Genomic DNA, 68221 nt, shown 5'->3' with positions numbered 1-68221 from the left:
TACGGGCTTTGTGCTGGGACAGAAGCTGAGCCCTGATTAGGGGGCGGGGCTTCACTGACTAGCGGTCCTATAAAGCTAGCAGCCAGTCAGGCAGCGGCACAGACAGCTGCAGCGGCACAGGAGCTAGCAAACAGAGCTGTGAACAGGGGAGTTTGAGTGGGAGTTCTGTTGGAGGAGAAGGTATTTGTGTGTGTTTTTGTATTGGTAGTATCTGTATGTGTAGAGGCTTGGAGGGGCTAGGTGTTGCGAGAGAAGCTGAGCCCTGATTAGGGGCGGGGCTTCACTGACTAGGGGTCCTATAAAGGTAGCAGCCAGTCAGGCCGCGGCACAGGAGCTAGCAAACAGACCTGTAAACAGGGGAGTATGAGTGGGAGTTCTGTTGGAGGAGAACGTATTTGTGTGTGTTTTTGTATTGGTATTATCTGTATGTGTAGAGGCTTGGAGGGGCTTTGTGCTGGGAGAGAAGCTGGGCCGTGATTAGGGGGCGGGGCTTCACTGACTAGGTGTCCTACAAAGGGAGCAGCCAGTCAGGCAGCGGCACAGACAGCTGCAGTGGCACAGGAGCTAGCAAACAGAGCTGTAAAGAGGGGAGTTTGAGTGGGAGTTCTGTTGGAGGAGAAGGTATTTGTGTGTTTTTTTGTATTGGTAGTATCTGTATATGTAGAGGCTTGGAGGGGCTTTGTGCTGGGAGAGAAGCTGAGCCCTGATCAGGGGGCGGGTCTTCACTGACTAGGGGTCCTATAAAGGTAGGAGCCAGTCAGACAGCGGCACAGGAGCTAGCAAACAGAGCTGTAAGCAGGGGAGTTTGAGTGGGAGTTCTGTTGGAGGAGAAGGTATTTGTGTGTGTTTTTGTATTGGTAGTATCTGTATATGTAGAGGCTTGGAGGGGCTTTGTGCTGGGAGAGAAGCTGAGCCCTGATTAGGGGGCGGGGCTTCACTGACTAGGGGTCCTATAAAGGTAGCAGCCAGTCAGGCAGCGGCACAGGAGCTAGCAAACAGACCTGTAAACAGGGGAGTTTGAGTGGGAGTTCTGTTGGAGGAGAAGGTATTTGTTTGTGTTTTTGTATTGGTAGTATCTGTATGTGTAGAGGCTTGGAGGGGCTTTGTGCTGGGAGAGAAGCTGGGCCCTTATTAGGGGGCGATGCTTCACTGACTAGGTGTCCTATAAAGGGAGCAGCCAGTCAGGCAGCGGCACAGACAGCTGCAGCGGCACAGGAGCTAGCAAACAGACCTGTAAACAGGACAGTTTGAGTGGGAGTTCTTTTGGAGGAGAAGGTATTTGTGTGTGTTCGGTTTTGTATTGGTAGTATCTGTATGTGTACGGGCTTTGTGCTGGGACAGAAGCTGAGCCCTGATTAGGGGGCGGGGCTTCACTGACTAGCGGTCCTATAAAGGTAGCAGCCAGTCATGCAGCGGCACAGGAGCTAGCAAACAGAGCTGTAAGCAGGGGAGTTTGAGTGGGAGTTCTGTTGGAGGAGAAGGTATTTATGTATTTTTTTGTATTGGTAGTACCTGTATGTGTAGAGGCTTGGAGGGGCTTTGTGCTGGGAGAGAAGCTGAGCCCTGATTAGGGGGCGGGGCTTCACTGACTAGGGGTCCTATAAAGGTAGCAGCCAGTCAGGCAGCGGCACAGGAGCTAGCAAACAGAGCTGTGAACAGGGGAGTTTGAGTGGGAGTTCTGTTGGAGGAGAAGGTATTTGTGTGTGTTTTTGTCTTGGTAGTATCTGTATGTGTAGAGGCTTGGAGTGGCTAGGTGCTGCGAGAGAAGCTGAGCCCTGATTAGGGGGCGGGGCTTCACTGACTAGGGGTCCTATAAAGGTAGCAGCCAGTCAGGCAGCGGCACAGGAGCTAGCAAACAGAGCTGTGAACAGGGGAGTTTGAGTGGGAGTTCTGTTGGAGGAGAAGGTATTTGTGTGTGTTTTTGTATTGGTAGTATCTGTATGTGTAGAGGCTTGGAGGGGCTAGGTGCTGCGAGAGAAGCTGAGCCCTGATTAGGGGGCGGGGCTTCACTGACTAGGGGTCCTATAAAGGTAGCAGCCAGTCAGGCAGCGGCACAGGAGCTAGCAAACAGACGTGTAAACAGGGGAGTTTGAGTGGGAGTTCTGTTGGAGGAGAAGGTATTTGTGTGTGTTTTTTTATTGGTAGTATCTGTATGTGTAGAGGCTTGGAGGGGCTTTGTGATGGGAGAGAAGCTGGGCCCTGATTAGGGGCGGGGCTTCACTGATTAGGGGTCCTAGAAAGGGAGCAGCCAGTCAGGCAGCGGCACAGACAGCTGCAGTGGCACAGGAGCTAGCAAACAGAGCTGTAAAGAGGGGAGTTTGAGTGGGAGTTCTGTTGGAGGAGAACGTATTTGTGTGTGTTTTTGTATTGGTATTATCTGTATGTGTAGAGGCTTGGAGGGGCTTTGTGCTGGGAGAGAAGCTGAGCCCTGATTAGGGGGCGGGGCTTCACTGACTAGGGGTCCTATAAAGGGAGCAGCCAGTCAGGCAGCGGCACAGACAGCTGCAGCGGCACAGGAGCTAGCAAACAGAGTTGTAAACAGGGGAGTTTGAGTAGGAGTTCTGTTGGAGGAGAAGGTATTTGTGTGTGTTTGGTTTTGTATTGGTAGTATCTGTATGTGTAGAGGCTTGGAGGGGCTTTGTGCTGGGAGAGAAGCTGAGCCCTGATTAGGGGGCGGGGCTTCACTGACTAGGGGTCCTATAAAGGTAGCAGCCAGTCAGGCAGCGGCACAGGAGCTAGCAAACAGAGCTGTGAACAGGGGAGTTTGAGTGGGAGTTCTGTTGGAGGAGAAGGTATGTGTGTGTGTTTTTGTATTGGTAGTATCTGTATGTGTAGGGTCTTTGTGCTGGGAGAGAAGCTGAGCCCTGATCAGGGGGCGGCGCTTCACTGACTAGGGGTCCTATAAAGGTAGCAGCCAGTCAGGCAGCGGAACAGACAGCTGCAGTGGCACAGGAGCTAGCAAACAGAGCTGTAAACAGGGGAGTTTGAGTGGGAGTTCTGTTGGAGGAGAAGGTATTTGTGTGTATTTTTGTATTGGTAGTATCTGTATGTGTAGAGGTTTGAAGATGCTTTGTGCTGGGAGAGAAGCTGAGGCCTGATTAGGGGGCGGGACTTCACTGACTAGGGGTCCTATAAAGGTAGCAGCCAGTCAGGCAGCGGCACAGGAGCTAGCAAACAGAGCTGTGAACAGGGGAGTTTGAGTGGGAGTTCTGTTGGAGGGGAAGTTATTTCTGTGTGTTTGGTTTTGTATTGTCAGTATCTGTATGTGCAGGGGCTTTGTGCTGGGAGAGAAGCTGAGCCCTGATTAGGGGGCGGGGCTTCACTGACTAGGGGTCCTATAAAGGTAGCAGCCAGTCAGGCAGCGGCACAGGAGCTAGCAAACAGAGCTGTAAACAGGGGAGTCTGAGTGGGAGTTCTGTTGGAGGGGAAGTTATTTCTGTGTGTTTGGTTTTGTATTGGTAGTATCTGTATGTGTAGGGGCTTTGTGCTGGGAGAGAAGCTGAGCCCTGATCAGGGGGCGGGGCTTCACTGACTAGGGTTCCTATAAAGGTAGCAGCCAGTCAGGCAGCGGAACAGACAGCTGCAGCGGCACAGGAGCTAGCAAACAGAGCTGTAAACAGGGGAATTTGAGTGGGAGTTCTGTTGGAGGAGAAGGTATTTGTGTGTGTTTTTGGATTGGTAGTATCTGTATGTGTAGAGGCTTGAAGGGGCTTTGTGCTGGGAGAGAAGCTGAGCCCTGATTAGGGGGCGGGGCTTCACTGACTAGGGGTCCTATAAAGGTAGCAGCCAGTCAGGCAGCGGCACAGGAGCTAGCAAACATAGCTGTGAACAGGGGAGTTTGAGTGGGAGTTCTGTTGGAGGAGAAGGTATTTGTGTGTGTTTTTGTATTGGTAGTATGTGTATGTGTAGAGGCTTGGAGGGGCTAGGTGCTGGGAGAGAAGCTGAGCCCTGATTAGGGGGCGGGGCTTCACTGACCAGGGGTCCTATAAAGGTAGCAGCCAGTCAGGCAGCGGCACAGGAGCTAGCAAACATAGCTGTGAACAGGGGAGTTTGAGTGGGAGTTCTGTTGGAGGAGAAGGTATTTTTGTGTGTTTTTGTATTGGTAGTATCTGTATGTGTAGAGGCTTGGAGGGGCTAGGTGCTGGGAGAGAAGCTGAGCCCTGATTAGGGGGCGGGGCTTCACTGACTAGGGGTCCTATAAAGGTAGCAGCCAGTCAGGCAGCGGCACAGGAGCTAGCAAACATAGCTGTGAACAGGGGAGTTTGAGTGGGAGTTCTGTTGGAGGAGAAAGTATTTGTGTGTGTTTGGTTTTGTATTGTCAGTATCTGTATGTGCAGGGGCTTTGTGCTGGGAGAGAAGCTGAGCCCTGATTAGGGGGCGGGGCTTCACTGACTAGGGGTCCTATAAAGGTAGCAGCCAGTCAGGCAGCGGCTAAGACAGATGCAGCGGCACAGGAGCTAGGAAACAGAGCTGTAAACAGGGGAGTTGGAATTCTGTTGGAGGAGAAGGTATTTGTGTGTGTTTGGATTTGTATTGTCAGTATCTGTATGTGCAGGGGCTTTGTGCTGGGAGAGAACCTGAGCCCTGATTAGGGGCGGGGCTTCACTGACTAGGGGTCCTATAAAGGTAGGAGCCAGTCAGGCAGCGGCACAGGAGCGAGCAAACAGGGCTGTAAGCAGGGGAGTTTGAGTGGGAGTTCTGTTGGAGGAGAAGGTATTTGTGTGTGTTTTTGTATTGGTAGTACCTGTATGTGTAGAGGTTTGAAGGGGCTTTGTGCTGGGAGAGAAGCTGAGCCCTGATTAGGGGGCGGGGCTTCCCTGACTAGGGGTCCTATAAAGGTAGCAGCCAGTCAGGCAGAGGCAAAGGAGCTAGCAAACAGAGCTGTAAGCAGGGGAGTTTGAGTGGGAGTTCTGTTGGAGGAGAAGGTATTTGTGTGTGTTTGGTTTTGCATTGGTAGTATCTGTATGTGTAGAGGCTTGGAGGGGCTTTGTGCTGGGAGAGAAGCTGAGCCCTGATTAGGGGGCGGGGCTTCACTGACTAGGGGTCCTATAAAGGTAGCAGCCAGTCAGGCAGCGGCACAGGAGCTAGCAAACAGAGCTGTAAACAGGGGAATTTGAGTGGGAGTTCTGTTGGAGGAGAAGGTATTTGTGTGTGTTTTTGTATTGGTAGTATCTGTATGTGTAGAGGCTTGGAGGGGCTAGGTGCTGGGAGAGAAGCTGAGCCCTGATTAGGGGGCGGGGCTTCACTGACTAGGGGTCCTATAAAGGTAGCATCCAGTCAGGCAGCGGCACAGACAGCTGCAGGGGCACAGGAGCTAGCAAAGAGAGCTGTGAACAGGGGAGTTTGAGTGGGAGTTCTGTTGGAGGGGAAGGTATTTCTGTGTGTTTGGTTTTGTATTGTCAGTATCTGTATGTGCAGGGGCTTTGTGCTGGGAGAGAAGCTGAGCCCTGATTAGGGGGCGGGGCTTCACTGACTAGGGGTCCTATAAAGGTAGCAGCCAGTCAGGCAGCGGCACAGGAGCTAGCAAACAGAGCTGTAAACAGGGGAGTCTGAGTGGGAGTTCTGTTGGAGGAGATTTATTTGTGTGTGTTTGGTTTTGTATTGGTAGTATCTGTATGTGTAGGGGCTTTGTGCTGGGAGGGAAGCTGAGCCCTGATTAGGGGGCGGGGCTTCACTGAGTAGGGGTCCTATAAAGGTAGCAGCCAGTCAGGCAGCGCAACAGACAGCTGCAGCGGCACAGGAGCCAGCAAACAGAGCTGTAAACAGGGGAGTTTGAGTGGGAGTTCTGTTGGAGGAGAAGGTATTTGTGTGTGTTTGGTTTTGTATTGGTAGTATCTGTATGTGTATTGGTTTGGCGGGGCTTTGTGCTTGGAGAGAAGCTGAGCCCTGATTAGGGGGCGGGGCTTCACTGACTAGGGTTCCTATAAAGGTAGCAGCCAGTCAGGCAGCGGAACAGACAGCTGCAGCGGCACAGGAGCTAGCAAACAGAGCTGTAAACAGGGTAATTTCAGCGGGAGTTCTGTTGGAGGAGAAGGTATTTGTGTGTGTTTTTGTATTGGTAGTATCTGTATGTGTAGAGGCTGGGAGGGGCTAGGTGCTGGGAGAGAAGCTGAGTCCTGATTAGGGGGCGGGGCTTCCCTGACTAGGGGTCCTATAAAGGTAGCAGCCAGTCAGGCAGCGGCACAGGAGCTAGCAAACAGAGCTGTAAACAGGGGAGTCTGAGTGGGAGTTCTGTTGGAGGAGATTTATTTGTGTGTGTTTGGTTTTGTATTGGTAGTATCTGTATGTGTAGGGGCTTTGTGCTGGGAGAGAAGCTGAGCCCTGATCAGGGGGCGGGGCTTCACTGACTAGGGGTCCTATAAAGGTAGTAGCCAGTCAGGCAGCGGCACAGGAGCTAGCAAACAGAGCTGTAAGCAGGGGAGTTTGAGTGGGAGTTCTTTTGGAGGAGAAGGTATTTGTGTGTTTTTTTGTATTGGTAGTATCTGTATGTGTAGAGGCTTGGAGGGGCTTTGTGCTGGGAGAGAAGCTGAGCCCTGATTAGGGGGCGGGGCTTCCCTGACTAGGGGTCCTATAAAGGTAGCAGCCAGTCAGGCAGCGGCACAGGAGCTAGCAAACAGAGCTGTAAACAGGGGAGTCTGAGTGGGAGTTCTGTTGGAGGAGATTTATTTGTGTGTGTTTGGTTTTGTATTGGTAGTATCTGTATGTGTAGGAGCTTTGTGCTGGGAGGGAAGCTGAGCCCTGATTAGGGGGCGGGGCTTCACTGACTAGGGGTCCTATAAAGGTAGCAGCCAGTCAGGCAGCGGAACAGACAGCTGCAGCGGCACAGGAGCTAGCAAACAGAGCTGTAAACAGGGTAATTTGAGCGGGAGTTCTGTTGGAGGAGAAGGTATTTGTGTGTGTTTGGTTTTGTATTGGTAGTATCTGTATGTGTAGGGTCTTTGTGCTGGGAGAGAAGCTGAGCCCTGATCAGGGGGCGGGGCTTCACTGACTAGGGGTCCTATAAAGGTAGGAGCCAGTCAGGCAGCGGCACAGGAGCTAGCAAACAGAGCTGTAAGCAGGGGAGTTTGAGTGGGAGTTCTTTTGGAGGAGAAGGTATTTGTGTGTTTTTTTGTATTGGTAGTATCTGTATGTGTAGAGGCTTGGAGGGGCTTTGTGCTGGGAGAGAAGCTGAGCCCTGATTAGGGGGCGGGGCTTCACTGACTAGGGGTCCAAAAAAGGTATCAGCCAGTCAGGCAGCGGCACAGAGAGCTGCAGCGGCACAGGAGCTAGGAAACAGAGCTGTAAACAGGGGAGGTTGAGTGGGAGTTCTGTTGGAGTAGAAGGTACTTGTGTGTGTTTGGTTTTGTATTGGTAGTATCTGTGTGTGTAGGGGCTTTGTGCTGGGAGAGAAGCTGAGCCCTGATTAGAGGGCGGGGCTTCCCTGACTAGGGGTCCTATAAAGGTTGCAGCCAGTCAGGCAGCGGCACAGGAGCTATCGAAGAGATCTGTAAACAGGGGAGTTTGAGTGGGAGTTCTGTTGGAGTAGAAGGTATTTGTGTGTGTTTGGTTTTGTATTGGTAGTATCTGTGTGTGTAGGGGCTTTGTGCTGGGACAGAAGCGGAGCCCTGATTAGGGGGCGGGGCTTCCCTGACTAGGGGTCCTATAAAGGTAGCAGCCAGTCAGGCAGCGGAACAGGAGTTAGCAAACAGAGCTGTAAACAGGGGAGTTTGAGTGGGAGTTCTGTTGGAGGAGAACGTATGTGTACGTATTTGGTTTTGTATTGGTAGTATCTGTATGTGTAGGGGCTCTGTGCTGGGAGAGAAGCTGAGCCCTGATTAGGGGGCGGGGCTTCACTGACTAGGGGTCCTATAAAGGTAGCAGCCAGTCAGGCAGCGCAACAGACAGCTGCAGCGGCACAGGAGCCAGCAAACAGAGCTGTAAACAGGGGAGTTTGAGTGGGAGTTTTGTTGGAGGAGAAGGAATTTTTGTGTGTTTTTGTATTGGTAGTACCTGTATGTGTAGAGGCTTGGAGGGGCTAGGTGCTGCGAGAGAAGCTGAGCCCTGATTAGGGGCGGGGCTTCACTGACTAAGGGTCCTATAAAGGTAGCAGCCAGTCAGGCAGCGGCACAGGAGCTGGCAAACAGACCTGTAAACAGGGGAGTTTGAGTGGGAGTTCTGTTGGAGGAGAAAGTATTTGTGTGTGTTTGGTTTTGTATTGTCAGTATCTGTATGTGCAGGGGCTTTGTGCTGGGAGAGAAGCTGAGCCCTGATTAGGGGGCGGGGCTTGACTGACTAGGGGTCCTATAAAGGTAGCAGCCAGTCAGGCAGCGGCTAAGACAGATGCAGCGGCACAGGAGCTAGCAAACAGAGCTGTAAACAGGGGAGTTGGAGTTCTGTTGGAGGAGAAGGTATTTGTGTGTGTTTGGATTTGTATTGTCAGTATCTGTATGTGCAGGGGCTTTGTGCTGGGAGAGAAGCTGAGCCCTGATTAGGGGGCGGGGCTTCCCTGACTAGGGGTCCTATAAAGGTAGGAGCCAGTCAGGCAGCGGCAAAGGAGCTAGCAAACAGAGCTGTAAGCAGGGGAGTTTGAGTGGGAGTTCTGTTGGAGGAGAAGGTATTTGTGTGTGTTTGGTTTTGTATTGGTAGTATCTGTATGTGTAGAGGCTTGGAGGGGCTTTGTGCTGGGAGAGAAGCTGAGCCCTGATTAGGGGGCGGGGCTTCACTGACTAGGGGTCCTATAAAGGTAGCAGCCAGTCAGGCAGCGGCACAGGAGCTAGCAAACAGAGCTGTGAACAGGGGAGTTTGAGTGGGAGTTCTGTTGGAGGAGAAGGTATTTGTGTGTGTTTTTGTATTGGTAGTACCTGTATGTGTAGAGGCTTGGAGGGGCTAGGTGCTGGGAGAGAAGCTGAGCCCTGATGAGGGGCGGGGCTTCCCTGACTAGGGGTCCTATAAAGGTAGCAGCCAGTCAGGCAGCGGCACAGACAGCTGCAGAGGCACAGGAGCTAGCAAACAGAGCTGTAAACAGGGGAATTTGAGTGGGAGTTCTGTTGGAGGAGAAGGTATTTGTGTGTGTTTGGTTTTGCATTGGTAGTATCTGTATGTGTAGAGGCTTGGAGGGGCTTTGTGCTGGGAGAGAAGCTGAGCCCTGATTAGGGGGCGGGGCTTCACTGACTAGGGGTCCTATAAAGGTAGCAGCCAGTCAGGCAGCGGCACAGGAGCTAGCAAACAGAGCTGTGAACAGGGGAGTTTGAGTGGGAGTTCTGTTGGAGGAGAATTATTTGTGTGTGTGTGTTTTTGTATTGGCAGTATCTGTATGTGTAGAGGCTTTGAGGGGCTTTGTGCTGGGAGAGAAGCTGAGCCCTGATTAGGGGGCGGGGCTTCACTGACTACGGGTCCTATAAAGGTAGCAGCCAGTCAGGCAGCGGAACAGACAGCTGCAGTGGCACAGGAGCTAGCAAACAGAGCTCTAAACAGGGCAGTTTGAGTGGGAGTTCTGTTGGAGGAGAAGGTATTTGTGTGTGTTTGGTTTTGTATTGGTAGTATCTGTATGTGTAGAGGCTTGGAGGGGCTTTGTGCTGGGAGAGAAGCTGAGCCCTGATTAGGGGGCGGGGCTTCACTGACTAGGGGTCCTATAAAGGTAGCAGCCCGTCAGGCAGCGGAACAGACAGCTGCAGCGGCACAGGAGCTAGCAAACAGAGCTCTAAACAGGGGAGTTTGAGTGGGAGTTCTGTTGGAGGAGAAGGTATTTGTGTGTGTTTGGTTTTGTATTGGTAGTATCTGTATGTGTAGAGGCTTGGAGGGGCTTTGTGCTGGGAGAGAAGCTGAGCCCTGATTAGGGGGCGGGGCTTCACTGACTAGGGGTCCTATAAAGGTAGCATCCAGTCAGGCAGCGGCACAGACAGCTGCAGTGGCACAGGAGCTAGCAAACAGAGCTGTGAACAGGGGAGTTTGAGTGGGAGTTCTGTTGGAGGAGAAGGTATTTGTGTGTGTTTGGTTTTGTATTGGTAGTATCTGTATGTGTAGGGTCTTTGTGCTGGGAGAGAAGCTGAGCCCTGATCAGGGGGCGGGGCTTCACTGACTAGGGGTCCTATAAAGGTAGGAGCCAGGCAGCGGCACAGGAGCTAGCAAACAGAGCTGTAAGCAGGGGAGTTTGAGTGGGAGTTCTGTTGGAGGAGAAGGTATTTGTGTGTGTTTTTGTATTGGTAGTATCTGTATGTGTAGAGGTTTGAAGGGGCTTTGTGCTGGGAGAGAAGCTGAGCCCTGATTAGGGGGCGGGGCTTCACTGACTAGGGGTCCTATAAAGGTAGCAGCCAGTCAGGCAGCGGCACAGGAGCTAGCAAACAGAGCTGTGAACAGGGGAGTTTGAGTGGGAGTTCTGTTGGAGGGGAAGGTATTTCTGTGTGTTTGGTTTTGTATTGTAAGTATCTGTATGTGCAGGGGCTTTGTGCTGGGAGAGAAGCTGAGCCCTGATTAGGGGGCGGGGCTTCCCTGACTAGGGGTCCTATAAAGGTAGCAGCCAGTCAGGCAGCGGCACAGGAGCTAGCAAACAGAGCTGTAAACAGGAGAGTTTGAGTGGGAGTTCTCTTGGAGGAGAAGGTATTTGTGTGTGTTCGGTTTTGTATTGGAAGTATCTTTATGTGTACGGGCTTTGTGCTGGGAGAGAAGCTGAGCCCTGATTAGGGGGCGGGGCTTCACTGACTAGGGGTCCTATAAAGGTAGCAGCCAGTCAGGCAGCGGCACAGGAGCTAGCAAACAGAGCTGTAAGCAGGGGAGTTTGAGTGAGAGTTCTGTTGGAGGAGAAGTTATTTGTGTGTGTGTGTTTTTGTATTGGTAGTATCTGTATGTGTAGAGGCTTTGAGGGGCTTTGTGCTGGGAGAGAAGCTGAGCCCTGATTAGGGGGCGGGGCTTCACTGACTACGGGTCCTATAAAGGTAGCAGCCAGTCAGGCAGCGGAACAGACAGCTGCAGCGGCACAGGAGCTAGCAAAGAGAGCTGTAAACAGGAGAGTTTGAGTGGGAGTTCTGTTGGAGGAGAAGGTATTTGTGTGTGTTTTTGTATTTGTAGTATCTGTATGTGTAGAGGTTTGAAGGGGCTTTGTGCTGGGAGAGAAGCTGAGCCCTGATTAGGGGGCGGGGCTTCACTGACTAGGGGTCCTATAAAGGTAGCAGCCAGTCAGGCAGCGGCACAGGAGCTAGCAAACAGAGCTGTGAACAGGGGAGTTTGAGTGGGAGTTCTGTTGGAGGGGAAGGAATTTCTTTGTGTTTGGTTTTGTATTGTCAGTATCTGTATGTGCAGGGGCTTTGTGCTGGGAGAGAAGCTGAGCCCTGATTAGGGGGCGGGACTTCCCTGACGAGGGTTCCTATAAAGGTAGCAGCCAGTCAGGCAGCGGCACAGGAGCAAGCAAACAGTGCTGTAAACACGGTAGTTTGAGTGGGAGTTCTGTTGGAGGAGAAGGTATTTGTGTGTTTTTTTGTATTGGTAGTATGTGTATATGTAGAGGCTTGGAGGGGCTTTGTGCTGGGAAAGAAGCTGAGCCTTGATTAGGGGGCGGGGCTTCACTCACTAGGGGTCCTATAAAGCTAGCAGCCAGTCAGGCAGCGGCACAGGAGCTGGCAAACAGACCTGTAAACAGGGGATTTTGAGTGGGAGTTCTGTTGGAGGAGAAGGTATTTGTGTGTGTTTGGTTTTGTATTGGTAGTATCTGTATGTGTAGAGGCTTGGAGGGGCTAGGTGCTGGGAGAGAAGCTGAGCCCTGATTAGGGGGCGGGGCTTCACTGACTAGGGGTCCTATAAAGGTAGCAGCCAGTCAGGCAGCGGCACAGACAGCTACAGCGGCACAGGAGCTAGCAAACAGAGCTGTAAACAGGGGAGTTTGAGTGGGAGTTCTGTTGGAGGAGAAAGTATTTGTGTGTGTTTGGTTTTGTATTGTCAGTATCTGTATGTGCAGGGGCTTTGTGCTGGGAGAGAAGCTGAGCCCTGATTAGGGGGCGGGGCTTGACTGACTAGGGGTCCTATAAAGGTAGCAGCCAGTCAGGCAGCGGCACAGACAGCTACAGCGGCACAGGAGCTAGCAAACAGAGCTGTAAACAGGGGAGTTTGAGTGAGAGTTCTGTTGGAGGAGAAGGTATTTGTGTGTGTTTGGTTTTGCATTGGTAGTATCTGTATGTCTAGAGGCTTGGAGGGGCTTTGTGCTGGGAGAGAAGCTGAGCCCTGATTAGGGGGCGGGGCTTCACTGACTAGGGGTCCTATAAAGGTAGCAGCCAGTCAGGCAGCGGCACAGGAGCTAGCAGGCAGAGCTGTAAGCAGGGGAGTTTGAGTGGGAGTTCTGTTGGAGGAGAAGGTATTTGTGTGTGTTTTTGTATTGGTATTATCTGTATGTGTAGAGCTTTGAAGGGGTTTTGTGCTGGGAGAGAAGCTGAGCCCTGATTAGGGGGCGGGGCTTCACTGACTAGGGGTCCTATAAAGGTAGCAGCCAGTCAGGCAGCGGCACAGACAGCTGCAGTGGCACAGGAGCTAGCAAACAGATCTGTGAACAGGGGAGTTTGAGTGGGAGTTCTGTTGGAGGAGAAGGTATTTGTGTGTGTTTGGTTTTGTATTGGTAGTATCTGTATGTGTAGGGTCTTTGTGCTGGGAGAGAAGCTGAGCCCTGATCAGGGGGCGGGGCTTCACTGACTAGGGGTCCTATAAAGGTAGGAGCCAGTCAGGCAGCGGCACAGGAGCTAGCAAACAGAGCTGTAAGCAGGGGAGTTTGAGTGGGAGTTCTGTTGGAGGAGAAGGTATTTGTGTGTGTTTTTGTATTTTTAGTATCTGTATGTGTAGAGGTTTGAAGGGGCTTTGTGCTGGGAGAGAAGCTGAGCCCTGATTAGGGGGCGGGGCTTGACTGACTAGGGGTCCTATAAAGGTAGCAGCCAGTCAGGCAGCGGCACAGGAGCTAGCAAACAGAGCTGTAAACAGGGGAGTTTGAGTGGGAGTTCTGTTGGAGGAGAAGGTATTTGTGTGTGTTTGTTTTTGCATTGGTAGTATCTGTATGTGTAGAGGCTTGGAGGGGCTTTGTGCTGGGAGAGAAGCTGAGCCCTGATTAGGGGGCGGGGCTTCACTGACTAGGGGTCCTATAAAGGTAGCAGCCAGTCAGGCAGCGGCACAGGAGCTAGCAAACAGAGCTGTGAACAGGGGAGTTTGAGTGGGAGTTCTGTTGGAGGAGAAGTTATTTGTGTGTGTGTGTTTTTGTATTGGTTGTATCTGTATGTGTAGAGGCTTTGAGGGGCTTTGTGCTGGGAGAGAAGCTGAGCCCTGATTAGGGGGCGGGGCTTCACTGACTACGGGTCCTATAAAGGTAGCAACCAGTCAGGCAGCGGCACAGACAGCTGCAGCGGCAGAGGAGCTAGCAAACAGAGCTGTAAAGAGGGGAGTTTGAGTGGGAGTTCTGTTGGAGGAGAAGGTATTTGTGTGTGTTTGGTTTTGTATTGGTAGTATCTGTATGTGTAGGGGTTTGGCGGGGCTTTTTGCTGGGAGAGAAGCTGAGCCCTGATTAGGGGGCGGGGCTTCACTGACTAGGGGTCCTATAAAGGTAGCAGCCAGTCAGGCAGCGGCACAGACAGCTGCAGTGGCACAGGAGCTAGCAAAGAGAGCTGTGAACAGGGGAGTTTGAGTGGGAGTTCTGTTGGAGGGGAAGGTATTTCTGTGTGTTTGGTTTTGTATTGTCAGTATCTGTATGTGCAGGGGCTTTGTTCTGGGAGAGAAGCTGAGCCCTGATTAGGGGGCGGGGCTTCCCTGACTAGGGGTCCTATAAAGGTAGCAGCCAGTCAGGCAGCGGCACAGGAGCTAGCAAACAGAGCTGTAAACAGGGGAGTCTGAGTGGGAGTTCTGTTGGAGGAGATTTCTTGGTGTGTGTTTGGTTTTGTATTGGTAGTATCTGTATGTGTAGGGTCTTTGTGCTGGGAGAGAAGCTGAGCCCTGATCAGGGGGCGGGGCTTCACTGACTAGGGGTCCTATAAAGGTAGGAGCCAGTCAGGCAGCGGCACAGGAGCTAGCAAACAGGGCTGTAAGCAGGGGAGTTTGAGTGGGGGTTCTGTTGGAGGAGAAGGTATTTGTGTGTGTTTGGTTTTGTATTGGTAGTATCTGTATGTGTAGGGCCTTTGTGCTGGGGGAGAAGCTGAGCCCTGATCAGGGGGCGGGGCTTCCCTGACTAGGGGTCCTATAAAGGTAGCAGCCAGTCAGGCAGCGGCACAGGAGCTAGCAAACAGAGCTGTAAACAGGGGAGTCTGAGTGGGAGTTCTGTTGGAGGAGATTTCTTTGTGTGTGTTTGGTTTTGTACTGGTAGTATCTCTATGTGTAGGGGCTTTGTGCTGGGAGGGAAGCTGAGCCCTGATTAGGGGGCGGGGCTTCACTGACTAGGGGTCCTATAAAGGTAGCAGCCAGTCAGGCAGCGCAACAGACAGCTGCAGCGGCATAGGAGCCAGCAAACAGAGCTGTAAACAGGGGAGTTTGAGTGGGAGTTCTGTTGGAGGAGAAGGTATTTGTGTGTGTTTGGTTTTGTATTGGTAGTATCTGTATGTGTATTGGTTTGGCGGGGCTTTGTGCTTGGAGAGAAGCTGAGCCCTGATTAGGGGGCGGGGCTTCACTGACTAGGGTTCCTATAAAGGTAGCAGCCAGTCAGGCAGCGGAACAGACAGCTGCAGCGGCACAGGAGCTAGCAAACAGAGCTGTAAACAGGGGAATTTGAGTGGGAGTTCTGTTGGAGGAGAAGGTATTTGTGTGTGTTTGGTTTTGCATTGGTAGTATCTGTATGTGTAGAGGCTTGGAGGGGCTTTGTGCTGGGAGAGAAGCTGAGCCCTGATCAGGGGGCGGGGCTTCACTGACTAGGGGTCCTATAAAGGTAGGAGCCAGTCAGGCAGCGGCACAGGAGCTAGCAAACAGAGCTGTAAGCAGGGGAGTTTGAGTGGGAGTTCTGTTGGAGGAGAAGGTATTTGTGTGTTTTTGTATTGGTAGTATCTGTATGTGTAGAGGTTTGAAGGGGTTTTGTGCTGGGAGAGAAGCTGAGCCCTGATTAGGGGGCGGGGCTTCACTGACTAGGGGTCCTATAAAGGTAGCAGCCAGTCAGGCAGCGGCACAGGAGCTAGCAAACAGAGCTGTGAACAGGGGAGTTTGAGTGGGAGTTCTGTTGGAGGGGAAGGTATTTCTTTGTGTTTGGTTTTGTATGGTCAGTATCTGTATGTGCAGGGGCTTTGTGCTGGGAGAGAAGCTGAGCCCTGATTAGGGGGCGGGGCTTCCCTGACTAGGGGTCCTATAAAGGTAGCAGCCAGTCAGGCAGCGGCACAGGAGCTAGCAAACAGAGCTGTAAACAGGGGAGTTTGAGTGGGAGTTCGGTTGGAGGAGAAAGTATTTGTGTGTTTGGTTTTGTATTGTCAGTATCTGTATGTGCAGGGGCTTTGTGCTGGGAGAGAAGCTGAGCCCTGATTAGGGGGCGGGGCTTCACTGACTAGGGGTCCTATAAAGGTAGCAGCCAGTCAGGCAGCGGCACAGGAGCTAGCAAACAGAGCTGTGATCAGGGGAGTTTGAGTGGGAGTTCTGTTGGAGGAGAAGGTATTTGTGTGTGTTTTTGTATTGGTAGTACCTGTATGTGTAGAGGCTTGGAGGGGCTAGGTGCTGGGAGAGAAGCTGAGCCCTGATTAGGGGCGGGGCTTCCCTGACTAGGGGTCCTATAAAGGTAGCAGCCAGTCAGGCAGCGGCACAGACAGCTGCAGAGGCACAGGAGCTAGCAAACAGAGCTGTAAACAGGGGAATTTGAGTGGGAGTTCTGTTGGAGGAGAAGGTATTTGTGTGTGTTTGGTTTTGCATTGGTAGTATCTGTATGTGTAGAGGCTTGGAGGGGCTTTGTGCTGGGAGAGAAGCTGAGCCCTGATTAGGGGGCGGGGCTTCACTGACTAGGGGTCCTATAAAGGTAGCAGCCAGTCAGGCAGCGGCACAGGAGCTAGCAAACAGAGCTGTGAACAGGGGAGTTTGAGTGGGAGTTCTGTTGGAGGAGAATTATTTGTGTGTGTGTGTTTTTGTATTGGTAGTATCTGTATGTGTAGAGGCTTTGAGGGGCTTTGTGCTGGGAGAGAAGGTGAGCCCTGATTAGGGGGCGGGGCTTCACTGACTAGGGGTCCTATAAAGGTAGCAGCCAGTCAGGCAGCGGCACAGACAGCTGCAGCGGCACAGGAGCTAGCAAACAGAGCTGTAAACAGGGGAGTTTGAGTGGGAGTTCTGTTGGAGGAGAAGGTATTTGTGTGTGTTTGGTTTTGCATTGGTAGTATCTGTATGTGTAGAGGCTTGGAGGGGCTTTGTGCTGGGAGAGAAGCTGAGCCCTGATTAGGGGGCGGGGCTTCACTGACTAGGGGTCCTATAAAGGTAGCAGCCAGTCAGGCAGCGGCACAGGAGCTAGCAAACAGAGCTGTAAGCAGGGGAGTTTGAGTGGGAGTTCTGTTGGAGGAGAAGTTATTTGTGTGTGTTTGGTTTTGTATTGGTAGTATCTGTATGTGTGGGGGCTTTGTGCTGGGAGAGAAGCTGAGCCCTGATTAGGGGGCGGGGCTTCACTGACTAGGGGTCCTATAAAGGTAGCAGCCAGTCAGGCAGCGGCACAGACAGCTGCAGTGGCACAGGAGCTAGCAAACAGAGCTGTGAACAGGGGAGTTTGAGTGGGAGTTCTGCTGGAGGGGAAGGTATTTCTGTGTGTTTGGTTTTGTATTGTCAGTATCTGTATGTGCAGGGGCTTTGTGCTGGGAGAGAAGCTGAGCCCTGATTAGGGGGCGGGGCTTCACTGACTAGGGGTCCTATAAAGGTAGCAGCCAGTCAGGCAGCGGCACAGGAGCTAGCAAACAGAGCTGTAAACAGGGGAATTTGAGTGGGAGTTCTGTTGGAGGAGAAGGTATTTGTGTGTGTTTTTGTATTGGTAGTATCTGTATGTGTAGAGGCTTGAAGGGGCTTTGTGCTGGGAGAGAAGCTGACCCCTGATTAGGGGGCGGGTCTTCACTGACTAGGGGTCCTATAAAGGTAGCAGCCAGTCAGGCAGCGGCACAGGAGCTAGCAAACAGAGCTGTAAACAGGGGAATTTGAGTGGGAGTTCTGTTGGAGGAGAAGGTATTTGTGTGTGTTTTTGTATTGGTAGTATCTGTATGTGTAGAGGCTTGGAGGGGCTAGGTGCTGCGAGAGAAGCTGAGCCCTGATTAGGGGGCGGGGCTTCACTGACTAGGGGTCCTATAAAGGTAGCATCCAGTCAGGCAGCGGCACAGACAGCTGCAGTGGCACAGGAGCTAGCAAACAGAGCTGTGAACAGGGGAGTTTGAGTGGGAGTTCTGCTGGAGGGGAAGGTATTTCTGTGTGTTTGGTTTTGTATTGTCAGTATCTGTATGTGCAGGGGCTTTGTGCTGGGAGAGAAGCTGAGCCCTGATTAGGGGGCGGGGCTTCACTGACTAGGGGTCCTATAAAGGTAGCAGCCAGTCAGGCAGCGGCACAGGAGCTAGCAAACAGAGCTGTAAACAGGGGAATTTGAGTGGGAGTTCTGTTGGAGGAGAAGGTATTTGTGTGTGTTTTTGTATTGGTAGTATCTGTATGTGTAGAGGCTTGAAGGGGCTTTGTGCTGGGAGAGAAGCTGACCCCTGATTAGGGGGCGGGTCTTCACTGACTAGGGGTCCTATAAAGGTAGCAGCCAGTCAGGCAGCGGCACAGGAGCTAGCAAACAGAGCTGTAAACAGGGGAATTTGAGTGGGAGTTCTGTTGGAGGAGAAGGTATTTGTGTGTGTTTTTGTATTGGTAGTATCTGTATGTGTAGAGGCTTGAAGGGGCTTTGTGCTGGGAGAGAAGCTGACCCCTGATTAGGGGGCGGGTCTTCACTGACTAGGGGTCCTATAAAGGTAGCAGCCAGTCAGGCAGCGGCACAGGAGCTAGCCAACAGAGCTGTAAACAGGGGAGTCTGAGTGGGAGTTCTGTTGGAGGAGATTTATTTGTGTGTGTTTGGTTTTGTATTGGTAGTATCTGTATGTGTAGGGGCTTTGTGCTGGGAGGGAAGCTGAGCCCTGATTAGGGGGCGGGGCTTCACTGAGTAGGGGTCCTATAAAGGTAGCAGCCAGTCAGGCAGCGCAACAGACAGCTGCAGCGGCACAGGAGCCAGCAAACAGAGCTGTAAACAGGGGAGTTTGAGTGGGAGTTCTGTTGGAGGAGAAGGTATTTGTGTGTGTTTGGTTTTGTATTGGTAGTATCTGTATGTGTATTGGTTTGGCGGGGCTTTGTGCTTGGAGAGAAGCTGAGCCCTGATTAGGGGGCGGGGCTTCACTGACTAGGGTTCCTATAAAGGTAGCAGCCAGTCAGGCAGCGGAACAGACAGCTGCAGCGGCACAGGAGCTAGCAAACAGAGCTGTAAACAGGGTAATTTCAGCGGGAGTTCTGTTGGAGGAGAAGGTATTTGTGTGTGTTTTTGTATTGGTAGTATCTGTATGTGTAGAGGCTTGGAGGGGCTAGGTGCTGGGAGAGAAGCTGAGTCCTGATTAGGGGGCGGGGCTTCCCTGACTAGGGGTCCTATAAAGGTAGCAGCCAGTCAGGCAGCGGCACAGGAGCTAGCAAACAGAGCTGTAAACAGGGGAGTCTGAGTGGGAGTTCTGTTGGAGGAGATTTATTTGTGTGTGTTTGGTTTTGTATTGGTAGTATCTGTATGTGTAGGGGCTTTGTGCTGGGAGAGAAGCTGAGCCCTGATCAGGGGGCGGGGCTTCACTGACTAGGGGTCCTATAAAGGTAGTAGCCAGTCAGGCAGCGGCACAGGAGCTAGCAAACAGAGCTGTAAGCAGGGGAGTTTGAGTGGGAGTTCTTTTGGAGGAGAAGGTATTTGTGTGTTTTTTTGTATTGGTAGTATCTGTATGTGTAGAGGCTTGGAGGGGCTTTGTGCTGGGAGAGAAGCTGAGCCCTGATTAGGGGGCGGGGCTTCACTGACTAGGGGTCCTATAAAGGTAGCAGCCAGTCAGGCAGCGGCACAGACAGCTGCAGTGGCACAGGAGCTAGCAAACAGAGCTGTAAACAGGGGAGTTTGAGTGGGAGTTCTGTTGGAGGAGAAGGTATTTGTGTGTATTTTTGTATTGGTAGTATCTGTATGTGTAGAGGTTTGAAGGGGCTTTGTGCTGGGAGAGAAGCTGAGGCCTGATTAGGGGGCGGGACTTCACTGACTAGGGGTCCTATAAAGGTAGCAGCCAGTCAGGCAGCGGCACAGGAGCTAGCAAACAGAGCTGTGAACAGGGGAGTTTGAGTGGGAGTTCTGTTGGAGGGGAAGGTATTTCTGTGTGTTTGGTTTTGTATTGTCAGTATCTGTATGTGCAGGGGCTTTGTGCTGGGAGAGAAGCTGAGCCCTGATTAGGGGGCGGGGCTTCACTGACTAGGGGTCCTATAAAGGTAGCAGCCAGTCAGGCAGCGGCACAGGAGCTAGCAAACATAGCTGTGAACAGGGGAGTTTGAGTGGGAGTTCTGTTGGAGGAGAAAGTATTTGTGTGTGTTTGGTTTTGTATTGTCAGTATCTGTATGTGCAGGGGCTTTGTGCTGGGACAGAAGCTGAGCCCTGATTAGGGGGCGGGGCTTGACTGACTAGGGGTCCTATAAAGGTAGCAGCCAGTCAGGCAGCGGCTAAGACAGATGCAGCGGCACAGGAGCTAGCAAACAGAGCTGTAAACAGGGGAGTTGGAATTCTGTTGGAGGAGAAGGTATTTGTGTGTGTTTGGATTTGTATTGTCAGTATCTGTATGTGCAGGGGCTTTGTGCTGGGAGAGAAGCTGAGCCCTGATTAGGGGGCGGGGGTTCCCTGACTAGGGGTCCTATAAAGGTAGCAGCCAGTCAGGCAGCGGCAAAGGAGCTAGCAAACAGAGCTGTAAGCAGGGGAGTTTGAGTGGGAGTTCTGTTGGAGGAGAAGGTATTTGTGTGTGTTTTTGTATTGGTAGTACCTGTATGTGTAGAGGCTTGGAGGGGCTAGGTGCTGCGAGAGAAGCTGAGCCCTGATTAGGGGCGGGGCTTCACTGACTAGGGGTCCTATAAAGGTAGGAGCCAGTCAGGCAGCGGCACAGGAGCTAGCAAACAGGGCTGTAAGCAGGGGAGTTTGAGTGGGAGTTCTGTTGGAGGAGAAGGTATTTGTGTGTGTTTTTGTATTGGTAGTACCTGTATGTGTAGAGGTTTGAAGGCGCTTTGTGCTGGGAGAGAAGCTGAGCCCTGATTAGGGGGCGGGGCTTCCCTGACTAGGGGTCCTATAAAGGTAGCAGCCAGTCAGGCAGAGGCAAAGGAGCTAGCAAACAGAGCTGTAAGCAGGGGAGTTTGAGTGGGAGTTCTTTTGGAGGAGAAGGTATTTGTTTGTTTTTTTGTATTGGTAGTATCTGTATGTGTAGAGGCTTGGAGGGGCTTTGTGCTGGGAGAGAACCTGAGCTCTGATTAGGGGGCGGGGCTTCACTGACTTGGGGTCCTATAAAGGTAGCAGCCAGTCAGGCAGCGGAACAGACAGCTGCAGTGGCACAGGAGCTAGCAAACAGAGCTGTAAACAGGGGAGTTTGAGTGGGAGTTCTGTTGGAGGAGAAGGTATTTGTGTGTGTTTTTGTATTGGTAGTATCTGTATGTGTAGAGGTTTGAAGGGGCTTTGTGCTGGGAGAGAAGCTGAGCCCTGATTAGGGGGCGGGGCTTCACTGACTAGGGGTCCTATAAAGGTAGCAGCCAGTCAGGCAGCGGCACAGGAGCTAGCAAACAGAGCTGTAAACAGGGGAGTCTGAGTGGGAGTTCTGTTGGAGGAGATTTATTTGTGTGTGTTTGGTTTTGTATTGGTAGTATCTGTATGTGTAGGGGCTTTGTGCTGGGAGGGAAGCTGAGCCCTGATTAGGGGGCGGGGCTTCACTGAGTAGGGGTCCTATAAAGGTAGCAGCCAGTCAGGCAGCGCAACAGACAGCTGCAGCGGCACAGGAGCCAGCAAACAGAGCTGTAAACAGGGGAGTTTGAGTGGGAGTTCTGTTGGAGGAGAAGGTATTTGTGTGTGTTTGGTTTTGTATTGGTAGTATCTGTATGTGTATTGGTTTGGCGGGGCTTTGTGCTTGGAGAGAAGCTGAGCCCTGATTAGGGGGCGGGGCTTCACTGACTAGGGTTCCTATAAAGGTAGCAGCCAGTCAGGCAGCGGAACAGACAGCTGCAGCGGCACAGGAGCTAGCAAACAGAGCTGTAAACAGGGTAATTTCAGCGGGAGTTCTGTTGGAGGAGAAGGTATTTGTGTGTGTTTTTGTATTGGTAGTATCTGTATGTGTAGAGGCTTGGAGGGGCTAGGTGCTGGGAGAGAAGCTGAGTCCTGATTAGGGGGCGGGGCTTCCCTGACTAGGGGTCCTATAAAGGTAGCAGCCAGTCAGGCAGCGGCACAGGAGCTAGCAAACAGAGCTGTAAACAGGGGAGTCTGAGTGGGAGTTCTGTTGGAGGAGATTTATTTGTGTGTGTTTGGTTTTGTATTGGTAGTATCTGTATGTGTAGGGGCTTTGTGCTGGGAGAGAAGCTGAGCCCTGATCAGGGGGCGGGGCTTCACTGACTAGGGGTCCTATAAAGGTAGTAGCCAGTCAGGCAGCGGCACAGGAGCTAGCAAACAGAGCTGTAAGCAGGGGAGTTTGAGTGGGAGTTCTTTTGGAGGAGAAGGTATTTGTGTGTTTTTTTGTATTGGTAGTATCTGTATGTGTAGAGGCTTGGAGGGGCTTTGTGCTGGGAGAGAAGCTGAGCCCTGATTAGGGGGCGGGGCTTCACTGACTAGGGGTCCTATAAAGGTAGCAGCCAGTCAGGCAGCGGCACAGACAGCTGCAGTGGCACAGGAGCTAGCAAACAGAGCTGTAAACAGGGGAGTTTGAGTGGGAGTTCTGTTGGAGGAGAAGGTATTTGTGTGTATTTTTGTATTGGTAGTATCTGTATGTGTAGAGGTTTGAAGGGGCTTTGTGCTGGGAGAGAAGCTGAGGCCTGATTAGGGGGCGGGACTTCACTGACTAGGGGTCCTATAAAGGTAGCAGCCAGTCAGGCAGCGGCACAGGAGCTAGCAAACAGAGCTGTGAACAGGGGAGTTTGAGTGGGAGTTCTGTTGGAGGGGAAGGTATTTCTGTGTGTTTGGTTTTGTATTGTCAGTATCTGTATGTGCAGGGGCTTTGTGCTGGGAGAGAAGCTGAGCCCTGATTAGGGGGCGGGGCTTCACTGACTAGGGGTCCTATAAAGGTAGCAGCCAGTCAGGCAGCGGCACAGGAGCTAGCAAACAGAGCTGTAAACAGGGGAGTCTGAGTGGGAGTTCTGTTGGAGGAGATTTATTTGTGTGTGTTTGGTTTTGTATTGTCAGTATCTGTATGTGCAGGGGCTTTGTGCTGGGAGAGAAGCTGAGCCCTGATTAGGGGGCGGGGCTTCCCTGACTAGGGGTCCTATAAAGGTAGCAGCCAGTCAGGCAGCGGCACAGGAGCTAGCAAACAGAGCTGTAAACAGGGGAGTCTGAGTGGGAGTTCTGTTGGAGGAGATTTATTTGTGTGTGTTTGGTTTTGTATTGGTAGTATCTGTATGTGTAGGGGCTTTGTGCTGGGAGGGAAGCTGAGCCCTGATTAGGGGGCGGGGCTTCACTGACTAGGGGTCCTATAAAGGTAGCAGCCAGTCAGGGAGCGCAACAGACAGCTGCAGCGGCACAGGAGCCAGCAAACAGAGCTGTAAACAGGGTAATTTCAGCGGGAGTTCTGTTGGAGGAGAAGGTATTTGTGTGTGTTTGGTTTTGTATTGGTAGTATCTGTATGTGTATTGGTTTGGCGGGGCTTTGTGCTTGGAGAGAAGCTGAGCCCTGATTAGGGGGCGGGGCTTCACTGACTAGGGTTCCTATAAAGGTAGCAGCCAGTCAGGCAGCGGAACAGACAGCTGCAGCGGCACAGGAGCTAGCAAACAGAGCTGTAAACAGGGTAATTTGAGCGGGAGTTCTGTTGGAGGAGAAGGTATTTGTGTGTGTTTTTGTATTGGTAGTATCTGTATGTGTAGAGGCTTGGAGGGGCTAGGTGCTGGGAGAGAAGCTGAGCCCTGATTAGGGGGCGGGGCTTCACTGACTAGGGGTCCTATAAAGGTAGCAGCCAGTCAGGCAGCGGCACAGGAGCTAGCAAACAGAGCTGTAAACAGGGGAGTTTGAGTGGGAGTTCTGTTGGAGGAGAAAGTATTTGTGTGTGTTTGGTTTTGTATTGTCAGTATCTGTATGTGCAGGGGCTTTGTGCTGGGAGAGAAGCTGAGCCCTGATTAGGGGGCGGGGCTTGACTGACAAGGGGTCCTATAAAGGTAGCATCCAGTCAGGCAGCGGCACAGACAGCTGCAGTGGCACAGGAGCTAGCAAACAGAGCTGTGAACAGGGGAGTTTGAGTGGGAGTTCTGTTGGAGGAGAAGGTATTTGTGTGTGTTTGGTTTTGTATTGGTAGTATCTGTATGTGTAGGGTCTTTGTGCTGGGAGAGAAGCTGAGCCCTGATCAGGGGGCGGGGCTTCACTGACTAGGGGTCCTATAAAGGTAGGAGCCAGTCAGGCAGCGGCACAGGAGCTAGCAAACAGAACTGTAAGCAGGGGAGTTTGAGTGGGAGTTCTTTTGGAGGAGAAGGTATTTGTGTGTTTTTTTGTATTGGTAGTATCTGTATGTGTAGAGGCTTGGAGGGGCTTTGTGCTGGGAGAGAAGCTGAGCCCTGATTAGGGGGCGGGGCTTCACTGACTAGGGGTCCTATAAAGGTAGCAGCCAGTCAGGCAGCGGAACAGACAGCTGCAGTGGCACAGGAGCTAGCAAACAGAGCTGTAAACAGGGGAGTTTGAGTGGGAGTTCTGTTGGAGGAGAAGGTATTTGTGTGTATTTTTGTATTGGTAGTATCTGTATGTGTAGAGGTTTGAAGATGCTTTGTGCTGGGAGAGAAGCTGAGGCCTGATTAGGGGGCGGGACTTCACTGACTAGGGGTCCTATAAAGGTAGCAGCCAGTCAGGCAGCGGCACAGGAGCTAGCAAACAGAGCTGTGAACAGGGGAGTTTGAGTGGGAGTTCTGTTGGAGGGGAAGTTATTTCTGTGTGTTTGGTTTTGTATTGTCAGTATCTGTATGTGCAGGGGCTTTGTGCTGGGAGAGAAGCTGAGCCCTGATTAGGGGGCGGGGCTTCACTGACTAGGGGTCCTATAAAGGTAGCAGCCAGTCAGGCAGCGGCACAGGAGCTAGCAAACAGAGCTGTAAACAGGGGAGTCTGAGTGGGAGTTCTGTTGGAGGAGATTTATTTGTGTGTGTTTGGTTTTGTATTGGTAGTATCTGTATGTGTAGGGGCTTTGTGCTGGGAGGGAAGCTGAGCCCTGATTAGGGGGCGGGGCTTCACTGACTAGGGATCCTATAAAGGTAGCAGCCAGTCAGGCAGCGCAACAGACAGCTGCAGCGGCACAGGAGCCAGCAACCAGAGCTGTAAACAGGGGAGTTTGAGTGGGAGTTCTGTTGGAGGAGAAGGTATTTGTGTGTGTTTGGTTTTGTATTGGTAGTATCTGTATGTGTATTCGTTTGGCGGGGCTTTGTGCTTGGAGACAAGCTGAGCCCTGATAAGGGGGCGGGGCTTCACTGACTAGGGTTCCTATAAAGGTAGCAGCCAGTCAGGCAGAGGCAAAGGAGCTAGCAAACAGAGCTGTAAGCAGGGGAGTTTGAGTGGGAGTTCTGTTGGAGGAGAAGGTATTTGTGTGTGTTTGGTTTTGCATTGGTAGTATCTGTATGTGTAGAGGCTTGGAGGGGCTTTGTGCTGGGAGAGAAGCTGAGCCCTGATTAGGGGCGGGGCTTCACTGACTAGGGGTCCTATAAAGGTAGCAGCCAGTCAGGCAGCGGCACAGACAGCTAGCAAACAGAGCTGTGAACAGGGGAGTTTGAGTGGGAGTTCTGTTGGAGGAGAAGTTATTTGTGTGTGTGTGTTTTTGTATTGGTAGTATCTGTATGTGTAGAGGCTTGGAGGGGCTTTGTGATGGGAGAGAAGCTGGGCCCTGATTAGGGGGCGGGGCTTCACGGATTACGGGTCCTAGAAAGGGAGCAGCCAGTCAGGCAGCGGCACAGACAGCTGCAGTGGCACAGGAGCTAGCAAACAGAGCTGTAAAGAGGGGAGTTTGAGTGGGAGTTCTGTTGGAGGAGAAGGTATTTGTGTGTGTTTGGTTTTGTATTGGTAGTATCTGTATGTGTAGGGGTTTGGCGGGGCTTTGTGCTGGGAGAGAAGCTGAGCCCTGATTAGGGGGCGGGGCTTCACTGACTAGGGGTCCCATAAAGGTAGCAGCCAGTCAGGCAGCGGCACAGACAGCTGCAGTGGCACAGGAGCTAGCAAACAGAGCTGTGAACAGGGGAGTTTGAGTGGGGGTTCTGTTGGAGGAGAAGGTATTTGTGTGTGTTTGGTTTTGTATTGGTAGTATCTGTATGTGTAGGGTCTTTGTGCTGGGAGAGAAGCTGAGCCCTGATCAGGGGGCGGGGCTTCACTGACTAGGGGTCCTATAAAGGTAGGAGCCAGTCAGGCAGCGGCACAGGAGCTAGCAAACAGAGCTGTAAGCAGGGGAGTTTGAGTGGGAGTTCTTTTGGAGGAGAAGGTATTTGTGTGTTTTTTTGTATTGGTAGTATCTGTATGTGTAGAGGCTTGGAGGGGCTTTGTGCTGGGAGAGAACCTGAGCTCTGATTAGGGGGCGGGGCTTCACTGACTAGGGGTCCTATAAAGGTAGCAGCCAGTCAGGCAGCGGAACAGACAGCTGCAGTGGCACAGGAGCTAGCAAACAGAGCTGTAAACAGGGGAGTTTGAGTGGGAGTTCTGTTGGAGGAGAAGGTATTTGTGTGTGTTTTTGTATTGGTAGTATCTGTATGTGTAGAGGTTTGAAGGGGCTTTGTGCTGGGAGAGAAGCTGAGCCCTGATTAGGGGGCGGGGCTTCACTGACTAGGGGTCCTATAAAGGTAGCAGCCAGTCAGGCAGCGGCACAGGAGCTAGCAAACAGAGCTGTGAACAGGGGAGTTTGAGTGGGAGTTCTGTTGGAGGGGAAGGTATTTCTGTGTGTTTGGTTTTGTATTGTCAGTATCTGTATGTGCAGGGGCTTTGTGCTGGGAGGGAAGCTGAGCCCTGATTAGGGGGCGGGGCTTCCCTGACTAGGGGTCCTATAAAGGTAGCAGCCAGTCAGGGAGCGGCACAGGAGCTAGCAAACAGAGCTCTAAACAGGGGAGTCTGAGTGGGAGTTCTGTTGGAGGAGATTTATTTGTGTGTGTTTGGTTTTGTACTGGTAGTATCTGTATGTGTAGGGGCTTTGTGCTGGGAGGGAAGCTGAGCCCTGATTAGGGGGCGGGGCTTCACTGACTAGGGGTCCTATAAAGGTAGCAGCCAGTCAGGCAGCGGCACAGGAGCTAGCAAACAGAGCTGTAAACAGGGGAATTTGTGTGGGAGTTCTGTTGGAGGAGAAGGTATTTGTGTGTGTTTTTGTATTGGTAGTATCTGTATGTGTAGAGGCTTGAAGGGGCTTTGTGCTGGGAGAGAAGCTGACCCCTGATTAGGGGGCGGGTCTTCACTGACTAGGGGTCCTATAAAGGTAGCAGCCAGTCAGGCAGCGGCACAGGAGCTAGCAAACAGAGCTGTAAACAGGGGAATTTGAGTGGGAGTTCTGTTGGAGAAGAAGGTATTTGTGTGTGTTTTTGTATTGGTAGTATCTGTATGTGTAGAGGCTTGGAGGGGCTAGGTGCTGGGAGAGAAGCTGAGCCCTGATTAGGGGGCGGGGCTTCACTGACTAGGGGTCCTATAAAGGTAGCATCCAGTCAGGCAGCGGCACAGACAGCTGCAGTGGCACAGGAGCGAGCAAACAGAGCTGTGAACAGGGGAGTCTGAGTGGGAGTTCTGTTGGAGGAGATTTATTTGTGTGTGTTTGGTTTTGTATTGGTAGTATCTGTATGTGTAGGGGCTTTGTGCTGGGAGGGAAGCTGAGCCCTAATTAGGGGGCGGGGCTTCACTGACTAGGGGTCCTATAAAGGTAGCAGCCAGTCAGGGAGCGCAACAGACAGCTGCAGCGGCACAGGAGCCAGCAAACAGAGCTTTAAACAGGGGAGTTTGAGTGGGAGTTCTGTTGGAGGAGAAGGTATTTGTGTGTGTTTGGTTTTGTATTGGTAGTATCTGTATGTGTATTGGTTTGGCGGGGCTTTGTGCTTGGAGAGAAGCTGAGCCCTGATTAGGGGGCGGGGCTTCACTGACTAGGGTTCCTATAAAGGTAGCAGCCAGTCAGGCAGCGGAACAGACAGCTGCAGCGGCACAGGAGCTAGCAAACAGAGCTGTAATAAGGGTAATTTGAGCGGGAGTTCTGTTGGAGGAGAAGGCATTTGTGTGTGTTTTTGTATTGGTAGTATCTGTATGTGTAGAGGCTTGGAGGGGCTAGGTGCTGGGAGAGAAGCTGAGCCCTGATTAGGGGGCGGGGCTTGACTGACAAGGGGTCCTATAAAGGTAGCATCCAGTCAGGCAGCGGCACAGACAGCTGCAGTGGCACAGGAGCTAGCAAACAGAGCTGTGAACAGGGGAGTTTGAGTGGGAGTTCTGTTGGAGGAGAAGGTATTTGTGTGTGTTTGGTTTTGTATTGGTAGTATCTGTATGTGTAGGGTCTTTGTGCTGGGAGAGAAGCTGAGCCCTGATCAGGGGGCGGGGCTTCACTGACTAGGGGTCCTATAAAGGTAGGAGCCAGTCAGGCAGCGGCACAGGAGCTAGCAAACAGAGCTGTAAGCAGGGGAGTTTGAGTGGGAGTTCTTTTGGAGGAGAAGGTATTTGTGTGTTTTTTTGTATTGGTAGTATCTGTATGTGTAGAGGCTTGGAGGGGCTTTGTGCTGGGAGAGAAGCTGAGCCCTGATTAGGGGGCGGGGCTTCACTGACTAGGGGTCCTATAAAGGTAGCAGCCAGTCAGGCAGCGGAACAGACAGCTGCAGTGGCACAGGAGCTAGCAAACAGAGCTGTAAACAAGGGAGTTTGAGTGGGAGTTCTGTTGGAGGAGAAGGTATTTGTGTGTATTTTTGTATTGGTAGTATCTGTATGTGTAGAGGTTTGAAGATGCTTTGTGCTGGGAGAGAAGCTGAGGCCTGATTAGGGGGCGGGACTTCACTGACTAGGGGTCCTATAAAGGTAGCAGCCAGTCAGGCAGCGGCACAGGAGCTAGCAAACAGAGCTGTGAACAGGGGAGTTTGAGTGGGAGTTCTGTTGGAGGGGAAGTTATTTCTGTGTGTTTGGTTTTGTATTGTCAGTATCTGTATGTGCAGGGGCTTTGCGCTGGGAGAGAAGCTGAGCCCTGATTAGGGGGCGGGGCTTCACTGACTAGGGGTCCTATAAAGGTAGCAGCCAGTCAGGCAGCGGCACAGGAGCTAGCAAACAGAGCTGTAAACAGGGGAGTCTGAGTGGGAGTTCTGTTGGAGGAGATTTATTTGTGTGTGTTTGGTTTTGTATTGGTAGTATCTGTATGTGTAGGGGCTTTGTGCTGGGAGGGAAGCTGAGCCCTGATTAGGGGGCGGGGCTTCACTGACTAGGGATCCTATAAAGGTAGCAGCCAGTCAGGCAGCGCAACAGACAGCTGCAGCGGCACAGGAGCCAGCAACCAGAGCTGTAAACAGGGGAGTTTGAGTGGGAGTTCTGTTGGAGGAGAAGGTATTTGTGTGTGTTTGGTTTTGTATTGGTAGTATCTGTATGTGTATTGGTTTGGCGGGGCTTTGTGCTTGGAGAGAAGCTGAGCCCTGATAAGGGGGCGGGGCTTCACTGACTAGGGTTCCTATAAAGGTAGCAGCCAGTCAGGCAGAGGCAAAGGAGCTAGCAAACAGAGCTGTAAGCAGGGGAGTTTGAGTGGGAGTTCTGTTGGAGGAGAAGGTATTTGTGTGTGTTTGGTTTTGCATTGGTAGTATCTGTATGTGTAGAGGCTTGGAGGGGCTTTGTGCTGGGAGAGAAGCTGAGCCCTGATTAGGGGCGGGGCTTCACTGACAAGGGGTCCTATAAAGGTAGCAGCCAGTCAGGCAGCGGCACAGACAGCTAGCAAACAGAGCTGTGAACAGGGGAGTTTGAGTGGGAGTTCTGGTGGAGGAGAAGTTATTTGTGTGTGTGTGTTTTTGTATTGGTAGTATCTGTATGTGTAGAGGCTTGGAGGGGCTTTGTGATGGGAGAGAAGCTGGGCCCTGATTAGGGGGCGGGGCTTCACGGATTACGGGTCCTAGAAAGGGAGCAGCCAGTCAGGCAGCGGCACAGACAGCTGCAGTGGCACAGGAGCTAGCAAACAGAGCTGTAAAGAGGGGAGTTTGAGTGGGAGTTCTGTTGGAGGAGAAGGTATTTGTGTGTGTTTGGTTTTGTATTGGTAGTATCTGTATGTGTAGGGGTTTGGCGGGGCTTTGTGCTGGGAGAGAAGCTGAGCCCTGATTAGGGGGCGGGGCTTCACTGACTAGGGGTCCTATAAAGGTAGCAGCCAGTCAGGCAGCGGCACAGACAGCTGCAGTGGCACAGGAGCTAGCAAACAGAGCTGTGAACAGGGGAGTTTGAGTGGGAGTTCTGTTGGAGGGGAAGGTATTTCTGTGTGTTTGGTTTTGTATTGTCAGTATCTGTATGTGCAGGGGCTTTGTGCTGGGAGGGAAGCTGAGCCCTGATTAGGGGGCGGGGCTTCCCTGACTAGGGGTCCTATAAAGGTAGCAGCCAGTCAGGCAGCGGCACAGGAGCTAGCAAACAGAGCTGTAAACAGGGGAATTTGAGTGGGAGTTCTGTTGGAGAAGAAGGTATTTGTGTGTGTTTTTGTATTGGTAGTATCTGTATGTGTAGAGGCTTGGAGGGGCTAGGTGCTGGGAGAGAAGCTGAGCCCTGATTAGGGGGCGGGTCTTCACTGACTAGGGGTCCTATAAAGGTAGCAGCCAGTCAGGCAGCGGCACAGGAGCTAGCAAACAGAGCTGTAAACAGGGGAATTTGAGTGGGAGTTCTGTTGGAGAAGAAGGTATTTGTGTGTGTTTTTGTATTGGTAGTATCTGTATGTGTAGAGGCTTGGAGGGGCTAGGTGCTGGGAGAGAAGCTGAGCCCTGATTAGGGGGCGGGGCTTCACTGACTAGGGGTCCTATAAAGGTAGCATCCAGTCAGGCAGCGGCACAGACAGCTGCAGTGGCACAGGAGCGAGCAAACAGAGCTGTGAACAGGGGAGTCTGAGTGGGAGTTCTGTTGGAGGAGATTTATTTGTGTGTGTTTGGTTTTTTTATTGGTAGTATCTGTATGTGTAGGGGCTTTGTGCTGGGAGGGAAGCTGAGCCCTAATTAGGGGGCGGGGCTTCACTGACTAGGGGTCCTATAAAGGTAGCAGCCAGTCAGGGAGCGCAACAGACAGCTGCAGCGGCACAGGAGCCAGCAAACAGAGCTTTAAACAGGGGAGTTTGAGTGGGAGTTCTGTTGGAGGAGAAGGTATTTGTGTGTGTTTGGTTTTGTATTGGTAGTATCTGTATGTGTATTGGTTTGGCGGGGCTTTGTGCTTGGAGAGAAGCTGAGCCCTGATTAGGGGGCGGGGCTTCACTGACTAGGGTTCCTATAAAGGTAGCAGCCAGTCAGGCAGCGGAACAGACAGCTGCAGCGGCACAGGAGCTAGCAAACAGAGCTGTAATAAGGGTAATTTGAGCGGGAGTTCTGTTGGAGGAGAAGGCATTTGTGTGTGTTTTTGTATTGGTAGTATCTGTATGTGTAGAGGCTTGGAGGGGCTAGGTGCTGGGAGAGAAGCTGAGCCCTGATTAGGGGGCGGGGCTTCACTGACTAGGGGTCCTATAAAGGTAGCAGCCAGTCAGGCAGCGGCACAGGAGCTAGCAAACAGAGCTGTAAACAGGGGAGTTTGAGTGGGAGTTCTGTTGGAGGAGAAAGTATTTGTGTGTGTTTGGTTTTGTATTGTCAGTATCTGTATGTGCAGGGGCTTTGTGCTGGGAGAGAAGCTGAGCCCTGATTAGGGGGCGGGGCTTGACTGACAAGGGGTCCTATAAAGGTAGCATCCAGTCAGGCAGCGGCACAGACAGCTGCAGTGGCACAGGAGCTAGCAAACAGAGCTGTGAACAGGGGAGTTTGAGTGGGAGTTCTGTTGGAGGAGAAGGTATTTGTGTGTGTTTGGTTTTGTATTGGTAGTATCTGTATGTGTAGGGTCTTTGTGCTGGGAGAGAAGCTGAGCCCTGATCAGGGGGCGGGGCTTCACTGACTAGGGGTCCTATAAAGGTAGGAGCCAGTCAGGCAGCGGCACAGGAGCTAGCAAACAGAGCTGTAAGCAGGGGAGTTTGAGTGGGAGTTCTTTTGGAGGAGAAGGTATTTGTGTGTTTTTTTGTATTGGTAGTATCTGTATGTGTAGAGGCTTGGAGGGGCTTTGTGCTGGGAGAGAAGCTGAGCCCTGATTAGGGGGCGGGGCTTCACTGACTAGGGGTCCTATAAAGGTAGCAGCCAGTCAGGCAGCGGAACAGACAGCTGCAGTGGCACAGGAGCTAGCAAACAGAGCTGTAAACAAGGGAGTTTGAGTGGGAGTTCTGTTGGAGGAGAAGGTATTTGTGTGTATTTTTGTATTGGTAGTATCTGTATGTGTAGAGGTTTGAAGATGCTTTGTGCTGGGAGAGAAGCTGAGGCCTGATTAGGGGGCGGGACTTCACTGACTATTGGTCCTATAAAGGTAGCAGCCAGTCAGGCAGCGGCACAGGAGCTAGCAAACAGAGCTGTGAACAGGGGAGTTTGAGTGGGAGTTCTGTTGGAGGGGAAGTTATTTCTGTGTGTTTGGTTTTGTATTGTCAGTATCTGTATGTGCAGGGGCTTTGCGCTGGGAGAGAAGCTGAGCCCTGATTAGGGGGCGGGGCTTCACTGACTAGGGGTCCTATAAAGGTAGCAGCCAGTCAGGCAGCGGCACAGGAGCTAGCAAACAGAGCTGTAAACAGGGGAGTCTGAGTGGGAGTTCTGTTGGAGGAGATTTATTTGTGTGTGTTTGGTTTTGTATTGGTAGTATCTGTATGTGTAGGGGCTTTGTGCTGGGAGGGAAGCTGAGCCCTGATTAGGGGGCGGGGCTTCACTGACTAGGGATCCTATAAAGGTAGCAGCCAGTCAGGCAGCGCAACAGACAGCTGCAGCGGCACAGGAGCCAGCAACCAGAGCTGTAAACAGGGGAGTTTGAGTGGGAGTTCTGTTGGAGGAGAAGGTATTTGTGTGTGTTTGGTTTTGTATTGGTAGTATCTGTATGTGTATTGGTTTGGCGGGGCTTTGTGCTGGGAGAGAAGCTGAGCCCTGATTAGGGGCGGGGCTTCACTGACTAGGGGTCCTATAAAGGTAGCAGCCAGTCAGGCAGCGGCACAGACAGCTAGCAAACAGAGCTGTGAACAGGGGAGTTTGAGTGGGAGTTCTGGTGGAGGAGAAGTTATTTGTGTGTGTGTGTTTTTGTATTGGTAGTATCTGTATGTGTAGAGGCTTGGAGGGGCTTTGTGATGGGAGAGAAGCTGGGCCCTGATTAGGGGGCGGGGCTTCACGGATTACGGGTCCTAGAAAGGGAGCAGCCAGTCAGGCAGCGGCACAGACAGCTGCAGTGGCACAGGAGCTAGCAAACAGAGCTGTAAAGAGGGGAGTTTGAGTGGGAGTTCTGTTGGAGGAGAAGGTATTTGTGTGTGTTTGGTTTTGTATTGGTAGTATCTGTATGTGTAGGGGTTTGGCGGGGCTTTGTGCTGGGAGAGAAGCTGAGCCCTGATTAGGGGGCGGGGCTTCACTGACTAGGGGTCCTATAAAGGTAGCAGCCAGTCAGGCAGCGGCACAGACAGCTGCAGTGGCACAGGAGCTAGCAAACAGAGCTGTGAACAGGGGAGTTTGAGTGGGAGTTCTGTTGGAGGGGAAGGTATTTCTGTGTGTTTGGTTTTGTATTGTCAGTATCTGTATGTGCAGGGGCTTTGTGCTGGGAGGGAAGCTGAGCCCTGATTAGGGGGCGGGGCTTCCCTGACTAGGGGTCCTATAAAGGTAGCAGCCAGTCAGGCAGCGGCACAGGAGCTAGCAAACAGAGCTCTAAACAGGGGAGTCTGAGTGGGAGTTCTGTTGGAGGAGATTTATTTGTGTGTGTTTGGTTTTGTACTGGTAGTATCTGTATGTGTAGGGGCTTTGTGCTGGGAGGGAAGCTGAGCCCTGATTAGGGGGCGGGGCTTCACTGACTAGGGGTCCTATAAAGGTAGCAGCCAGTCAGGCAGCGGCACAGGAGCTAGCAAACAGAGCTGTAAACAGGGGAATTTGTGTGGGAGTTCTGTTGGAGGAGAAGGTATTTGTGTGTGTTTTTGTATTGGTAGTATCTGTATGTGTAGAGGCTTGAAGGGGCTTTGTGCTGGGAGAGAAGCTGACCCCTGATTAGGGGGCGGGTCTTCACTGACTAGGGGTCCTATAAAGGTAGCAGCCAGTCAGGCAGCGGCACAGGAGCTAGCAAACAGAGCTGTAAACAGGGGAATTTGAGTGGGAGTTCTGTTGGAGAAGAAGGTATTTGTGTGTGTTTTTGTATTGGTAGTATCTGTATGTGTAGAGGCTTGGAGGGGCTAGGTGCTGGGAGAGAAGCTGAGCCCTGATTAGGGGGCGGGGCTTCACTGACTAGGGGTCCTATAAAGGTAGCATCCAGTCAGGCAGCGGCACAGACAGCTGCAGTGGCACAGGAGCGAGCAAACAGAGCTGTGAACAGGGGAGTCTGAGTGGGAGTTCTGTTGGAGGAGATTTATTTGTGTGTGTTTGGTTTTGTATTGGTAGTATCTGTATGTGTAGGGGCTTTGTGCTGGGAGGGAAGCTGAGCCCTAATTAGGGGGCGGGGCTTCACTGACTAGGGGTCCTATAAAGGTAGCAGCCAGTCAGGGAGCGCAACAGACAGCTGCAGCGGCACAGGAGCCAGCAAACAGAGTTTAAACAGGGGAGTTTGAGTGGGAGTTCTGTTGGAGGAGAAGGTATTTGTGTGTGTTTGGTTTTGTATTGGTAGTATCTGTATGTGTATTGGTTTGGCGGGGCTTTGTGCTTGGAGAGAAGCTGAGCCCTGATTAGGGGGCGGGGCTTCACTGACTAGGGTTCCTATAAAGGTAGCAGCCAGTCAGGCAGCGGAACAGACAGCTGCAGCGGCACAGGAGCTAGCAAACAGAGCTGTAATAAGGGTAATTTGAGCGGGAGTTCTGTTGGAGGAGAAGGCATTTGTGTGTGTTTTTGTATTGGTAGTATCTGTATGTGTAGAGGCTTGGAGGGGCTAGGTGCTGGGAGAGAAGCTGAGCCCTGATTAGGGGGCGGGGCTTCACTGACTAGGGGTCCTATAAAGGTAGCAGCCAGTCAGGCAGCGGCACAGGAGCTAGCAAACAGAGCTGTAAACAGGGGAGTTTGAGTGGGAGTTCTGTTGGAGGAGAAAGTATTTGTGTGTGTTTGGTTTTGTATTGTCAGTATCTGTATGTGCAGGGGCTTTGTGCTGGGAGAGAAGCTGAGCCCTGATTAGGGGGCGGGGCTTGACTGACAAGGGGTCCTATAAAGGTAGCATCCAGTCAGGCAGCGGCACAGACAGCTGCAGTGGCACAGGAGCTAGCAAACAGAGCTGTGAACAGGGGAGTTTGAGTGGGAGTTCTGTTGGAGGAGAAGGTATTTGTGTGTGTTTGGTTTTGTATTGGTAGTATCTGTATGTGTAGGGTCTTTGTGCTGGGAGAGAAGCTGAGCCCTGATCAGGGGGCGGGGCTTCACTGACTAGGGGTCCTATAAAGGTAGGAGCCAGTCAGGCAGCGGCACAGGAGCTAGCAAACAGAGCTGTAAGCAGGGGAGTTTGAGTGGGAGTTCTTTTGGAGGAGAAGGTATTTGTGTGTTTTTTTGTATTGGTAGTATCTGTATGTGTAGAGGCTTGGAGGGGCTTTGTGCTGGGAGAGAAGCTGAGCCCTGATTAGGGGGCGGGGCTTCACTGACTAGGGGTCCTATAAAGGTAGCAGCCAGTCAGGCAGCGGAACAGACAGCTGCAGTGGCACAGGAGCTAGCAAACAGAGCTGTAAACAAGGGAGTTTGAGTGGGAGTTCTGTTGGAGGAGAAGGTATTTGTGTGTATTTTTGTATTGGTAGTATCTGTATGTGTAGAGGTTTGAAGATGCTTTGTGCTGGGAGAGAAGCTGAGGCCTGATTAGGGGGCGGGACTTCACTGACTAGGGGTCCTATAAAGGTAGCAGCCAGTCAGGCAGCGGCACAGGAGCTAGCAAACAGAGCTGTGAACAGGGGAGTTTGAGTGGGAGTTCTGTTGGAGGGGAAGTTATTTCTGTGTGTTTGGTTTTGTATTGTCAGTATCTGTATGTGCAGGGGCTTTGCGCTGGGAGAGAAGCTGAGCCCTGATTAGGGGGCGGGGCTTCACTGACTAGGGGTCCTATAAAGGTAGCAGCCAGTCAGGCAGCGGCACAGGAGCTAGCAAACAGAGCTGTAAACAGGGGAGTCTGAGTGGGAGTTCTGTTGGAGGAGATTTATTTGTGTGTGTTTGGTTTTGTATTGGTAGTATCTGTATGTGTAGGGGCTTTGTGCTGGGAGGGAAGCTGAGCCCTGATTAGGGGGCGGGGCTTCACTGACTAGGGATCCTATAAAGGTAGCAGCCAGTCAGGCAGCGCAACAGACAGCTGCAGCGGCACAGGAGCCAGCAACCAGAGCTGTAAACAGGGGAGTTTGAGTGGGAGTTCTGTTGGAGGAGAAGGTATTTGTGTGTGTTTGGTTTTGTATTGGTAGTATCTGTATGTGTATTGGTTTGGCGGGGCTTTGTGCTTGGAGAGAAGCTGAGCCCTGATAAGGGGGCGGGGCTTCACTGACTAGGGTTCCTATAAAGGTAGCAGCCAGTCAGGCAGAGGCAAAGGAGCTAGCAAACAGAGCTGTAAGCAGGGGAGTTTGAGTGGGAGTTCTGTTGGAGGAGAAGGTATTTGTGTGTGTTTGGTTTTGCATTGGTAGTATCTGTATGTGTAGAGGCTTGGAGGGGCTTTGTGCTGGGAGAGAAGCTGAGCCCTGATTAGGGGCGGGGCTTCACGGATTACGGGTCCTAGAAAGGGAGCAGCCAGTCAGGCAGCGGCACAGACAGCTGCAGTGGCACAGGAGCTAGCAAACAGAGCTGTAAAGAGGGGAGTTTGAGTGGGAGTTCTGTTGGAGGAGAAGGTATTTGTGTGTGTTTGGTTTTGTATTGGTAGTATCTGTATGTGTAGGGGTTTGGCGGGGCTTTGTGCTGGGAGAGAAGCTGAGCCCTGATTAGGGGGCGGGGCTTCACTGACTAGGGGTCCTATAAAGGTAGCAGCCAGTCAGGCAGCGGCACAGACAGCTGCAGTGGCACAGGAGCTAGCAAACAGAGCTGTGAACAGGGGAGTTTGAGTGGGGGTTCTGTTGGAGGAGAAGGTATTTGTGTGTGTTTGGTTTTGTATTGGTAGTATCTGTATGTGTAGGGTCTTTGTGCTGGGAGAGAAGCTGAGCCCTGATCAGGGGGCGGGGCTTCACTGACTAGGGGTCCTATAAAGGTAGGAGCCAGTCAGGCAGCGGCACAGGAGCTAGCAAACAGAGCTGTAAGCAGGGGAGTTTGAGTGGGAGTTCTTTTGGAGGAGAAGGTATTTGTGTGTTTTTTTGTATTGGTAGTATCTGTATGTGTAGAGGCTTGGAGGGGCTTTGTGCTGGGAGAGAACCTGAGCTCTGATTAGGGGGCGGGGCTTCACTGACTAGGGGTCCTATAAAGGTAGCAGCCAGTCAGGCAGCGGAACAGACAGCTGCAGTGGCACAGGAGCTAGCAAACAGAGCTGTAAACAGGGGAGTTTGAGTGGGAGTTCTGTTGGAGGAGAAGGTATTTGTGTGTGTTTTTGTATTGGTAGTATCTGTATGTGTAGAGGTTTGAAGGGGCTTTGTGCTGGGAGAGAAGCTGAGCCCTGACTAGGGGGCGGGGCTTCACTGACTAGGGGTCCTATAAAGGTAGCAGCCAGTCAGGCAGCGGCACAGGAGCTAGCAAACAGAGCTGTGAACAGGGGAGTTTGAGTGGGAGTTCTGTTGGAGGGGAAGGTATTTCTGTGTGTTTGGTTTTGTATTGTCAGTATCTGTATGTGCAGGGGCTTTGTGCTGGGAGGGAAGCTGAGCCCTGATTAGGGGGCGGGGCTTCCCTGACTAGGGGTCCTATAAAGGTAGCAGCCAGTCAGGCAGCGGCACAGGAGCTAGCAATCAGAGCTCTAAACAGGGGAGTCTGAGTGGGAGTTCTGTTGGAGGAGATTTATTTGTGTGTGTTTGGTTTTGTACTGGTAGTATCTGTATGTGTAGGGGCTTTGTGCTGGGAGGGAAGCTGAGCCCTGATTAGGGGGCGGGGCTTCACTGACTAGGGGTCCTATAAAGGTAGCAGCCAGTCAGGCAGCGGCACAGGAGCTAGCAAACAGAGCTGTAAACAGGGGAATTTGTGTGGGAGTTCTGTTGGAGGAGAAGGTATTTGTGTGTGTTTTTGTATTGGTAGTATCTGTATGTGTAGAGGCTTGAAGGGGCTTTGTGCTGGGAGAGAAGCTGACCCCTGATTAGGGGGCGGGTCTTCACTGACTAGGGGTCCTATAAAGGTAGCAGCCAGTCAGGCAGCGGCACAGGAGCTAGCAAACAGAGCTGTAAACAGGGGAATTTGAGTGGGAGTTCTGTTGGAGGAGAAGGTATTTGTGTGTGTTTTTGTATTGGTAGTATCTGTATGTGTAGAGGCTTGGAGGGGCTAGGTGCTGGGAGAGAAGCTGAGCCCTGATTAGGGGGCGGGGCTTCACTGACTAGGGGTCCTATAAAGGTAGCATCCAGTCAGGCAGCGGCACAGACAGCTGCAGTGGCACAGGAGCTAGCAAACAGAGCTGTGAACAGGGGAGTTTGAGTGGGAGTTCTGTTGGAGGGGAAGGTATTTCTGTGTGTTTGGTTTTGTATTGTCAGTATCTGTCTGTGCAGGGGCTTTGTGCTGGGAGAGAAGCTGAGCCCTGATTAGGGGGCGGGGCTTCACTGACTAGGGGTCCTATAAAGGTAGCAGCCAGTCAGGCAGCGGCACAGGAGCTAGCAAACAGAGCTGTAAACAGGGGAGTCTGAGTGGGAGTTCTGTTGGAGGAGATTTATTTGTGTGTGTTTGGTTTTGTATTGGTAGTATCTGTATGTGTAGGGGCTTTGTGCTGGGAGGGAAGCTGAGCCCTGATTAGGGGGCGGGGCTTCACTGAGTAGGGGTCCTATAAAGGTAGCAGCCAGTCAGGCAGCGCAACAGACAGCTGCAGCGGCACAGGAGCCAGCAAACAGAGCTGTAAACAGGGGAGTTTGAGTGGGAGTTCTGTTGGAGGAGAAGGTATTTGTGTGTGTTTTTGTATTGGTAGTATCTGTATGTGTAGAGGCTTGGAGGGGCTAGGTGCTGGGAGAGAAGCTGAGTCCTGATTAGGGGGCGGGGCTTCCCTGACTAGGGGTCCTATAAAGGTAGCAGCCAGTCAGGCAACGGCACAGGAGCTAGCAAACAGAGCTGTAAACAGGGGAGTCTGAGTGGGAGTTCTGTTGGAGGAGATTTATTTGTGTGTGTTTGGTTTTGTATTGGTAGTATCTGTATGTGTAGGGGCTTTGTGCTGGGAGAGAAGCTGAGCCCTGATCAGGGGGCGGGGCTTCACTGACTAGGGGTCCTATAAAGGTAGTAGCCAGTCAGGCAGCGGCACAGGAGCTAGCAAACAGAGCTGTAAGCAGGGGAGTTTGAGTGGGAGTTCTTTTGGAGGAGAAGGTATTTGTGTGTTTTTTTGTATTGGTAGTATCTGTATGTGTAGAGGTTTGAAGGGGCTTTGTGCTGGGAGAGAAGCTGAGCCCTGATTAGGGGGCGGGGCTTCACTGTTTAGGGGTCCTATAAAGGTAGCAGCCAGTCAGGCAGCGGAACAGACAGCTGCAGCGGCACAGGAGCTAGCAAACAGAGCTGTAAACAGGGTAATTTGAGCGGGAGTTCTGTTGGAGGAGAAGGTATTTGTGTGTGTTTTTGTATTGGTAGTATCTGTATGTGTAGAGGCTTGGAGGGGCTAGGTGCTGGGAGAGAAGCTGAGCCCTGATTGGGGGCGGGGCTTCACTGACTAGGGGTCCTATAAAGGTAGCAGCCAGTCAGGCAGCGGCACAGGAGCTAGCAAACAGAGCTGTAAACAGGGGAGTTTGAGTGGGAGTTCTGTTGGAGGAGAGAGTATTTGTGTGTGTTTGGTTTTGTATTGTCAGTATCTGTATGTGCAGGGGCTTTGTGTTGGGAGAGAAGCTGAGCCCTGATTAGGGGGCGGGGCTTGACTGACAAGGGGTCCTATAAAGGTAGCATCCAGTCAGGCAGCGGCACAGACAGCTGCAGTGGCACAGGAGCTAGCAAACAGAGCTGTGAACAGGGGAGTTTGAGTGGGAGTTCTGTTGGAGGAGAAGGTATTTGTGTGTGTTTGGTTTTGTATTGGTAGTATCTGTATGTGTAGGGTCTTTGTGCTGGGAGAGAAGCTGAGCCCTGATCAGGGGGCGGGGCTTCACTGACTAGGGGTCCTATAAAGGTAGGAGCCAGTCAGGCAGCGGCACAGGAGCTAGCAAACAGAGCTGTAAGCAGGGGAGTTTGAGTGGGAGTTCTTTTGGAGGAGAAGGTATTTGTGTGTTTTTTTGTATTGGTAGTATCTGTATGTGTAGAGGCTTGGAGGGGCTTTGTGCTGGGAGAGAAGCTGAGCCCTGATTAGGGGGCGGGGCTTCACTGAGTAGGGGTCCTATAAAGGTAGCAGCCAGTCAGGCAGCGGAACAGACAGCTGCAGTGGCACAGGAGCTAGCAAACAGAGCTGTAAACAGGGGAGTTTGAGTGGGAGTTCTGTTGGAGGAGAAGGTATTTGTGTGTATTTTTGTATTGGTAGTATCTGTATGTGTAGAGGTTTGAAGATGCTTTGTGCTGGGAGAGAAGCTGAGGCCTGATTAGGGGGCGGGACTTCACTGACTAGGGGTCCTATAAAGGTAGCAGCCAGTCAGGCAGCGGCACAGGAGCTAGCAAACAGAGCTGTGAACAGGGGAGTTTGAGTGGGAGTTCTGTTGGAGGGGAAGTTATTTCTGTGTGTTTGGTTTTGTATTGTCAGTATCTGTATGTGCAGGGGCTTTGTGCTGGGAGAGAAGCTGAGCCCTGATTAGGGGGCGGGGCTTCACTGACTAGGGGTCCTATAAAGGTAGCAGCCAGTCAGGCAGCGGCACAGGAGCTAGCAAACAGAGCTGTAAACAGGGGAGTCTGAGTGGGAGTTCTGTTGGAGGAGATTTATTTGTGTGTGTTTGGTTTTGTATTGGTAGTATCTGTATGTGTAGGGGCTTTGTGCTGGGAGGGAAGCTGAGCCCTGATTAGGGGGCGGGGCTTCACTGACTAGGGATCCTATAAAGGTAGCAGCCAGTCAGGCAGCGCAACAGACAGCTGCAGCGGCACAGGAGCCAGCAACCAGAGCTGTAAACAGGGGAGTTTGAGTGGGAGTTCTGTTGGAGGAGAAGGTATTTGTGTGTGTTTGGTTTTGTATTGGTAGTATCTGTATGTGTATTGGTTTGGCGGGGCTTTGTGCTTGGAGAGAAGCTGAGCCCTGATAAGGGGGCGGGGCTTCACTGACTAGGGTTCCTATAAAGGTAGCAGCCAGTCAGGCAGAGGCAAAGGAGCTAGCAAACAGAGCTGTAAGCAGGGGAGTTTGAGTGGGAGTTCTGTTGGAGGAGAAGGTATTTGTGTGTGTTTGGTTTTGCATTGGTAGTATCTGTATGTGTAGAGGCTTGGAGGGGCTTTGTGCTGGGAGAGAAGCTGAGCCCTGATTAGGGGCGGGGCTTCACTGACTAGGGGTCCTATAAAGGTAGCAGCCAGTCAGGCAGCGGCACAGACAGCTAGCAAACAGAGCTGTGAACAGGGGAGTTTGAGTGGGAGTTCTGTTGGAGGAGAAGTTATTTGTGTGTGTGTGTTTTTGTATTGGTAGTATCTGTATGTGTAGGGGTTTGGCGGGGCTTTGTGCTGGGAGAGAAGCTGGGCCCTGATTAGGGGGCGGGGCTTCACTGACTAGGGGTCCTATAAAGGTAGCAGCCAGTCAGGCAGCGGCACAGACAGCTGCAGTGGCACAGGAGCTAGCAAACAGAGCTGTGAACAGGGGAGTTTGAGTGGGGGTTCTGTTGGAGGAGAAGGTATTTGTGTGTGTTTGGTTTTGTATTGGTAGTATCTGTATGTGTAGGGTCTTTGTGCTGGGAGAGAAGCTGAGCCCTGATCAGGGGGCGGGGCTTCACTGACTAGGGGTCCTATAAAGGTAGGAGCCAGTCAGGCAGCGGCACAGGAGCTAGCAAACAGAGCTGTAAGCAGGGGAGTTTGAGTGGGAGTTCTTTTGGAGGAGAAGGTATTTGTGTGTTTTTTTGTATTGGTAGTATCTGTATGTGTAGAGGCTTGGAGGGGCTTTGTGCTGGGAGAGAACCTGAGCTCTGATTAGGGGGCGGGGCTTCACTGACTAGGGGTCCTATAAAGGTAGCAGCCAGTCAGGCAGCGGAACAGACAGCTGCAGTGGCACAGGAGCTAGCAAACAGAGCTGTAAACAGGGGAGTTTGAGTGGGAGTTCTGTTGGAGGAGAAGGTATTTGTGTGTGTTTTTGTATTGGTAGTATCTGTATGTGTAGAGGTTTGAAGGGGCTTTGTGCTGGGAGAGAAGCTGAGCCCTGATTAGGGGGCGGGGCTTCACTGACTAGGGGTCCTATAAAGGTAGCAGCCAGTCAGGCAGCGGCACAGGAGCTAGCAAACAGAGCTGTGAACAGGGGAGTTTGAGTGGGAGTTCTGTTGGAGGGGAAGGTATTTCTGTGTGTTTGGTTTTGTATTGTCAGTATCTGTATGTGCAGGGGCTTTGTGCTGGGAGGGAAGCTGAGCCCTGATTAGGGGGCGGGGCTTCCCTGACTAGGGGTCCTATAAAGGTAGCAGCCAGTCAGGCAGCGGCACAGGAGCTAGCAAACAGAGCTCTAAACAGGGGAGTCTGAGTGGGAGTTCTGTTGGAGGAGATTTATTTGTGTGTGTTTGGTTTTGTACTGGTAGTATCTGTATGTGTAGGGGCTTTGTGCTGGGAGGGAAGCTGAGCCCTGATTAGGGGGCGGGGCTTCACTGACTAGGGGTCCTATAAAGGTAGCAGCCAGTCAGGCAGCGGCACAGGAGCTAGCAAACAGAGCTGTAAACAGGGGAATTTGTGTGGGAGTTCTGTTGGAGGAGAAGGTATTTGTGTGTGTTTTTGTATTGGTAGTATCTGTATGTGTAGAGGCTTGGAGGGGCTAGGTGCTGGGAGAGAAGCTGAGCCCTGATTAGGGGGCGGGGCTTCACTGACTAGGGGTCCTATAAAGGTAGCATCCAGTCAGGCAGCGGCACAGACAGCTGCAGTGGCACAGGAGCTAGCAAACAGAGCTGTGAACAGGGGAGTTTGAGTGGGAGTTCTGTTGGAGGGGAAGGTATTTCTGTGTGTTTGGTTTTGTATTGTCAGTATCTGTCTGTGCAGGGGCTTTGTGCTGGGAGAGAAGCTGAGCCCTGATTAGGGGGCGGGGCTTCACTGACTAGGGGTCCTATAAAGGTAGCAGCCAGTCAGTCAGCGGCACAGGAGCTAGCAAACAGAGCTGTAAACAGGGGAGTCTGAGTGGGAGTTCTGTTGGAGGAGATTTATTTGTGTGTGTTTGGTTTTGTATTGGTAGTATCTGTATGTGTAGGGGCTTTGTGCTGGGAGGGAAGCTGAGCCCTGATTAGGGGGCGGGGCTTCACTGAGTAGGGGTCCTATAAAGGTAGCAGCCAGTCAGGCAGCGCAACAGACAGCTGCAGCGTCACAGGAGCCAGCAAACAGAGCTGTAAACAGGGGAGTTTGAGTGGGAGTTCTGTTGGAGGAGAAGGTATTTGTGTGTGTTTTTGTATTGGTAGTATCTGTATGTGTAGAGGCTTGGAGGGGCTAGGTGCTGGGAGAGAAGCTGAGTCCTGATTAGGGGGCGGGGCTTCCCTGACTAGGGGTCCTATAAAGGTAGCAGCCAGTCAGGCAGCGGCACAGGAGCTAGCAAACAGAGCTGTAAACAGGGGAGTCTGAGTGGGAGTTCTGTTGGAGGAGATTTATTTGTGTGTGTTTGGTTTTGTATTGGTAGTATCTGTATGTGTAGGGGCTTTGTGCTGGGAGAGAAGCTGAGCCCTGATCAGGGGGCGGGGCTTCACTGACTAGGGGTCCTATAAAGGTAGTAGCCACTCAGGCAGCGGCACAGGAGCTAGCAAACAGAGCTGTAAGCAGGGGAGTTTGAGTGGGAGTTCTTTTGGAGGAGAAGGTATTTGTGTGTTTTTTTGTATTGGTAGTATCTGTATGTGTAGAGGCTTGGAGGGGCTTTGTGCTGGGAGAGAAGCTGAGCCCTGATTAGGGGGCGGGGCTTCACTGACTAGGGGTCCTATAAAGGTAGCAGCCAGTCAGGCAGCGGCACAGACAGCTGCAGTGGCACAGGAGCTAGCAAACAGAGCTGTAAACAGGGGAGTTTGAGTGGGAGTTCTGTTGGAGGAGAAGGTATTTGTGTGTATTTTTTGTATTGGTAGTATCTGTATGTGTAGAGGTTTGAAGGGGCTTTGTGCTGGGAGAGAAGCTGAGGCCTGATTAGGGGGCGGGACTTCACTGACTAGGGGTCCTATAAAGGTAGCAGCCAGTCAGGCAGCGGCACAGGAGCTAGCAAACAGAGCTGTGAACAGGGGAGTTTGAGTGGGAGTTCTGTTGGAGGGGAAGGTATTTCTGTGTGTTTGGTTTTGTATTGTCAGTATCTGTATGTGCAGGGGCTTTGTGCTGGGAGAGAAGCTGAGCCCTGATTAGGGGGCGGGGCTTCACTGACTAGGGGTCCTATAAAGGTAGCAGCCAGTCAGGCAGCGGCACAGGAGCTAGCAAACAGAGCTGTAAACAGGGGAGTCTGAGTGGGAGTTCTGTTGGAGGAGATTTATTTGTGTGTGTTTGGTTTTGTATTGTCAGTATCTGTATGTGCAGGGGCTTTGTGCTGGGAGAGAAGCTGAGCCCTGATTAGGGGGCGGGGCTTCCCTGACTAGGGGTCCTATAAAGGTAGCAGCCAGTCAGGCAGCGGCTAAGACAGATGCAGCGGCACAGGAGCTAGCAAACAGAGCTGTAAGCAGGGGAGTTTGAGTGGGAGTTCTGTTGGAGGAGAAGGTATTTGTGTGTGTTTGGTTTTGTATTGGTAGTATCTGTATGTGTAGAGGCTTGGAGGGGCTTTGTGCTGGGGGAGAAGCTGAGCCCTGATTAGGGGGCGGGGCTTCACTGACTAGGGGTCCTATAAAGGTAGCAGCCAGTCAGGCAGCGGCACAGGAGCTAGCAAACAGAGCTGTGAACAGGGGAGTTTGAGTGGGAGTTCTGTTGGAGGAGAAGGTATTTGTGTGTGTTTTTGTATTGGTAGTATCTGTATGTGTAGAGGCTGGGAGGGGCTTTGTGCTGGGAGAGAAGCTGAGCCCTGATTAGGGGGCGGGGCTTCACTGACTAGGGGTCCTATAAAGGTAGCATCCAGTCAGGCAGCGGCACAGACAGCTGCAGTGGCACAGGAGCTAGCAAACACAGCTGTGAACAAGGGAGTTTGAGTGGGAGTTCTGTTGGAGGAGAAGGTATTTGTGTGTATTTTTGTATTGGTAGTATCTGTATGTGTAGAGGTTTGAAGATGCTTTGTGCTGGGAGAGAAGCTGAGGCCTGATTAGGGGGCGGGACTTCACTGACTAGGGGTCCTATAAAGGTAGCAGCCAGTCAGGCAGCGGCACAGGAGCTAGCAAACAGAGCTGTGAACAGGGGAGTTTGAGTGGGAGTTCTGTTGGAGGGGAAGTTATTTCTGTGTGTTTGGTTTTGTATTGTCAGTATCTGTATGTGCAGGGGCTTTGCGCTGGGAGAGAAGCTGAGCCCTGATTAGGGGGCGGGGCTTCACTGACTAGGGGTCCTATAAAGGTAGCAGCCAGTCAGGCAGCGGCACAGGAGCTAGCAAACAGAGCTGTAAACAGGGGAGTCTGAGTGGGAGTTCTGTTGGAGGAGATTTATTTGTGTGTGTTTGGTTTTGTATTGGTAGTATCTGTATGTGTAGGGGCTTTGTGCTGGGAGGGAAGCTGAGCCCTGATTAGGGGGCGGGGCTTCACTGACTAGGGATCCTATAAAGGTAGCAGCCAGTCAGGCAGCGCAACAGACAGCTGCAGCGGCACAGGAGCCAGCAACCAGAGCTGTAAACAGGGGAGTTTGAGTGGGAGTTCTGTTGGAGGAGAAGGTATTTGTGTGTGTTTGGTTTTGTATTGGTAGTATCTGTATGTGTATTGGTTTGGCGGGGCTTTGTGCTTGGAGAGAAGCTGAGCCCTGATAAGGGGGCGGGGCTTCACTGACTAGGGTTCCTATAAAGGTAGCATCCAGTCAGGCAGAGGCAAAGGAGCTAGCAAACAGAGCTGTAAGCAGGGGAGTTTGAGTGGGAGTTCTGTTGGAGGAGAAGGTATTTGTGTGTGTTTGGTTTTGCATTGGTAGTATCTGTATGTGTAGAGGCTTGGAGGGGCTTTGTGCTGGGAGAGAAGCTGAGCCCTGATTAGGGGCGGGGCTTCACTGACTAGGGGTCCTATAAAGGTAGCAGCCAGTCAGGCAGCGGCACAGACAGCTAGCAAACAGAGCTGTGAACAGGGGAGTTTGAGTGGGAGTTCTGTTGGAGGAGAAGTTATTTGTGTGTGTGTGTTTTTGTATTGGTAGTATCTGTATGTGTAGAGGCTTGGAGGGGCTTTGTGATGGGAGAGAAGCTGGGCCCTTATTAGGGGGCGGGGCTTCACGGATTACGGGTCCTAGAAAGGGAGCAGCCAGTCAGGCAGCGGCACAGACAGCTGCAGTGGCACAGGAGCTAGCAAACAGAGCTGTAAAGAGGGAAGTTTGAGTGGGAGTTCTGTTGGAGGAGAAGGTATTTGTGTGTGTTTGGTTTTGTATTGGTAGTATCTGTATGTGTAGGGTCTTTGTGCTGGGAGAGAAGCTGAGCCCTGATTAGGGGGCGGGGCTTCACTGACTAGGGGTCCTATAAAGGTAGCAGCCAGTCAGGCAGCGGCACAGGAGCTAGCAAACAGAGCTGTAAGCAGGGGAGTTTGAGTGGGAGTTCTTTTGGAGGAGAAGGTATTTGTGTGTTTTTTTGTATTGGTAGTATCTGTATGTGTAGAGGCTTGGAGGGGCTTTGTGCTGGGAGAGAACCTGAGCTCTGATTAGGGGGCGGGGCTTCACTGACTAGGGGTCCTATAAAGGTAGCAGCCAGTCAGGCAGCGGAACAGACAGCTGCAGTGGCACAGGAGCTAGCAAACAGAGCTGTAAACAGGGGAGTTTGAGTGGGAGTTCTGTTGGAGGAGAAGGTATTTGTGTGTGTTTTTGTATTGGTAGTATCTGTATGTGTAGAGGTTTGAAGGGGCTTTGTGCTGGGAGAGAAGCTGAGCCCTGATTAGGGGGCGGGGCTTCACTGACTAGGGGTCCTATAAAGGTAGCAGCCAGTCAGGCAGCGGCACAGGAGCTAGCAAACAGAGCTGTGAACAGGGGAGTTTGAGTGGGAGTTCTGTTGGAGGGGAAGGTATTTCTGTGTGTTTGGTTTTGTATTGTCAGTATCTGTATGTGCAGGGGCTTTGTGCTGGGAGGGAAGCTGAGCCCTGATTAGGGGGCGGGGCTTCCCTGACTAGGGGTCCTATAAAGGTAGCAGCCAGTCAGGCAGCGGCACAGGAGCTAGCAAACAGAGCTCTAAACAGGGGAGTCTGAGTGGGAGTTCTGTTGGAGGAGATTTATTTGTGTGTGTTTGGTTTTGTACTGGTAGTATCTGTATGTGTAGGGGCTTTGTGCTGGGAGGGAAGCTGAGCCCTGATTAGGGGGCGGGGCTTCACTGACTAGGGGTCCTATAAAGGTAGCAGCCAGTCAGGCAGCGGCACAGGAGCTAGCAAACAGAGCTGTAAACAGGGGAATTTGTGTGGGAGTTCTGTTGGAGGAGAAGGTATTTGTGTGTGTTTTTGTATTGGTAGTATCTGTATGTGTAGAGGCTTGAAGGGGCTTTGTGCTGGGAGAGAAGCTGACCCCTGATTAGGGGGCGGGTCTTCACTGACTAGGGGTCCTATAAAGGTAGCATCCAGTCAGGCAGCGGCACAGACAGCTGCAGTGGCACAGGAGCTAGCAAACAGAGCTGTGAACAGGGGAGTTTGAGTGGGAGTTCTGTTGGAGGGGAAGGTATTTCTGTGTGTTTGGTTTTGTATTGTCAGTATCTGTCTGTGCAGGGGCTTTGTGCTGGGAGAGAAGCTGAGCCCTGATTAGGGGGCGGGGCTTCACTGACTAGGGGTCCTATAAAGGTAGCAGCCAGTCAGTCAGCGGCACAGGAGCTAGCAAACAGAGCTGTAAACAGGGGAGTCTGAGTGGGAGTTCTGTTGGAGGAGATTTATTTGTGTGTGTTTGGTTTTGTATTGGTAGTATCTGTATGTGTAGGGGCTTTGTGCTGGGAGGGAAGCTGAGCCCTGATTAGGGGGCGGGGCTTCACTGAGTAGGGGTCCTATAAAGGTAGCAGCCAGTCAGGCAGCGCAACAGACAGCTGCAGCGTCACAGGAGCCAGCAAACAGAGCTGTAAACAGGGGAGTTTGAGTGGGAGTTCTGTTGGAGGAGAAGGTATTTGTGTGTGTTTTTGTATTGGTAGTATCTGTATGTGTAGAGGCTTGGAGGGGCTAGGTGCTGGGAGAGAAGCTGAGTCCTGATTAGGGGGCGGGGCTTCCCTGACTAGGGGTCCTATAAAGGTAGCAGCCAGTCAGGCAGCGGCACAGGAGCTAGCAAACAGAGCTGTAAACAGGGGAGTCTGAGTGGGAGTTCTGTTGGAGGAGATTTATTTGTGTGTGTTTGGTTTTGTATTGGTAGTATCTGTATGTGTAGGGGCTTTGTGCTGGGAGAGAAGCTGAGCCCTGATCAGGGGGCGGGGCTTCACTGACTAGGGGTCCTATAAAGGTAGTAGCCACTCAGGCAGCGGCACAGGAGCTAGCAAACAGAGCTGTAAGCAGGGGAGTTTGAGTGGGAGTTCTTTTGGAGGAGAAGGTATTTGTGTGTTTTTTTGTATTGGTAGTATCTGTATGTGTAGAGGCTTGGAGGGGCTTTGTGCTGGGAGAGAAGCTGAGCCCTGATTAGGGGGCGGGGCTTCACTGACTAGGGGTCCTATAAAGGTAGCAGCCAGTCAGGCAGCGGCACAGACAGCTGCAGTGGCACAGGAGCTAGCAAACAGAGCTGTAAACAGGGGAGTTTGAGTGGGAGTTCTGTTGGAGGAGAAGGTATTTGTGTGTATTTTTTGTATTGGTAGTATCTGTATGTGTAGAGGTTTGAAGGGGCTTTGTGCTGGGAGAGAAGCTGAGGCCTGATTAGGGGGCGGGACTTCACTGACTAGGGGTCCTATAAAGGTAGCAGCCAGTCAGGCAGCGGCACAGGAGCTAGCAAACAGAGCTGTGAACAGGGGAGTTTGAGTGGGAGTTCTGTTGGAGGGGAAGGTATTTCTGTGTGTTTGGTTTTGTATTGTCAGTATCTGTATGTGCAGGGGCTTTGTGCTGGGAGAGAAGCTGAGCCCTGATTAGGGGGCGGGGCTTCACTGACTAGGGGTCCTATAAAGGTAGCAGCCAGTCAGGCAGCGGCACAGGAGCTAGCAAACAGAGCTGTAAACAGGGGAGTCTGAGTGGGAGTTCTGTTGGAGGAGATTTATTTGTGTGTGTTTGGTTTTGTATTGTCAGTATCTGTATGTGCAGGGGCTTTGTGCTGGGAGAGAAGCTGAGCCCTGATTAGGGGGCGGGGCTTCCCTGACTAGGGGTCCTATAAAGGTAGCAGCCAGTCAGGCAGCGGCTAAGACAGATGCAGCGGCACAGGAGCTAGCAAACAGAGCTGTAAGCAGGGGAGTTTGAGTGGGAGTTCTGTTGGAGGAGAAGGTATTTGTGTGTGTTTGGTTTTGTATTGGTAGTATCTGTATGTGTAGAGGCTTGGAGGGGCTTTGTGCTGGGAGAGAAGCTGAGCCCTGATTAGGGGGCGGGGCTTCACTGACTAGGGGTCCTATAAAGGTAGCAGCCAGTCAGGCAGCGGCACAGGAGCTAGCAAACAGAGCTGTGAACAGGGGAGTTTGAGTGGGAGTTCTGTTGGAGGAGAAGGTATTTGTGTGTGTTTTTGTATTGGTAGTATCTGTATGTGTAGAGGCTTGGAGGGGCTTTGTGCTGGGAGAGAAGCTGAGCCCTGATTAGGGGGCGGGGCTTCACTGACTAGGGGTCCTATAAAGGTAGCATCCAGTCAGGCAGCGGCACAGACAGCTGCAGTGGCACAGGAGCTAGCAAACAGAGCTGTGAACAGGGGAGTTTGAGTGGGAGTTCTGTTGGAGGAGAAGGTATTTGTGTGTGTTTGGTTTTGTATTGGTAGTATCTGTATGTGTAGGGTCTTTGTGCTGGGAGAGAAGCTGAGCCCTGATCAGGGGGCGGGGCTTCACTGACTAGGGGTCCTATAAAGGTAGGAGCCAGTCAGGCAGCGGCACAGGAGCTAGCAAACAGAGCTATAAGCAGGGGAGTTTGAGTGGGAGTTCTTTTGGAGGAGAAGGTATTTGTGTGTTTTTTTGTATTGGTAGTATCTGTATGTGTAGAGGCTTGGAGGGGCTTTGTGCTGGGAGAGAAGCTGAGCCCTGATTAGGGGGCGGGGCTTCACTGACTAGGGGTCCTATAAAGGTAGCAGCCAGTCAGGCAGCGGAACAGACAGCTGCAGTGGCACAGGAGCTAGCAAACAGAGCTGTAAACAGGGGAGTTTGAGTGGGAGTTCTGTTGGAGGAGAAGGTATTTGTGTGTATTTTTGTATTGGTAGTATCTGTATGTGTAGAGGTTTGAAGATGCTTTGTGCTGGGAGAGAAGCTGAGGCCTGATTAGGGGGCGGGACTTCACTGACTAGGGGTCCTATAAAGGTAGCAGCCAGTCAGGCAGCGGCACAGGAGCTAGCAAACAGAGCTGTGAACAGGGGAGTTTGAGTGGGAGTTCTGTTGGAGGGGAACTTATTTCTGTGTGTTTGGTTTTGTATTGTCAGTATCTGTATGTGCAGGGGCTTTGTGCTGGGAGAGAAGCTGAGCCCTGATTAGGGGGCGGGGCTTCACTGACTAGGGGTCCTATCAAGGTAGCAGCCAGTCAGGCAGCGGCACAGGAGCTAGCAAACAGAGCTGTAAACAGGGGAGTCTGAGTGGGAGTTCTGTTGGAGGAGATTTATTTGTGTGTGTTTGGTTTTGTATTGGTAGTATCTGTATGTGTAGGGGCTTTGTGCTGGGAGGGAAGCTGAGCCCTGATTAGGGGGCGGGGCTTCACTGACTAGGGATCCTATAAAGGTAGCAGCCAGTCAGGCAGCGCAACAGACAGCTGCAGCGGCACAGGAGCCAGCAACCAGAGCTGTAAACAGGGGAGTTTGAGTGGGAGTTCTGTTGGAGGAGAAGGTATTTGTGTGTGTTTGGTTTTGTATTGGTAGTATCTGTATGTGTATTGGTTTGGCGGGGCTTTGTGCTTGGAGAGAAGCTGAGCCCTGATAAGGGGGCGGGGCTTCACTGACTAGGGTTCCTATAAAGGTAGCAGCCAGTCAGGCAGCGGAACAGACAGCTGCAGCGGCACAGGAGCTAGCAAACAGAGCTGTAAACAGGGTAATTTGAGCGGGAGTTCTGTTGGAGGAGAAGGTATTTGTGTGTGTTTTTGTATTGGTAGTATCTGTATGTGTAGAGGCTTGGAGGGGCTAGGTGCTGGGAGAGAAGCTGAGCCCTGATGAGGCGGCGGGGCTTCACTGACTAGGGGTCCTATAAAGGTAGCAGCCAGTCAGGCAGCGGCACAGGAGCTAGCAAACAGAGCTGTAAACAGGGGAGTTTGAGTGGGAGTTCTGTTGGAGGAGAAAGTATTTGTGTGTGTTTGGTTTTGTATTGTCAGTATGTGTATGTGCAGGGGCTTTGTGCTGGGAGAGAAGCTGAGCCCTGATTAGGGGGCGGGGCTTCACTGACTAGGGGTCCTATAAAGGTAGCAGCCAGTGAGGCAGCGGCACAGGAGCTAGCAAACATAGCTGTGAACAGGGGAGTTTGAGTGGGAGTTCTGTTGGAGGAGAAGGTATTTGTGTGTGTTTTTGTATTGGTAGTATCTGTATGTGTAGAGGCTTGGAGGGGCTAGGTGCTGGAAGAGAAGCTGAGCCCTGATTAGGGGGCGGGGCTTCACTGACTAGGGGTCCTATAAAGGTAGCAGCCAGTCAGGCAGCGGCAAAGGAGCTAGCAAACAGAGCTGTAAGCAGTGGAGTTTGAGTGGGAGTTCTGTTGGAGGAGAAGGTATTTGTGTGTGTTTGGTTTTCTATTGGTAGTATCTGTATGTGTAGAGGCTTGGAGGGGCTTTGTGCTGGGAGAGAATCTGAGCCCTGATTAGGGGGCGGGGCTTCCCTGACTAGGGGTCCTATAAAGGTAGCAGCCAGTCAGGCAGCGGCACAGGAGCTAGCAAACAGAGCTGTGAACAGGGGAGTTTGAGTGGGAGTTCTGTTGGAGGAGAAGGTATTTGTGTGTGTTTTTGTATTGGTAGTATCTGTATGTGTAGAGGCTTGGAGGGGCTTTGTGCTGGGAGAGAAGCTGAGCCCTGATTAGGGGGCGGGGCTTCACTGACTTGGGGTCCTATAAAGGTAGCAGCCAGTCAGGCAGCGGCACAGGAGCTAGCAAACAGAGCTGTAAACAGGAGAGTTTGAGTGGGAGTTCTCTTGGAGGAGAAGGTATTTGTGTGTGTTCGGTTTTGTATTGGTAGTATCTGTATGTGTACGGGCTTTGTGCTTGTAGAGAAGCTGAGCCCTGATTAGGGGGCGGGGCTTCACTGACTAGGGGTCCTATAAAGGTAGCAGCCAGTCAGGCAGCGGCACAGACAGCTACAGCGGCACAGGAGCTAGCAAACAGAGCTGTAAACAGGGGAGTTGGAGTTCTCTTGGAGGAGAAGGTATTTGTGTGTGTTTGGATTTGCATTGGTAGTATCTATATGTGCAGGGGCTTTGTGCTGGGAGAGAAGCTGAGCCCTGATTAGGGGGCGGGGCTTCCCTGACTAGGGGTCCTATAAAGGTAGCAGCCAGTCAGGCAGCGGCACAGGAGCTAGCAAACAGAGCTGTGAACAGGGGAGTTTGAGTGGGAGTTCTGGTGGAGGAGAAGTTATTTGTGTGTGTGTGTTTTTGTATTGGTAGTATCTGTATGTGTAGAGGCTTTGAGGGGCTTTGTGCTGGGAGAGAAGCTGAGCCCTGATTAGGGGGCGGTGCTTCACTGACTACGGGTCCTAGAAAGGGAGCAGGCAGTCAGGCAGCGGCACAGACAGCTGCAGTGGCACAGGAGCTAGCAAACAGAGCTGTAAAGAGGGGAGTTTGAGTGGGAGTTCTGTTGGAGGAGAAGGTATTTGTGTGTGTTTGGTTTTGTATTGGTAGTATCTGTATGTGTAGGGGCTTTGTGCTGGGAGGGAAGCTGAGCCCTGATTAGGGGGCGGGGCTTCACTGACTAGGGGTCCTATAAAGGTAGCAGCCAGTCAGGCAGCGGAACAGTCAGCTGCAGCCGCACAGGAGCTAGCAAACAGCTGTGAACAGGGGAGTTTGAGTGGGAGTTCTGTTGGAGGAGAAGGTATTTGTGTGTGTTTTTGTATTGGTAGTATCTGTATGTGTAGAGGCTTGGAGGGGCTTTGTGCTGGTAGAGAAGCTGAGCCCTGATTAGGGGGCGGGGCTTCACTGACTAGGGGTCCTATAAAGGTAGCAGCCAGTCAGGCAGCGGCACAGACAGCTACAGCGGCACAGGAGCTAGCAAACAGAGCTGTAAACAGGGGAGTTGGAGTTCTGTTGGAGGAGAAGGTATTTGTGTGTGTTTGGATTTGCATTGGTAGTATCTATATGTGCAGGGGCTTTGTGCTGGGAGAGAAGCTGAGCCCTGATTAGGGGGCGGGGCTTCCCTGACTAGGGGTCCTATAAAGGTAGCAGCCAGTCAGGCAGCGGCACAGGAGCTAGCAAACAGAGCTGTAAACAGGAGAGTTTGAGTGGGAGTTCTCTTGGAGGAGAAGGTATTTGTGTGTGTTCGGTTTTGTATTGGTAGTATCTGTATGTGTATTGGTTTGGCGGGGCTTTGTGCTTGTAGAGAAGCTGAGCCCTGATTAGGGGGCGGGGCTTCACTGACTAGGGTTCCTATAAAGGTAGCAGCCAGTCAGGCAACGGCACAGGAGCTAGCAAACAGAGCTGTGAACAGGGGAGTTTGAGTGGGAGTTCTTTTGGAGGAGAAGGTATTTGTGTGTGTTTTTGTATTGGTAGTATCTGTATGTGTAGAGGCTCGGAGGGGCTAGGTGCTGGGAGAGAAGCTGAGCCCTGATTAGGGGGCGGGGCTTCACTGACTAGGGGTCCTATAAAGGTAGCAGCCAGTCAGGCAGCGGCAAAGGAGCTAGCAAACAGAGCTGTAAGCAGGGGAGTTTGAGTGGGAGTTCTGTTGGAGGAGAAGGTATTTGTGTGTGTTTGGTTTTCTATTGGTAGTATCTGTATGTGTAGAGGCTTGGAGGGGCTTTGTGCTGGGAGAGAATCTGAGCCCTGATTAGGGGGCGGGGCTTCCCTGACTAGGGGTCCTATAAAGGTAGCAGCCAGTCAGGCAGCGGCACAGGAGCTAGCAAACAGAGCTGTGAACAAGGGAGTTTGAGTGGGAGTTCTGTTGGAGGAGAAGGTATTTGTGTGTGTTTTTGTATTGGTAGTATCTGTATGTGTAGAGGCTTGGAGGGGCTTTGTGCTGGGAGAGAAGCTGAGCCCTGATTAGGGGGCGGGGCTTCACTGACTTGGGGTCCTATAAAGGTAGCAGCCAGTCAGGCAGCGGCACAGGAGCTAGCAAACAGAGCTGTAAACAGGAGAGTTTGAGTGGGAGTTCTCTTGGAGGAGAAGGTATTTGTGTGTGTTCGGTTTTGTATTGGTAGTATCTGTATGTGTACGGGCTTTGTGCTGGGAGAGAAGCTGAGCCCTGATTAGGGGGCGGGGCTTCACTGACTGGGGTCCTATAAATGTAGCAGCCAGTCAGGCAGCGGCACAGACAGCTGCAGCGGCACAGGAGCTAGCAAACAGAGCTGTAAACAGGGGAGTTTGAGTGGGAGTTCTGTTGGAGGAGATGGTATTTGTGTGTGTTTGGTTTTGTATTGGTAGTATCTGTATGTGTATTGGTTTGGCGGGGCTTTGTGCTTGTAGAGAAGCTGAGCCCTGATTAGGGGGCGGGGCTTCACTGACTAGGGTTCCTATAAAGGTAGCAGCCAGTCAGGCAGCGGCACAGGAGCTAGCAAACAGAGCTGTGAACAGGGGAGTTTGAGTGGGAGTTCTTTTGGAGGAGAAGGTATTTGTGTGTGTTTTTGTATTGGTAGTATCTGTATGTGTAGAGGCTCGGAGGGGCTAGGTGCTGGGAGAGAAGCTGAGCCCTGATTAGGGGGCGGGGCTTCACTGACTAGGGGTCCTATAAAGGTAGCAGCCAGTCAGGCAGCGGCACAGACAGCTACAGCGGCACAGGAGCTAGCAAACAGAGCTGTAAACAGGGGAGTTGGAGTTCTCTTGGAGGAGAAGGTATTTGTGTGTGTTTGGATTTGCATTGGTAGTATCTATATGTGCAGGGGCTTTGTGCTGGGAGAGAAGCTGAGCCCTGATTAGGGGGCGGGGCTTCCCTGACTAGGGGTCCTATAAAGGTAGCAGCCAGTCAGGCAGCGGCACAGGAGCTAGCAAACAGAGCTGTGAACAGGGGAGTTTGAGTGGGAGTTCTGTTGGAGGAGAAGTTATTTGTGTGTGTGTGTTTTTGTATTGGTAGTATCTGTATGTGTAGAGGCTTTGAGGGGCTTTGTGCTGGGAGAGAAGCTGAGCCCTGATTAGGGGCGGTGCTTCACTGACTATGGGTCCTAGAAAGGGAGCAGGCAGTCAGGCAGCGGCACAGACAGCTGCAGTGGCACAGGAGCTAGCAAACAGAGCTGTAAAGAGGGGAGTTTGAGTGGGAGTTCTGTTGGAGGAGAAGGTATTTGTGTGTGTTTGGTTTTGTATTGGTAGTATCTGTATGTGTAGGGGCTTTGTGCTGGGAGAGAAGCTGAGCCCTGATTAGGGGGCGGGGCTTCACTGACTAGGGGTCCTATAAAGGTAGCAGCCAGTCAGGCAGCGGAACAGTCAGCTGCAGCCGCACAGGAGCTAGCAAACAGCTGTGAACAGGGGAGTTTGAGTGGGAGTTCTGTTGGAGGAGAAGGTATTTGTGTGTGTTTTTGTATTGGTAGTATCTGTATGTGTAGAGGCTTGGAGGGGCTTTGTGCTGGGAGAGAAGCTGAGCCCTGATTAGGGGGCGGGGCTGCACTGACTAGGGGTCCTATAAAGGTAGCAGCCAGTCAGGCAGCGGCACAGACAGCTACAGCGGCACAGGAGCTAGCAAACAGAGCTGTAAACAGGGGAGTTGGAGTTCTGTTGGAGGAGAAGGTATTTGTGTGTGTTTGGATTTGCATTGGTAGTATCTATATGCGCAGGGGCTTTGTGCTGGGAGAGAAGCTGAGCCCTGATTAGGGGGCGGGGCTTCCCTGACTAGGGGTCCTATAAAGGTAGCAGCCAGTCAGGCAGCGGCACAGGAGCTAGCAAACAGAGCTGTGAACAGGGGAGTTTGAGTTGGAGTTCTGTTGGAGGAGAAGTTATTTGTGTGTGTGTGTTTTTGTATTGGTAGTATCTGTATGTGTAGAGGCTTTGAGGGGCTTTGTGCTGGGAGAGAAGCTGAGCCCTGATTAGGGGGCGGGGCTTCACTGACTACGGGTCCTATAAAGGTAGCAGCCAGTCAGGTAGCGGCACAGACAGCTGCAGCGGCACAGGAGGTAGCAAACAGAGCTCTAAACAGGGGAGTTTGAGTGGGAGTTCTGTTGGAGGAGAAGGTATTTGTGTGTGTTTGGTTTTGTATTGGTAGTATCTGTATGTGTAGGGGCTTTGTGCTGGGAGAGAAGCTGAGCCCTGATTAGGGGGCGGGGCTTCACTGACTAGGGGTCCTATAAAGGTAGCAGCCAGTCAGGCAGCGGAACAGTCAGCTGCAGCCGCACAGGAGCTAGCAAACAGCTGTGAACAGGGGAGTTTGAGTGGGAGTTCTGTTGGAGGAGAAGGTATTTGTGTGTGTTTTTGTATTGGTAGTATCTGTATGTGTAGAGGCTTGGAGGGGCTTTGTGCTGGGAGAGAAGCTGAGCCCTGATTAGGGGGCGGGGCTGCACTGACTAGGGGTCCTATAAAGGTAGCAGCCAGTCAGGCAGCGGCACAGACAGCTACAGCGGCACAGGAGCTAGCAAACAGAGCTGTAAACAGGGGAGTTGGAGTTCTGTTGGAGGAGAAGGTATTTGTGTGTGTTTGGATTTGCATTGGTAGTATCTATATGCGCAGGGGCTTTGTGCTGGGAGAGAAGCTGAGCCCTGATTAGGGGGCGGGGCTTCCCTGATTAGGGGTCCTATAAAGCTAGCAGCCAGTCAGGCAGCGGCACAGGAGCTAGCAAAAAGAGCTCTAAACAGGGGAGTTTGAGTGGGAGTTCTGTTGGAGGAGATGGTATTTGTGTGTGTTTGGTTTTTTATTGGTAGTATCTGTATGTGTAGGGGTTTGGCGGGGCTTTGTGCTTGGAGAGAAGCTGAACCCTGATTAGGGGGCGGGGCTTCACTGACTAGGGGTCCTATAAAGGTAGCAGCCAGTCAGGCAGCGGAACAGACAGCTGCAGTGGCACAGGAGCTAGCAAACAGAGCTGTGAACAGGGGAGTTTGAGTGGGAGTTCTGTTGGAGGAAAAGGTATTTGTGTGTGTTTTTGTATTGGTATTATCTGTATGTGTGGAGGCTTGGAGGGGCTAGGTGCTGCGAGAGAAGCTGAGCCCTGATTAGGGGCGGGGCTTCACTGACGAGGGTTCCTATAAAGGTAGCAGCCAGTCAGGCAGCGGCAAAGGAGCTAGCAAACAGAGCTGTAAGCAGGGGAGTTTGAGTGGGAGTTCTGTTGGAGGAGAAGGTATTTGTGTGTGTTTGGTTTTGTATTGGTAGTATCTGTATGTGTAGAGGCTTGGAGGGGATTTGTGCTGGGAGAGAAGCTGAGCCCTGATTAGGGGGCGGGGCTTCACTGACTAGGGTTCCTATAAAGGTAGCAGCCAGTCAGGCAGCGGCAAAGGAGCTAGCAAACAGAGCTGTAAGCAGGGGAGTTTGAGTGGGAGTTCTGTTGGAGGAGAAGGTATTTGTGTGTGTTTGGTTTTGTATTGGTAGTATCTGTATGTGTAGAGGCTTGGAGGGGATTTGTGCTGGGAGAGAAGCTGAGCCCTGATTAGGGGGCGGGGCTTCACTGACTAGGGGTCCTATAAAGGTAGCAGCCAGTCAGGCAGCGGCACAGGAGCTAGCAAACAGAGCTGTGAACAGGGGAGTTTGAGTGGGAGTTCTGTTGGAGGAGAAGGTATTTGTGTGTGTTTTTGTATTGGTAGTATCTGTATGTGTAGAGGCTTGGAGGGGCTAGGTGCTGCGAGAGAAGCTGAGCCCTGATTAGGGGGCGGGACTCCACTGACTAGGGGTCCTATAAAGGTAGCAGCCAGTCAGGCAGCGGAAGAGACAGCTGCAGCGGCACAGGAGCTAGCAAACAGAGCTGTGAACAGGGGAGTTTGAGTGGGAGTTCTGTTAGAGGAGAAGGTATTTGTGTGTGTTTTTGTATTGGTATTATCTGTATGTGTAGAGGCTTGGAGGGGCTAGGAGCTGCGAGAGAAGCTGAGCCCTGATTAGGGGGCGGGGCTTCACTGACTAGGGGTCCTATAAAGGTAGCAGCCAGTCAGGCAGCGCAACAGACAGCTGCAGCGGCACAGGAGCCAGCAAACAGAGCTGTAAACAGGAGAGTTTGAGTGGGAGTTCTGTTGGAGGAGATGGTATTTGTGTGTGTTTGGTTTTTTATTGGTAGTATCTGTATGTGTAGGGGTTTGGCGGGGCTTTGTGCTTGGAGAGAAGCTGAACCCTGATTAGGGGGCGGGGCTTCACTGACTAGGGGTCCTACAAAGGTAGCAGCCAGTCAGGCAGCGGAACAGACAGCTGCAGCGGCACAGGAGCTAGCAAACAGAGCTCTAAACAGGGGAGTTTGAGTGGGAGTTCTCTTGGAGGAGAAGGTATTTGTGTGTGTTCGGTTTTGTATTGGTAGTATCTGTATGTGTACGGGCTTTGTGCTGGGAGAGAAGCTGAGCCCTGATTAGGGGGCGGGGCTTCACTGACTAGGGGTCCTATAAAGGTAGCAGCCAGTCAGGCAGCGGCACAGACAGCTGCAGCGGCACAGGAGCTAGCAAACAGAGCTGTAAACAGGGGAGTTTGAGTGGGAGTTCTGTTGGAGGAGATGGTATTTGTGTGTGTTTGGTTTTGTATTGGTAGTATCTGTATGTGTATTGGTTTGGCGGGGCTTTGTGCTTGTAGAGAAGCTGAGCCCTGATTAGGGGGCGGGGCTTCACTGACTAGGGTTCCTATAAAGGTAGCAGCCAGTCAGGCAGCGGAACAGACAGCTGCAGCGGCACAGGAGCTAGCAAACAGAGCTGTAAACAGGGGAATTTGAGTGGGAGTTCTGTTGGAGGAGAAGGTATTTGTGTGTGTTTTTGTTTTGGTAGTATCTGTATGTGTAGAGGCTTGAAGGGGCTTTGTGCTGGGAGAGAAGCTGAGCCCTGATGAGGGGCGGGGCTTCACTGACTAGGGGTCCTATAAAGGTAGCAGCCAGTCAGGCAGCGGCACAGGAGCTAGCAAACAGAGCTGTGAACAGGGGAGTTTGAGTGGGAGTTCTTTTGGAGGAGAAGGTATTTGTGTGTGTTTTTGTATTGGTAGTATCTGTATGTGTAGAGGCTTGGAGGGGCTAGGTGCTGGGAGAGAAGCTGAGCCCTGATTAGGGGGCGGGGCTTCACTGACTAGGGGTCCTATAAAGGTACCAGCCAGTCGGGCAGCGGCACAGGAGCTAGCAAACAGAGCTGTGAACAGGGGAGTTTGAGTGGGAGTTCTGTTGGAGGAGAAGTTATTTGTGTGTGTGTGTTTTTGTATTGGTAGTATCTGTATGTGTAGAGGCTTGGAGGGGCTTTGTGATGGGAGAGAAGCTGGGCTCTGATTAGGGGGCGGGGCTTCACTGATTACGGGTCCTAGAAAGGGAGCAGCCAGTCAGGCAGCGGCACAGACAGCTGCAGTGGCACAGGAGCTAGCAAACAGAGCTGTAAAGAGGGGAGTTTGAGTGGGAGTTCTGTTGGAGGAGAAGGTATTTGTGTGTGTTTTTGTATTGGTAGTATCTGTATGTGTAGAGGCTTGAAGGGGCTTTGTGCTGGGAGAGAAGCTGAGCCCTGATTAGGGGGCGGGGCTTCACTGACTAGGGGTCCTATAAAGGTAGCAGCCAGTCAGGCAGCGGCACAGACAGCTGCAGTGGCACAGGAGCTAGCAAACAGAGCTGTAAAGAGGGGAGTTTGAGTGGGAGTTCTGTTGGAGGAGAAGGTATTTGTGTGTGTTTGGTTTTGTATTGGTAGTATCTGTATGTGTAGGGGCTTTTTGCTGGGAGAGAAGCTGAGCCCTGATTAGGGGGCGGGGCTTCACTGACTAGGGGTCCTATAAAGGTAGCAGCCAGTCAGGCAGCGGCACAGACAGCTGCAGCGGCACAGGAGCTAGCAAACAGAGCTGTAAACAGGGGAGTTTGAGTGGGAGTTCTTTTGGAGGAGAAGGTATTTGTGTGTTTTTTTGTATTGGTAGTATCTGTATGTGTAGAGGCTTGGAGGGGCTTTGTGCTGGGAGAGAAGCTGAGCCCTGATTAGGGGGCGGGGCTTCACTGATTAGGGGTCCTATAAAGCTAGCAGCCAGTCAGTCAGCGGCACAGGAGCTAGCAAAAAGAGCTCTAAACAGGGGAGTTTGAGTGGGAGTTCTGTTGGAGGAGAAGTTATTTGTGTGTTTTTTTGTATTGGTAGTATCTGTATGTGTAGAGGCTTGGAGGGGCTTTGTGATGGGAGAGAAGCTGGGCTCTGATTAGGGGGCTGGGCTTCACTGATTACGGGTCCTATAAAGGTAGCAGCCAGTCAGGCAGCGGAACAGTCAGCTGCAGCCGCACAGGAGCTAGCAAACAGCTGTGAACAGGGGAGTTTGATGGGAGTTCTGTTGGAGGAGAAGGTATTTGTGTGTGTTTTTGTATTGGTAGTATCTGTATGTGTAGAGGCTTGGAGGGGCTTTGTGCTGGGAGAGAAGCTGAGCCCTGATTAGGGGGCGGGGCTTCACTGACTAGGGGTCCTATAAAGGTAGCAGCCAGTCAGGCAGCGGCACAGACAGCTACAGCGGCACAGGAGCTAGCAAACAGAGCTGTAAACAGGGGAGTTGGAGTTCTGTTGGAGGAGAAGGTATTTGTGTGTGTTTGGATTTGCATTGGTAGTATCTATATGTGCAGGGGCTTTGTGCTGGGAGAGAAGCTGAGCCCTGATTAGGGGGCGGGGCTTCCCTGACTAGGGGTCCTATAAAGGTAGCAGCCAGTCAGGCAGCGGCACAGGAGCTAGCAAACAGAGCTGTGAACAGGGGAGTTTGAGTGGGAGTTCTGTTGGAGGAGAAGTTATTTGTGTGTGTGTGTTTTTGTATTGGTAGTATGTGTATGTGTAGAGGCTTTGAGGGGCTTTGTGCTGGGAGAGAAGCTGAGCCCTGATTAGGGGGCAGGGCTTCACTGACTACGGGTCCTATAAAGGTAGCAGCCAGTCAGGTAGCGGCACAGACAGCTGCAGCGGCACAGGAGGTAGCAAACAGAGCTCTAAACAGGGGAGTTTGAGTGGGAGTTCTGTTGGAGGAGAAGGTATTTGTGTGTGTTTGGTTTTGTATCGGTAGTATCTGTATGTGTAGAGGCTTGGAGGGGCTTTGTGATGGGAGAGAAGCTGGGCCCTGATTAGGGGGCGGGGCTTCACTGATTACGGGTCCTAGAAAGGGAGCAGCCAGTCAGGCAGCGGCACAGACAGCTGCAGTGGCACAGGAGCTAGCAAACAGAGCTGTAAAGAGGGGAGTTTGAGTGGGAGTTCTGTTGGAGGAGAAGGTATTTGTGTGTGTTTGGTTTTGTATTGGTAGTATCTGTATGTGTAGGGGCTTTTTGCTGGGAGAGAAGCTGAGCCCTGATTAGGGGGCGGGGCTTCACTGACTAGGGGTCCTATAAAAGTAGCAGCCAGTCAGGCAGCAGCACAGACAGCTGCAGCGGCACAGGAGCTAGCAAACAGAGCTGTAAACAGGGGAGTTTGAGTGGGAGTTCTTTTGGAGGAGAAGGTATTTGTGTGTTTTTTTGTATTGGTAGTATCTGTATGTGTAGAGGATTGGAGGGGCTTTGTGCTGGGAGAGAAGCTGAGCCCTGATTAGGGGGCGGGGCTTCACTGATCAGGGGTCCTATAAAGCTAGCAGCCAGTCAGGCAGCGGCACAGGAGCTAGCAAAAAGAGCTCTAAACAGGGGAGTTTGAGTGGGAGTTCTGTTGGAGGAGATGGTATTTGTGTGTGTTTGGTTTTTTATTGGTAGTATCTGTATTTGTAGGGGTTTGGCGGGGCTTTGTGCTTGGAGAGAAGCTGAACCCTGATTAGGGGGCGGGGCTTCACTGACTAGGGGTCCTATAAAGGTAGCAGCCAGTCAGGCAGCGGAACAGACAGCTGCAGTGGCACAGGAGCTAGCAAACAGAGCTGTGAACAGGGGAGTTTGAGTGGGAGTTCTGTTGGAGGAAAAGGTATTTGTGTGTGTTTTTGTATTGGTATTATCTGTATGTGTAGAGGCTTGGAGGGGCTAGGTGCTGCGAGAGAAGCTGAGCCCTGATTAGGGGCGGGGCTTCACTGACGAGGGTTCCTATAAAGGTAGCAGCCAGTCAGGCAGCGGCAAAGGAGCTAGCAAACAGAGCTGTAAGCAGGGGAGTTTGAGTGGGAGTTCTGTTGGAGGAGAAGGTATTTGTGTGTGTTTGGTTTTGTATTGGTAGTATCTGTATGTGTAGAGGCTTGGAGGGGATTTGTGCTGGGAGAGAAGCTGAGCCCTGATTAGGGGGCGGGGCTTCACTGACTAGGGTTCCTATAAAGGTAGCAGCCAGTCAGGCAGCGGCAAAGGAGCTAGCAAACAGAGCTGTAAGCAGGGGAGTTTGAGTGGGAGTTCTGTTGGAGGAGAAGGTATTTGTGTGTGTTTGGTTTTGTATTGGTAGTATCTGTATGTGTAGAGGCTTGGAGGGGATTTGTGCTGGGAGAGAAGCTGAACCCTGATTAGGGGGCGGGGCTTCACTGACTAGGGGTCCTATAAAGGTAGCAGCCAGTCAGGCAGCGGAACAGACAGCTGCAGCGGCACAGGAGCTAGCAAACAGAGCTGTGAACAGGGGAGTTTGAGTGGGAGTTCTGTTAGAGGAGAAGGTATTTGTGTGTGTTTTTGTATTGGTATTATCTGTATGTGTAGAGGCTTGGAGGGGCTAGGAGCTGCGAGAGAAGCTGAGCCCTGATTAGGGGGCGGGGCTTCACTGACTAGGGGTCCTATAAAGGTAGCAGCCAGTCAGGCAGCGCAACAGACAGCTGCAGCGGCACAGGAGCCAGCAAACAGAGCTGTAAACAGGAGAGTTTGAGTGGGAGTTCTGTTGGAGGAGATGGTATTTGTGTGTGTTTGGTTTTTTATTGGTAGTATCTGTATGTGTAGGGGTTTGGCGGGGCTTTGTGCTTGGAGAGAAGCTGAGCCCTGATTAGGGGCCGGGGCTTCACTGACTAGGGGTCCCATAAAGGTAGCAGCCAGTCAGGCATTGGCACAGACAGCTGCAGCGGCACAGGAGCTAGCAAACAGAGCTGTAAACAGGGGAGTTTGAGTGGGAGTTCTGTTGGAGGAGATGGTATTTGTGTGTGTTTGGTTTTGTATTGGTAGTATCTGTATGTGTATTGGTTTGGCGGGGCTTTGTGCTTGTAGAGAAGCTGAGCCCTGATTAGGGGGCGGGGCTTCACTGACTAGGGTTCCTATAAAGGTAGCAGCCAGTCAGGCAGCGGCACAGGAGCTAGCAAACAGAGCTGTGAACAGGGGAGTTTGAGTGGGAGTTCTTTTGGAGGAGAAGGTATTTGTGTGTGTTTTTGTATTGGTAGTATCTGTATGTGTAGAGGCTCGGAGGGGCTAGGTGCTGGGAGAGAAGCTGAGCCCTGATTAGGGGGCGGGGCTTCACTGACTAGGGGTCCTATAAAGGTAGCAGCCAGTCAGGCAGCGGCACAGGAGCTAGCAAACAGAGCTGTGAACAGGGGAGTTGGAGTTCTCTTGGAGGAGAAGGTATTTGTGTGTGTTTGGATTTGCATTGGTAGTATCTATATGTGCAGGGGCTTTGTGCTGGGAGAGAAGCTGAGCCCTGATTAGGGGGCGGGGCTTCCCTGACTAGGGGTCCTATAAAGGTAGCAGCCAGTCAGGCAGCGGCACAGGAGCTAGCAAACAGAGCTGTGAACAGGGGAGTTTGAGTGGGAGTTCTGTTGGAGGAGAAGGTATTTGTGTGTGTTTGGTTTTGTATTGGTAGTATCTGTATGTGTAGAGGCTTGGAGGGGATTTGTGCTGGGAGAGAAGCTGAGCCCTGATTAGGGGGCGGGGCTTCACTGACTAGGGTTCCTATAAAGGTAGCAGCCAGTCAGGCAGCGGCAAAGGAGCTAGCAAACAGAGCTGTAAGCAGGGGAGTTTGAGTGGGAGTTCTGTTGGAGGAGAAGGTATTTGTGTGTGTTTGGTTTTGTATTGGTAGTATCTGTATGTGTAGAGGCTTGGAGGGGATTTGTGCTGGGAGAGAAGCTGAACCCTGATTAGGGGGCGGGGCTTCACTGACTAGGGGTCCTATAAAGGTAGCAGCCAGTCAGGCAGCGGAACAGACAGCTGCAGCGGCACAGGAGCTAGCAAACAGAGCTGTGAACAGGGGAGTTTGAGTGGGAGTTCTGTTAGAGGAGAAGGTATTTGTGTGTGTTTTTGTATTGGTATTATCTGTATGTGTAGAGGCTTGGAGGGGCTAGGAGCTGCGAGAGAAGCTGAGCCCTGATTAGGGGGCGGGGCTTCACTGACTAGGGGTCCTATAAAGGTAGCAGCCAGTCAGGCAGCGCAACAGACAGCTGCAGCGGCACAGGAGCCAGCAAACAGAGCTGTAAACAGGAGAGTTTGAGTGGGAGTTCTGTTGGAGGAGATGGTATTTGTGTGTGTTTGGTTTTTTATTGGTAGTATCTGTATGTGTAGGGGTTTGGCGGGGCTTTGTGCTTGGAGAGAAGCTGAGCCCTGATTAGGGGCCGGGGCTTCACTGACTAGGGGTCCCATAAAGGTAGCAGCCAGTCAGGCATTGGCACAGACAGCTGCAGCGGCACAGGAGCTAGCAAACAGAGCTGTAAACAGGGGAGTTTGAGTGGGAGTTCTGTTGGAGGAGATGGTATTTGTGTGTGTTTGGTTTTGTATTGGTAGTATCTGTATGTGTATTGGTTTGGCGGGGCTTTGTGCTTGTAGAGAAGCTGAGCCCTGATTAGGGGGCGGGGCTTCACTGACTAGGGTTCCTATAAAGGTAGCAGCCAGTCAGGCAGCGGCACAGGAGCTAGCAAACAGAGCTGTGAACAGGGGAGTTTGAGTGGGAGTTCTTTTGGAGGAGAAGGTATTTGTGTGTGTTTTTGTATTGGTAGTATCTGTATGTGTAGAGGCTCGGAGGGGCTAGGTGCTGGGAGAGAAGCTGAGCCCTGATTAGGGGGCGGGGCTTCACTGACTAGGGGTCCTATAAAGGTAGCAGCCAGTCAGGCAGCGGCACAGGAGCTAGCAAACAGAGCTGTGAACAGGGGAGTTGGAGTTCTCTTGGAGGAGAAGGTATTTGTGTGTGTTTGGATTTGCATTGGTAGTATCTATATGTGCAGGGGCTTTGTGCTGGGAGAGAAGCTGAGCCCTGATTAGGGGGCGGGGCTTCCCTGACTAGGGGTCCTATAAAGGTAGCAGCCAGTCAGGCAGCGGCACAGGAGCTAGCAAACAGAGCTGTGAACAGGGGAGTTTGAGTGGGAGTTCTGTTGGAGGAGAAGGTATTTGTGTGTGTTTGGTTTTGTATTGGTAGTATCTGTATGTGTAGGGGCTTTTTGCTGGGAGAGAAGCTGAGCCCTGATTAGGGGGCGGGGCTTCACTGAATAGGGGTCCTATAAAGGTAGCAGCCAGTCAGGCAGCGGCACAGACAGCTGCAGCGGCACAGGAGCTAGCAAACAGAGCTGTAAACAGGGGAGTTTGAGTGGGAGTTCTTTTGGAGGAGAAGGTATTTGTGTGTTTTTTTGTATTGGTAGTATCTGTATGTGTAGAGGCTTGGAGGGGCTTTGTGCTGGGAGAGAAGCTGAGCCCTGATTAGGGGGCGGGGCTTCAGTGATTAGGGGTCCTATAAAGCTAGCAGCCAGTCAGGCAGCGGCACAGGAGCTAGCAAAAAGAGCTCTAAACAGGGGAGTTTGAGTGGGAGTTCTTTTGGAGGAGAAGGTATTTGTGTGTTTTTTTGTATTGGTAGTATCTGTATGTGTAGAGGCTTGGAGGGGCTTTGTGCTTGGAGAGAAGCTGAACCCTGATTAGGGGGCGGGGCTTCACTGACTAGGGGTCCTATAAAGGTAGCAGCCAGTCAGGCAGCGGAACAGACAGCTGCAGTGGCACAGGAGCTAGCAAACAGAGCTGTGAACAGGGGAGTTTGAGTGGGAGTTCTGTTGGAGGAAAAGGTATTTGTGTGTGTTTTTGTATTGGTATTATCTGTATGTGTAGAGGCTTGGAGGGGCTAGGTGCTGCGAGAGAAGCTGAGCCCTGATTAGGGGCGGGGCTTCACTGACTAGGGTTCCTAGAAAGGTAGCAGCCAGTCAGGCAGCGGCAAAGGAGCTAGCAAACAGAGCTGTAAGCAGGGGAGTTTGAGTGGGAGTTCTGTTGGAGGAGAAGGTATTTGTGTGTGTTTGGTTTTGTATTGGTAGTATCTGTATGTGTAGAGGCTTGGAGGGGATTTGTGCTGGGAGAGAAGCTGAGCCCTGATTAGGGGGCGGGGCTTCACTGACTAGGGTTCCTATAAAGGTAGCAGCCAGTCAGGCAGCGGCAAAGGAGCTAGCAAACAGAGCTGTAAGCAGGGGAGTTTGAGTGGGAGTTCTGTTGGAGGAGAAGGTATTTCTGTGTGTTTTTGTATTGGTAGTTTCTGTATGTGTAGAGGCTTGGAGGGGCTAGGTGCTGCGAGAGAAGCTGAGCCCTGATTAGGGGGCGGGGCTTCACTGACTAGGGGTCCTATAAAGGTAGCAGCCAGTCAGGCAGCGGCACAGACAACTGCAGCGGCACAGGAGCTAGCAAACAGAGCTGTAAACAGGGGAGTTTGAGTGGGAGTTCTGTTGGAGGAGAAGGTATTTGTGTGTGTTTTTTTTTGTATTGGTAGTATCTGTATGTGTAGGGGCTCTGTGCTGGGAGAGAAGCTGAGCCCTGATTAGGGGGCGGGGCTTCACTGACTAGGGGTCCTATAAAGGTAGCAGCCAGTCAGGCAGCGGCACAGACAGCTGCAGCGGCACAGGAGCTAGCAAACAGAGCTGTAAACAGGGGAGTTTGAGTGGGATTTCTGTTGGAGGAGATGGTATTTGTGTGTGTTTGGTTTTGTATTGGTAGTATCTGTATGTGTATTGGTTTGGCGGGGCTTTGTGCTTGTAGAGAAGCTGAGCCCTGATTAGGGGGCGGGGCTTCACTGACTAGGGTTCCTATAAAGGTAGCAGCCAGTCAGGCAGCGGAACAGACAGCTGCAGCGGCACAGGAGCTAGCAAACAGAGCTGTAAACAGGGGAATTTGAGTGGGAGTTCTGTTGGAGGAGAAGGTATTTGTGTGTGTTTTTGTATTGGTAGTATCTGTATGTGTAGAGGCTTGAAGGGGCTTTGTGCTGGGAGAGAAGCTGAGCCCTGATTAGGGGCGGGGCTTCACTGACTAGGGGTCCTATAAAGGTAGCAGCCAGTCAGGCAGCGGCACAGGAGCTAGCAAACAGAGCTGTGAACAGGGGAGTTTGAGTGGGAGTTCTTTTGGAGGAGAAGGTATTTGTGTGTGTTTTTGTATTGGTAGTATCTGTATGTGTAGAGGCTCGGAGGGGCTAGGTGCTGGGAGAGAAACTGAGCCCTGATTAGGGGGCGGGACTTCACTGACTAGGGGTGCTATAAAGGTAGCAGCCAGTCAGGCAGCGGCACAGACAGCTACAGCGGCACAGGAGCTAGCAAACAGAGCTGTAAACAGGGGAGTTGGAGTTCTCTTGGAGGAGAAGGTATTTGTGTGTGTTTGGATTTGCATTGGTAGTATCTATATGTGCAGGGGCTTTGTGCTGGGAGAGAAGCTGAGCCCTGATTAGGGGGCGGGGCTTCCCTGACTAGGGGTCCTATAAAGGTAGCAGCCAGTCAGGCAGCGGCACAGGAGCTAGCAAACAGAGCTGTGAACAGGGGAGTTTGAGTGGGAGTTCTGTTGGAGGAGAAGTTATTTGTGTGTGTGTGTTTTTGTATTGGTAGTATCTGTATGTGTAGAGGCTTTGAGGGGCTTTGTGCTGGGAGAGAAGCTGAGCCCTGATTAGGGGGCGGGGCTTCACTGACTACGGGTTCTATAAAGGTAGCAGCCAGTCAGGCAGCGGCACAGGAGCTAGCAAACAGAGCTGTGAACAGGGGAGTTTGAGTGGGAGTTCTGTTGGAGGAGAAGGTATTTGTGTGTGTTTGGTTTTGTATTGGTAGTATCTGTATGTGTAGAGGCTTGGAGGGGCTTTGTGATGGAAGAGAAGCTGGGCTCTGATTAGGGGGCGGGGCTTCACTGATTACGGGTCCTAGAAAGGGAGCAGCCAGTCAGGCAGCGGCACAGACAGCTGCAGTGGCACAGGAGCTAGCAAACAGAGCTGTAAAGAGGGGAGTTTGAGTGGGAATTCTGTTGGAGGAGAAGGTATTTGTGTGTGTTTGGTTTTGTATTGGTAGTATCTGTATGTGTAGGGGCTCTGTGCTGGGAGAGAAGCTGAGCCCTGATTAGGGGGCGGGGCTTCACTGACTAGGGGTCCTATAAAGGTAGCAGCCAGTCAGGCAGCGGCACAGACAGCTGCAGCGGCACAGGAGCTAGCAAACAGAGCTGTAAACAGGGGAGTTTGAGTGGGATTTCTGTTGGAGGAGATGGTATTTGTGTGTGTTTGGTTTTGTATTGGTAGTATCTGTATGTGTATTGGTTTGGCGGGGCTTTGTGCTTGTAGAGAAGCTGAGCCCTGATTAGGGGGCGGGGCTTCACTGACTAGGGTTCCTATAAAGGTAGCAGCCAGTCAGGCAGCGGAACAGACAGCTGCAGCGGCACAGGAGCTAGCAAACAGAGCTGTAAACAGGG

Source organism: Lepidochelys olivacea (genome assembly GCF_965140295.1).
Source record: "Lepidochelys olivacea isolate rLepOli2 genome assembly, chromosome: 21".
Taxonomy (NCBI): Eukaryota; Metazoa; Chordata; order Testudines; family Cheloniidae; genus Lepidochelys; species Lepidochelys olivacea.
This window is presented reverse-complemented; position numbering follows the sequence as displayed.